The sequence below is a fragment of the Arachis hypogaea genome, chromosome 11 (assembly GCF_003086295.3).
Source record: "Arachis hypogaea cultivar Tifrunner chromosome 11, arahy.Tifrunner.gnm2.J5K5, whole genome shotgun sequence".
Classification (NCBI taxonomy): Eukaryota; Viridiplantae; Streptophyta; class Magnoliopsida; order Fabales; family Fabaceae; genus Arachis; species Arachis hypogaea.
The window spans coordinates 84,466,162-84,538,250 of record NC_092046.1 but is presented as its reverse complement, the minus strand read 5'-3'; the positions used below and the strand labels follow the sequence as shown (position 1 = coordinate 84,538,250).

Below are 72,089 nucleotides of genomic sequence, written 5' to 3'. Positions count from 1 at the left end.
CCAAACTTGGAATCCTCCATTCTCCCTTGAGTTGTTTTTGGTGTGCAACACCAAACTTAGCTCCTTGCAATACATATTAATTATTCAACATTTTTATTGAAAAAGCTATGAAAAGAAAACTACCTCAGGTTGGGTTGCCTCCCAACAAACGCTCTTTTATTGTCACTAGCTTGACATCTTTCAATTCCTTTCAAGAAGGCTGTAGGTTCTGGACCTCTTTTTCCTTATCCCATTGTCCTCCCCTGACTGTGATCCTCCTCTTTGTTCTCTGGTGTTCAATTTCAGCATGTTCCAACGAGAGTATGTTGCTGACATTGTAATAGTCATCAGTCTGTCGGCTTGCTCCCAGTTGTTGATATATCAATTGCACTTTGTCACCTTTGGAAAGCCCCTCTGTTGGAATCTTCCTGTTCTTCCAACCCCTTTTTGTTTTGTTTCTGCGTTTCATCCCTTTTTTTGTTGATCTTTCTTTTATGGCTGTAGACTTACCTTGGGGATTTCTCTCTTCAGTGGCTAATACTCCAATATCCTCTTGGACTTTTTCATCCTTCTGCACAATCTTCTGCCTTGGGATATTGTTGTGAATCACTTTGTCAATTTCCATATAGTCCCTCCTCTTATTACTAAACTGGGCTTCTGGTAATACCTTCAGAGTGACACTCTTATCATGCATCCTGAGAGTTAGTTCTCCCTACTCTATGTCTATGATAGCTCTAGCAGTGGCCAAGAATGGCCTTCCTAGTATAATAGAGTCGCCATCATCCCCATCTGAATCTAGAACCACAAAATCTACAGGGTATATGAAATTGTCCACCTTAACCAGAAGGTTTTCAATCATACCCCTGGGGTATAAGTTGACTTATCTACTAGCTCTAGAGATATCTGTACTGGTTTAACTTCCTCTATATGCAACTTTTTTACCAAGGATGATGGTATTAAGTTGATACTTGCTCCTAGATCGCACATTGCTTTAGTGATGGTTAATTCCCCAATGGTGCAAGGTAGCAAAAAGCTCCCTGGGTCCTCAAGCTTAGGAGGAAGCCCTTTTTGAATCAAGGCTCTGCATTCCTCAGTAAGCAGTATGGTTTCTTTCTCATCCCAACTTTTCTTCTTGTTGATAAGCTCCTTCAAAAACTTGGCATACAGAGGCATTTGCTCAAGTGCTTCAGCCAAGGGAATATTGATTTCCAGCTTTTTGAAAGTCTCAAGGAACTTATGAAAATGTTGGTCCTTAGTTTCTTTGTTGAACCTCTGGGGATATGGCAGTGGAGGTGTGATGCTCTTTCCTATTTGCTGCAGTCCCTGAGTTACTTCTTTTGAACCGTGTGGTGGGTTGTCCTTCTCTTTGAGTTTCTCAATCTCTTGTTTGGCATCACAACTTGATCCTTGATTTCATCTGCCTTTGTTTGCTCCTCATCTTCTATTGGCCTTTTGCTGCTCTCTGCTTGCTTCTTTGTAGTGTCATTATTGCTCATCAATGTTCTCCCACTCCTTAATTGTATTGCCTTGCATTCTTCCTTAGGATTTGGAATTGTGTCACTCGGCAGAGAGCTTGAAGGTCTCTCAATAGAGATCTGCTTGGAGATTTGCCCCATCTGCCTCTCTAGGCTCTTTATGGAGGCTTCATGGTTCTTGGTTGTCATTTCCTGGTGTTTCAACATTTTCTCCATCAAGGTCTCCAAGTTAGTGAGTCTTTGAGATTCAGGTGATACTTGAGGTGGGTTATGAGATGTGGGTGGTGGATGGTAGGCATTTTGATTGGTGGGTTGGTTATTGGATTGGTACTGGTTGGGGTTGGGGTAGTTGTTTTGAGGTTTTCTGTAGGGGTTCTGGTTAGTTTGCTGCTGGTTGTGGTTTTGGTTGCTTCTTGGGTTGTTTTGGTTTGAGTTCCTCTGCCATGGTTGTTGGTTTTGGGTGTGATTATCTCCCCATCTGAGGTTTGGGTGGTTCTTCCAGGATGGATTGTATGTATCACCATACACTTCATTTGGTCCTTGGTTGTGCATATACTGCATTTGCTCTTGTTGTTGTTCTTCTTGAGTTTCTTCATTTTGCCCCCATGTAGATGATGGTTGGCTTGTGTTAACTGCTGCAACTTGGAGGCTATCAATCCTCTTGGCCATTTGCTCAAATTATTGTTGAATTTGCTGCTGCATCATCTTGTTTTGAGCTAAGATTGAGTCCACTCCTTCTAGCTCCATTACTCCTCTCCTTTGTGATGGTTGGCGATTTCTTTGGTGAGCAAAGAAATATTGATTGTTGGCCACCATGTCAATAAGATTTTGAGCTTCTTCTGCTATTTTCATCAGTTGCAATGATCCTCCAGCTGAGTGGTCAAGTGATTCTTGAGCCTTTAGAGTGAGTCCTTCATAGAAGTTCTGTAGCTTGTCCCACTCAGTGAACATTTCTGGTGGACATTTCCTCAGCAGAGCCTTGTATCTCTCCCATGCTTCATACAGATTTTCAGCATCCAATTGTGTGAATGTTTGCACCTCAGTTTTCAGCCTGATGACTCTTTGGGGTGGATAGAATTTGGCTAGAAATTTAGTCACCAAATCATCCCAGCTAGTGATGCTTCCTTGAGGAAAAGTTTCAAGCCACTGTGCGGCCTTGTCTCTTAATGAGAACGGGAACAACAGAAGCTTGTAGGTCTCAGGATTCACGCCATTGGACTTGACAGTGTCACAAATCCTTAAGAAGGTAGATAGATGTTGATTTGGATCCTCCAATGGTCCTCCCCCAAACGAGCAGTTGTTTTGGACCAATGTAATGAGTTGTGGCTTCAATTCAAAGTTATTTGCATTGACATTAGGGGTGAGAATGCTGCTTCCACAATGTCTAGCATTTACAAAGGTGTAGGAGGCCAAAACTCTCCTCTAGGGTGGGTTGTTGTTGTTATTGTCTGCTCCACCAGGTGGATTGGTTGAATGTTCCTCCATATCTTGGAATTCTTCTTCTGATTCCTCTTCTATAACAATATTTTCCCCCTTTCAGCTCTTCTTAACCTCTTGAGAGTTCTTTCGTCTTGTTCATGAAAGGTGGGTGTGGTTCTTCTTGTACCTGACATACAAGCAGAACATAAGAAACACTCAAACCAGTGACACTTCAATCTACTGCTAGAATGAAGTTTTAGTTAGCTTAAGCAAAAATTCAAACAGTTAGTGGGTTAGTCAAAATTAGAGAAAAATAAAGAAAAAGTGCTTGATCTAGATCACCACCTCACTTAATCATTGTCAATCTAATCAATCCCCGGCAACGGCGCCAAAAACTTGATGGGATATTTTTGTGGAAAAACAAATTTCTCCAAAACACCCAAAACTAACCGGCAAGTGCACCGGGTCGCATCAAGTAATAATAACTCACGGGAGTGAGGTCGATCCCACAGGGATTGAAGGATTGAGCAATTTTAGTTTAGTGGTTGATTTAGTCAAGCGAATCAAGATTTGGTTGAGAGATTCGTGATTTGCAAAATTTAAATTGCATAGAAAGTAAAGGGAATGGGTAATTGGCATGAAATTAAAGAGAACAGGAATTAAAGTGCTGAATCTTAAAGAACAAGAAATTAAATGGCAGAAACTTAGAATGCAAGAAATGTAAATTTCAGAATCTTAAAGTGCAAGAAATGTAAATGGCTTGAATTGTAAAGGGAATTGGGAGTTGGATTTGCAGAAATTAAATAAGGAAAAGTAAATTGCAACGAACAGGGAAGTAGAAGATAACTTGGATTGAATCGGATCTAAAAATAGAAATGTAAATGAGATTGAAAAGCATTAAACAGAGGATGTAAAATTGGAATTCAGATCTCAGGACCCAAGAGACTAGATAACCAAGTCTAGATCTCAATGCCTTCCTAGATCCAACAAGAACAATTGCAAAGGAAATGTAAATTGCAAAGAAAGTAGATGAAGAAGCAATTAACCGAAACTGAAATTTAATTAAGCAGAGAATTAAACAAGATCCCAAGGTGAGATTGAAATAGAAGTTCTTCAATTCTCCACCCAAGATCCGAAGCAAGAAAATTAAAGAGTGCTGGGCAAGAACAAGGAAGAAGAGAGATCAATTCTCCTCCCCAATTCTCTTGAATTAAAACAACAGTGCTAGAATGTAAAATGAGCTCTGCACTAAGTGCACTAATCAAACCGAAAAGAAAACTCTCTACTGCAAGTATTGAAAATTCTAAAAAGGAAGCTCTCCGAAAAACTTAAATCCTATGCTATTTATACACTTTCTTCAAATGGTCTTCAAGCCTTCAATTGGGCCTTTGCTCTTGATGGAATTGGGTTAATAGAGGCCTTGGTTGATTGCTCTTGGAGTTTGAAGAAGAACCGAATTGAACCGGGTTTGGAATCATGAAAGCTTGAGTAAAAGTTTGAGTAAAAGTTTGAGGCAAACTTTTACTCCAACTTTTCACATCAGCCACCCTCTTTTGCTGATATCAACGTTGGGGCAAAAGTTTGGGGTCAAACTTTTGCTCCAACGTTGGCCTCCCCTTGCACACTCATGGCGCCAACGTTAGCCAAAAAGTTAGAGGCTAACGTTGGCGCAAACTTTTGCTCTCCAGGGTGTGTTGTTCATGCGCCAACGTTAGCCAAAAAGTTAGAGGCTAACGTTGGCGCAAACTTTTGCTCTCCAGGGTGTTGATTTGTGATGCCAAAAGTTTGCCAAAAAGTTTGAGGCAAACTTTTGGTCCAGCTTTTTGCTCCCTGGTTCATTTTCATTTATTCCAAAAGTTTGAGCTAAAGTTTGAGGCAAACTTTTGCTCAAACTTTTTGTCCTCTCTTCCTCCTAGCCATTCCTCCTTGCTTTAACCTTTCTCCAAGCTTTCTTCACCTATCATTAATCAACCAAACACATCAAAGCTATGCTCAAAACCATGAGATATTCATTCTTTCATAATATGTGACAATTATAGCATAAAACCTCATGAAATAGCATGAATTCATACATGGTTGATTAAATCAATGGAAGCATGAAAATCTACCCAATTGGCTTGCTTATGGCTCAAGAAAGTGCATAATTCAATTGAAAACAAAAGAAAAAGGCTAGTGAAACTGGGCTAAGATGACTTGTCATCACAACACCAAACTTAAAGCTTGCTTGTCCCCAAGCAAGAAATGATTTATTGAGAAGAAAGAATGAAATGGAAGAGGATGTTCATGCTAGTCATTTTACCAGAAGGCAGAGCTTTGCTTTCAGTGAAAGATTTAAAAGGAATCCTTATTGTAAGTTTCACCAAGTAACTAGTCATTTGACTAACAATTGTGTTCATTTCATGGATTTAATACAAGAAGCCATCATGGAAGGATGATTGAAGTTTGATGATGGTAAAAAGGAGATGAAAGTTTATTCTGATCCTTTCGATTCCAAAGCCAGTTTTGCTGTGCCATATTTGGGTGTGAATATGGTTGGAATGTCTTATGACTTCGATGTGTCTTTTGGGGGATTTCGAATCGAATGTCCATGCTGTCTACCGCGGTGTAGGGGATGGGTTTTTAGAGTTTTTTGATGCAGCAGAAACTCAAGGATCGGGATGTATTTCTGTGTCTCCAATGCAATACAGTATTCGATGCTGAGGCTACAGAAATTTTTGAAAAAGAAAGAATGAAGAAAAAACTGGCTCATCGAGAGGAGTAGGCTCGTCAAAGGCATCCTATTCGACGGGAAGAGGGGCAAAGTTCTAGTGACCCTCAGAAAAGTACTACTGCGCCTATAAGCTGGTCTCATGATCTAGGTGTATAATGGATTCGAAATTGTCAAGAATTCCATAACAGAGATGTTTATTACAGACATAACCTGCAATGGGGGCATAGAGGTCCTCCTCGAGGGCGTTATCCCTATTTTCGTGGCCGAGCCAGGGGGTACCCACGAGGCAAAGGTTGAAGAGGACAACAACCACCTAAGGTATCTTCTGTTGAAAAGGTAGAGGGGGCAACACCGTCTATACATTCTCGAATAGTCTTTCCGACTAATGGAGAGACATATCCGAAAGGAATTCCGTCTCCCGTGAAATTAGATAAAGGAAAAGCAGTGGTTAGCATTACAGTTGCTGATAAAGACAAGGGTGTTGATTTGGATGAAGAATACTTTGAAGAAGGAGAAGAGAAAATGGTCGGTACCATTTCGATTATTCCAACTGAGTACTTTGGAGAATATGAAGGTGATCCTGAGGATGGTTATGACATGGAAGATGAGGAAGCCTTCTCGTTCATTCGATATGAGGATGAACCAGGTTATTTTCGAAGGCCTTCTGAGAAACAAGAATCCCATCTGCGCCCACTTCACATAACTGCAACTATGAGTAGGATTAACGTAAACAAAGTTTTAATATATGGAGGAGCAGCTATAAGCTTGTTTCCTGAGAGGATGTTGATGAAGGTAGGCAAGCATCTTGATGATTTGATCCCAACCAATATTTCAGTGACGGACTTTAGTGGTACATTGACCCCTGCTAAAGGGTTAGTTACTCTGGGGGTGAAGATTAGAACTTCTGATCGAAACACTATCTTCGTGGTAGTGTCTTTGAAGGCAAGTTATAATGCCTTGTTGGGTCAAGATTGGATTCATGGAGTTGGAGCTGTACCATGAATTGTGCATCAGAGCATCCTTCTTTGGACAAATGATGGAAAACCTAAAGTAGTCAAGGCTGATTCGAATTTACATGTCAAATAGTTGCATGTCGATTTCAAGGTGTATAGCCCAAAACTAAAGCCTTTGATTGTTAACAGGGTACTCAATTCATTCAATTATGAAGGGTGCTATCTGACTTCAGAGGGTTTAAATGTGAAGCTTCGTTATCCACAACTTAGCGTTCCTCCAACTGGGTGGGAGTGTTCCACATAAGTGGTGATTCAAGGACGCTCTTCGATGGCAAGTGAGCAAGATGTCTTGGATTATCTGGTAACTTTAAATAAGTATCTAAGTAATTTCCTTTCAGTTGAAAATAAAGGTGATTCTTCTGATGAAGTTGAATCATTTAGGAATGTAATTTCTTTTTCTTCTCATACTAAAGATTCGATTTCTTCTATCGAATTTAGTCATGGTTTAAGCTATTCTTATTTACATAAATATGATGATATTATTAGTATTGCTATTGAAATAGCAGAAGTTCATTGTATTAAAAATCGAGCTATTGTTAATCCAGCAAATCGACAAGTTCGTTCTAACCCTAATAAATTAGTTGATTTATCTTTTGATTGCATCTATGATTTAGAACCTTTGGGTTTTAAAAAATACTCAATAAAAGATGATGAACATGCAAAAGGGTTCAAATCATAGGATCCGTTAGAAAAAATTAATTTGAGATCTATTGACGATGTTAGAATTACATATATATGTAAAGGTTTGGCGGCTCCGTTTCGAACTGAATTATACCATCTTTTACATGAGGTCAGAGATTGTTTTGCTTGGGATTATCATGAAATGCCTAGTCTCGATCATTCTCTTGTGGAACATCGATTAGTGCTAAAACCAGACGTTCGACTTGTAAAGCAAACGCCTCGACGATTTGCTCCTGTAGTTAATCAAAAGATTAAAGAAGAGATTGAACGCTTGATTAAAGCGAAATTCATTCGAACTGCTCGACATGTTGAGTGGGTTTCGAATATTGTGCCTGTGATGAAAAAGAATGGAAAATTAAGAGTGTGCATTAATTTTAGAGATTTGAATAATGCCACTCCGAAGATGAGTATTTTATGCCTATAGCAAATATGTTAATTGATTTTGCTATAGGGAATGAAATTCTAAGTTTTATGGATGGTTATTCAGGATATAATCAGATCTTTATTGCTGAAGATGATGTGTCCAAAATTGCTTTATGATGTCCTGGGGCATTGGGTACTTATGAGTGGGTAGTTATGCCATTCGGTTTAAAAAATCTTGGTGCAGCATACCAACGTGCTATGAATACCATTTTCCATGAGTATATTGGGAAATTTATGGAGGTATATATTGATGATGTTATGGTTAAGTCAAATTCGGCAACTCAACATATCGATCATTTGAGAAGAGCATTTATTACTATGCAGAAGAAAGGATTAAAAATGAATTCTTTAAAATGTGCGTTTGGTGTGTCAGCAGGGAACTTTTAGGTTTTGCCGTCCATAAAAAGGGGATTGCTGTCGATAAGAATAAGGCTGATGCAATTCTGGCATTATCCCCTCCTAAGTCAAAAAAAGAAGTACAATCTTTTCTTGGAAAAGTTAATTATCTTCGAAGGTTCATATCGAATCTTTCAGGTCGAACTCGAATATTTGCACCTTTAGTAAAACTAAAAAATGAATCACAGTTCGAATGGATGGGAGAACATCAAGAAGATTTCGAGTCAATTAAAGCTTATTTGCCAAAGCACCAATAATGGCGAATGTTCGCCCTCATGAACCTTTGAAACTATATATTGCTACATTTGGGAACACGATTGGGTGTATGTTGGCTCAGGATAATGAGAATGGCCATGAACGAGCTGTTTATTACCTTAGTCGAGTTTTAACTGATATCGAGACAAGGTATTCACCTATTGAAAAGTTGTGCTTATCTTTGTATTACGCTTGTACAAAGTTAACGTTCTATATAGCTGCCAAACCTGTGAAAATTATTGCACAAGCTAACCTCGTTAAATATATGTTGACTTCTTTGATGTTGTGAGGTCGACTAGGGAAATAGACGTTGGCATTAACAGAGTTTGACTTGCAATATGTTGCAGCCAAGGCTGTGAAAGGACAGGTCATTGCAGATTTTTTAGTTAATCATTCGAATAATCTGAATGACCAAGGGGTAAATATAATTGAAGTTCATGTTGATTATTGGAAGTTATATTTTGATGGTTCAAAGCACAAAGATGGTGCTTGAGTGGGAATTTTAATTATCTCACTAGAAGGAATTCCATCAGAATTTTTGTTTGAGTTAAAATATTCTTGCTCGAACAATGTGGCTGAGTACAAAGCTTTAATTTTGGGCCTTGAAATTTTGATCGGAAAAAGGGCTTTAGAAGTTAAAATCCTAGGCGATTTTCAATTAGTTCTGAAACAGTTATCAAAGGATTTCAAATGTAACAATGAGAAGTTACAAAAATATTTAACAACGGCATGGGAATTATTAACTTCCTTTTGAAAGGTTTCATTAGTCCATATTCTGAAAATTCAGAATGAAATTGCTAACGAGTTGGCTCATATTGCTTCGAGATATAAAATAGGCCCTGAAACACTAAGAAAATTGGCAAAAATTTCCCAAATATTAGTGCCGGTGGATGAAAGAGAAGCTTTGAGTTTGGATGAATGGGAAGATGATGATTGGAGAAAACCGATTGCCGAGTATTTAAAGAATCTCAGTATTCAAGTGGATAGAAAGATAAAGTTGAAAGCAATGAATTTTGTATTAATGGCTAATGAGTTATACAAGAAAGGAATCGATGGAAGTCTATCGAGATGTTTAAATCAAGCCAATAAATATATTGTTTTAGGGGAAGTCCATAGAGGTATATGTGGTACCCATTAGGCCGGGATAAAAATGAAATGGGTTTTACGTCGAAATCATGTTTATTAGCCTTCGATGGTTAAAGATTGCATCGATTATGCAAAGGCGTGTCGAGAGTGTCAACGCCATGGAGTGGTGCAACAGATCCCAGCATCTGAGTAGCATTCGATCTTTAAGCCATGGCCATTTCGAGGTTGGGCTTTAGACCGAATTGGGTTGATACACCCTCCTTCGTCGAAGAATCATAAATTTATCTTGGCGGCCATAGATTATTTCACAAAGTGGGTCGAAGCTGTTCCTCTAATAGAGGCTGGGCAAAATGAAGTGATAGATTTTATTGACGAATATATAATCCATCGATTTGGAATTCTTCAAAGGTTAAGTATTGATCAAGGGACTATGTTCACTGGTCAGCGAATTAAGAATTTTACAGTTTCGAGAAATATTAAAGTAGTTACTTCAACCCCTTATTATGCTCAGGCCAATGGGCAAGTCGAAGCGGCAAACAAAATTTTAATTAGTATGACTAAAAAACAGATCAGAAACAGACCTCGAACTTTGCATGAGACTTTGAGTCAGGTATTGTGGGCTTATCAAAATTCACTAAGAGGTTCAACAGGTACTTCTCCTTATAAATTAGTATATGGGCATGATGCAGTTTTGCCTTTAGAAATTAATCTCAATACGTTGAGGATTTTGAGGCAAGATGAGTTTCCAGTTGATGATTATTGGAATGCAATGTATGATGAATTAAATGATTTAGACTCCGAGCATGTTTTGGCTCTTGAGAATATGATTCGACAAAAGGAAAATATTGCTCGAAGATATAATCGTCGAGTAAAAGAGAAATGTTTTAGTATAGGAGACTTGGTTTTGAAAGTTGTATTGCCAATGGAAAAGAAATCAAGATTTATTGGCAAGTGGTCCCATACTTGGGAAGGGCCTTTTCAAGTAATCGAATTGTATTCTGGAAATGCATATCAAATTAAAGACATTAATTCCGGGAATGTGATTAATTTTATAAATGAAAAGTATTTGATGGAATATCGATGTATATAGAATCAAGATTAATGGTGCACGAAATTGTGATCTCAGGCAACGGCACCAAAAACTCAGTACGCACGTCTGAATAAATCGTTTTTCATTCACAACTTCGATACAACTAACCAGCAAGTGCACTGGGTCATCCAAGTAATAAAACCTTACGTGAGTAAGGGTCGATCCCACGGAGATTGTTGGTATGAAGCAAGCTATGGTCATCTTGTAAATCTCAGTCAGGCGGATATCAAATGGTTATGGAGTTTTCGAATAATAATAATAAATAAACAGAAAATAAAGATAGAAATACTTATGTAAATCATTGGTGAGAATTTCAGATAAGCGTATAGAGATGCTTTCGTTCCTCTGAACCTCTACTTTCCTGCTGTCTTCATCCAATCATTCCTACTCCTTTCCATGGCAAGCTTTTTGTAAGGCATCACCGTTATCAATGGCTACATCCCATCCTCTCTGTGAAAAAGGTCCAAATGCTCTGTCACGGCACGGCTAATCATCTGGAGGTTCTCGATCATACTGGAATAGGATTCACCCTCCTTTTGCGTCTGTCACTACGCCCAGCACTCGCGAGTTTGAAGTTCGTCACAGCCATCCCTTCCCAGATCCTACTCGGAATACCACAGACAAGGTTTAGACTTTCCGGATCTCGGGAATGGCCATCCATGGGTTCTAACTTATACCACGAAGATTCTAATATCTCGGACTCGGTCCTCTGTATTAGATATCTAAGAGATACTCATTCTAGCTTGTTTGCATGTAGAACGGAAGTGTTTGTCAGGCACGCGTTCATAAGTGAGAATGATGATGAGCGTCACATAATCATCACATTCATCATGTTCTTGGGTGCGAATGGATATCTTAGATGCGGAATAAGTTGAATTGAATATAAAACAGTAGTACTTTGCATTAAATCATGAGGAACAGCAGAGCTCCACGGCTTAATCTATGGAGTGCAGAAACTCTACCGTTGAAAATACATAAGTGATAATGGAGTTCATTGGTCTCGGCCCCAGAGGGGAACCGGAGTAACCAAGACTACGAATTCAATGATAAAAAGTTCTATATATACTAAACTAGTTACTAGGGTTTACAGAATTGAGTAAATGATGTAGAAATCCACTTCCGGGGCCCACTTGGTGTGTGCTTGGGCTGAGCTTGAAGTTTACACATGGAGAGGTCATTCTTGGAGTTGAATGCCAGTTTGTAACGTGTTTCTGGCGTTGAACTCCACTTTGCAACTTGTTTCTGGCGCTGGACGCCAGACTGCAGCATGGAACTGGCGTTGAATACCAGTTTACATCGTCAATCCTTATTCAAAGTGTTGAGTTAAGAAATTAACTAAATTAATTAGTGATGACAAACATTATTTTTGGCAAAATAAATAATTAGAGTTGTTCAAATTAATAAGTATATGTTGCTAATTATTTATTATATGTTGCAGGCCAAAATCTGATTTACAGCCCAACTTGAATGGAAAATAAAACAAGGCAAATGGGCTGAATGGTAAGTGTGAATAAAGACAAGCCCAAGTCATTCATTTCAAACAAAATTCATCAAAGAAGCATAGCAAAGCACTAACGGGCTGAAGTAGAGAAGAACCCGATCCAAGCCTGAAATTGCTTTTCAATTTCCCACGATCTTGCTCCAACCAAAGCAACGTTCCTCTCCTCTCTAATCAAGTCACATCAAGACTTCAGAAAAGTAAGAAAGAGAATGAGAAGAAAAGCTTCCTCCATAAGCCAGTAACCAAAGAAGCAAGAAAGAGAAAATCTAAGCTTGAAGCACAGAAGCTAAAACAGAAAATCTAATCCAAATCAAGCTTAGGTTAAAGGTAATCCATCTCATCTTGCATGCATCAGATCTTCATCCCTTCTTCCCAACTCTCTTCTCTATCCGAAAATGGCATTCAAGGGAAAGTTGATATCTATTCTTCACTGCTACAAATCCACGATCACAAGAGATTCTTGGGGACCAAGTTGCATCTCTATGGTTTAGATTTGGTTGACCATTGGAAAACAATTTCTGTTACTCCTTCATGGCTTTCGGTCAAGTTGGAAAAGTCAGAGGCAAAGGTTCTACTTTGATATTTGAGAAGAAAAAGTGAGCTTGTGGGTTGGTGAAGCTCAAGGCTCAAGGTGTTGACCTTGGAAGAAGAACTCAACCACATGCAAGGAGATAAAAAGAGGTTTGCTGTTCATTCACAAACCAAGGAGAGAAAACCAGTGAATAGAGGTTTTGTTCTGAAAGAGCACTTTGAAGAAGTTCAACTAACTGGACAGTGTAACCTAATCAAAGGTGCATTCCGCCAGTATGAAGAACTAAATCAGAGGCTTGCTAATTTGGTTTTTCGCATAGCACAGAGGCTGTTGATGAAGTCAATCTCCTTCATGTTTTACTGATTGTAATGTACTTTTCTAAGTTTATCTTTCTGTAATTTCTTGTGAGAAAAGGCATTGTGAGAAAGCTCAAGTAAAAGCCATGAGTTGAAAAAGGCCGAGTGATACACTTGAGAGAAAAGCCTAGAGTTATTTTCAGATTTCTTTAGGTGTGTTTATGTCTTGTATCTTGTACCTGTGAGGTATCCCTTTCTTAGTTGGGTTAGCACTAAGAGGTATAGTTAGGTATTAGCATAGCCAATGTCAAGTTAGGTTAGAACTTGAGTGTGAAAGGATTGGTTCAATCCTGTGTTATTGGTGTATGTAATACTGTTAACTATAGTGAAATTCTTCCATAGTTGTGGAGGAGACTGGATGTAGGTTGCATAGCACAAGGCAACTGAACCAGGATACTTGCTGGTGTTAGCTTTTGTCTTCTCTGCTGTTTTCTATTTTTTGATATTCATGAGACAAAAATAAATTGTCTCATAAATTTCCGCTGCTGAGTTCAAACAGAATTAGAATTGCAAACTTGTTTAAAAGGGTAATAACAGCAACTAAAAGGAAGGCATAGATTCAACCCCCCTTCTCTAAGCCTACCACAACCTTCAATTGGTATCAGGAGCTAAGGTCTCAAGAATCAAGCTTAACCGCTTGGAGCAAAGATCCAATGGCGAACAATCTGGGCACAACCACAGTTGCCTACACCCTCACTGAAGGCCAGTCAAACAACAGGCCACCTCTCTTTAACGGAAAGAACTATTCCTACTGGAAAGAAAGGATAAGTATCTTCATCCAATCCATTGACTACAACTTATGGAAGATCGTTGTGAGTGGTCCCAAGATCCCAACAAAAACAATTGCTGATGGAGTGGTGACTCCGAAAGAAGAAGCTGAATGGAATGAAGATGACAAAAAGAAGATAGAGCTGAACGCTAAAGCAATCAACCTTCTTCATTGTGCTATCAGCTTTGAAGAGTACCGGAAGGTGTCTAGATGCAAGATAGCCAAAGAAATCTGGGAAAAACTCCAGGTTACACATGAAGGCACCAAACAAGTAAAAGAAACGAGGATTGATATGCTGCGAAAAGAGTACGAGATGTTTAGCATGAAGGATGGAGAAAGCATTGATGAAGCATTTGAGAGATTCTCAATCATAATCAACAACCTTGATGCTATGGGTACAAACTATGCAGAACAAACCTTAGTGAGAAAACTCCTTAGAAGCCTCACAAAAGAGTGGGGAAACACTGCCACTGTCCTAACCGAGAGTAACAACATAAGTCCCATAACCTATGATGAGCTGAGAGGAAAACTCCTTGCCTATGAAGCCACACACACAAACACAGACTCAAAGAAAAAGGGAATAGCCCTCAAGTCACAAATAGAACCGAAAGAGAGTGAGTCTAGTGATGGTATTTCAGATGACGAGCTTTTGTTTTTTGCTAGGAGATTTAGAAGGATGATGGAAAGCAAGGGCAAATACAAGGGGTCAAGTTCAAAGGAGCAAAAGATAGACTTGAGCAAGGTGACGTGTCATCATTGCAAGGAGGCTGGGCACTTCAAGTTAAACTGTCCAAAGCTCAAAAAGGAGGACAAAGGCAAGAAGGAAAGGAAGAGAGTACTCATGGCAGCTTGGGAAGATCTTGAGAATGACTCAAATGAAGACGAAGAAGCTGAAGGAGATGACAAAGACTGCTTCATGGCTGGAAACAACAATCTTGATGAGGTAAACTACTATGATTTAACCATTGAGGACATGCATGTTATTATTGATGATCTCACTTTAAACACATCAAAACTGCTTGATAAATACAATGAGTGCAGATCTGAAAGAAATGTGTTAAGAGCCGAAAATGATTTTTTAAAAGAAAAAGTGAAGGAAACTGAATGTGCTTTAGACATCATTGAAGAAAACAGATTTCTAAAATCTGACTTGAAAAATTAAAAGGAAAGCACATTGTGGATCCTTCTCATGAGTTAATTGCTGAAAATAAAAGATTAAATGATATGATTAAAAGGCTGAATGGTGACTTAGCAAAATTTGCTCAAGGTTTTAGCAACTTGGACAAATTACTTGCAAGTCAAAGACCATTGTTTGAAAAATCTGGTTTAGGCTACATAGCCAAGGAAGATGTAGTTTCTAACACTTCCTCTATAAAATTTGTGGCCTCTTCATCAAATACCAAATCCATACCAAACAAATCAGGTATCCGATATGTTTCAACATGTGAAGAAAAATCTGATGAAGAATACACAATTGAAACTGAGCCTTCACCAAAAACTGAACCGAGTTCAAACTGGGCAAGTTTGGGTTATATTTCGAAAAATGAGGCTGCTTTCAAGAAACCAACTTTTTACAATAAAACCTCATTTTCGAAAGGCAAAAATATTCAAAACAATTCTGGTGAAAATGCTTTTGCAAAGAGGAATAACTTTATTAAAAAACAGTTTGTCAAAAGAAATGCATCTCCTCCAAGAACCAGAAAATTTCAAAGCTTTAATCATTTCAAGCAATATAACTCACATCAGTTTCAACAACACACACCAGAAAACCATTGTGTTAATTGCAAGAAATTTGGTCACTCATATGCACAATGCTTCATTGAAAAGAGAGTTGTAGGAAACAAAGTCTACAATGTTGTATGTGATTTCAATGCACTTGGGCAACCAAGATGGATTAACTTCAAAGGATCCAAATTAATTTGGATACCTAAGGCTACTTGAAACTCATCATGCAGATTTGCCTAGCATCCAAGAACAAAAAGGACATGTGGTACATGGATAGTGGATGTTCAAGGCACATGACTGGAAGGTCAACCTACTTCATCAAACTAAATAAGTATAATGGAGGTTTTGTGACCTTTGGAGATGATGGTAAAGGTAAAATCATTGCTGTTGGAAAAGTAGGTAATGAGCAATCTACTTTCATTGATGATGTGCTTTTGGTTTGTGGTTTAAAGCACAATCTTTTGAGTATAAGTCAGCTGTGCGATTTAGGATATTTAGTTGTTTTCAAAAAGCTTGAATGCTGTGTTGTTAATGAAAAAACAAATGAAGTGATGTTTGTTGCCAAGCGTTTCAATAATATGTATGGACTTACTCTTGATGAACTAAAGAATCAAAATGTAGCTTGTCTTCACTCTAAAGAATCTGAAAAGTGGTTATGGCACAAGAGATTGGGCCATGCAAGTATGTTTCAAATAAACAAACTTGTAAAGAAAGAATTAGTAAGAGGTCTTCCTTTGATAAAGTTTGACAAAGACATCACTTGTGATGCTTGCCAAATGGGAAAACAAACAAAAAGTTCTTTTAAACCAAAGGAAGACATCTCTACTAAAAGACCACTTGAGTTGCTACACATTGATTTATTTGGTCCAACAAGAACTCAAAGCCTAGGTGGTAAACATTATGGTTTAGTAATTGTGGATGACTATACTAGGTTTGGTTGGGTTTTATTTCTTGCACACAAAAATGAAGCCTTTTCGGCCTTTGAACCTTTTTGCAAGAAAATTCAAAATGAAAAGGATTTGAAAATCTCTTCTATAAGAAGCGATCATGGAACTGAATTTGAAAATAATTTGTTTGAATCCTTTTGTGAGGAATTTAGAATATCTCACAACTTCTCTTGTCCAAGAACACCACAACAAAATGGTGTTGTGAAAAGAAGAAATAGAAGCATACAAGAGATGACAAGACCCATGCTTTGTGAGAGTAATGTTCCAAAATTCCTTTGGGCTGAAGCGGTTAACACAGCTTGCCACATTTTAAATAGAACAATCATAAGGAAATTTTTGAAGAAAACCCCTTATGAACTTTGGAAAGGCTACCCACCAAACTTAGATTACTTGCACATCTTTGGATGCAAATGTTTTGTTTTAAATAACAAAGAAAATTTGGAAAAATTTGATCCAAAGGCTTATGAGTGTTTGTTTGTAGGATATTCCACAACTAGTAAAGCATATAGGGTTTATCATCAAGATGCTAGGATTATTGAGGAGTCCATACATGTTACATTTTGTGATACTAACTTGGTACAAAGCTTTTTGGAAGAATGTGATGCAGGAAATCAAGCTCAAAAGGAAGGTGAAGCTGCTCAAAATCAAGAAAAAGAGAGTTCTGGACAAGCTGAACCAGAAACTGCTAATGCTGAGAATTCAAGAGACAATTCTATTTTGTCTCATGAATCTGAAGGAAATCCTGCAGTCAGCAGCGTTCAGAATCCCTTAGTGACTGAATCTGCGTCCAAGTCCACCAGACCTCGTGAATGGAGATTCTTGAAAAATTATCCTGAGGAATTTGTCATTGGTGACGTCTCTCATGGAGTGCAAACAAGGTCTTCCACTAGAAAGGCAAATGAAGGATCAAACATTGCCCTTCTTTCACAAATAGAGCCTCAAAACGTCAAGGAAGCACTTAGTGACCCTTCTTGGGTTAAAGCTATGGAGGATGAGCTTCTTGAGTTTGAAAAGAACCAAGTATGGACTTTGGTTCCAAGGCCAAGTGGAAAGAAAGTGACCAGCACCAAGTGGATATTTCGGAACAAGTTGGGAGAAGATGGTAGCATTGGAAGAAACAAGGCAAGGCTAGTGGCACAAGGATATGACCAAGAAGAAGGAATAGAATTTGATGAATCCTTTGCCCCTATTGCCCGAATGGAAGCCATAAGACTTCTCTTAGCTTATGCTGCATATTGTGGTTTTAAATTATATCAAATGGATGTGAAATGTACATTTTTGAATGGAGTGATAGATAGAGAAGTGTATGTGGAGCAGCCTCCTGGTTTTGAAAATAAAGAGCATTTTAATCATGTTTTTAAATTGTCTAAAGCTCTCTATGGTTTAAGACAAGCTCCTAGAGCTTGGTATGAGAGACTTAGTTCTTTTCTTTTGAAAAATGGATTTCAAAGAGGCACCACTGACACAACTCTATTCATCAAAAACTCTAATGATTCCTTTATTCTAGTCCAAATATATGTTGATGACATTATTTTTGGATCAGCAAATGAATTCCTTTGTTCTGAATTTGGAAAACTCATGACAAGTGAGTTTGACATGAGTATGATGGGTGAACTTAATTTCTTCCTTGGGCTACAAATTAAACAAACTGAAAAAGGTATTTTCATTCATCAAGAGAAGTATGCCAAGGAATTAGTTAAGAAATTTGGTATGGAAAATGCCAAACCCATGGGAACTCCCATGCATCCTAATTCTAAATTAGATAAGGGAGAAACTGAGAAAGATGTTGATGAGACTAGGTATAGAGGAATGATTGGTTCCCTTATGTACTTAACTTCCTCTAGACCCGATATTGTGCAAAGTGTTGGATTGTGTTCTAGGTTCCAATCCAAACCAAAAGAGTCACATCTTTCTGTAGTTAAAAGGATCATTAGATATGTTCATGGCACATCCAATTTTGGTCTATGGTATCCTAAGATTGATGATTTTTCTGCAGTTGGTTATTGTGATGCAGATTTTGCTGGTGATAGAGTTGATAGAAGGAGCACTTCTGGTTTATGCTGCTTCCTTGGAAAGTCCTTAAATGTTTGGTCAAGTAAGAAGTAACCAACAGTGGCCTTATCCACTGCAGAGGCTGAGTATATAGCTGCTTCTTCTTGTTGTTCTCAGCTTTTATGGTTAAAAACACAGCTTGCTGATTACAAATTAAAGGCTGAAAACATTCCCTTGATGTGTGATAATATGAGTGCCATTAATATTTCCAAAAATCCAGTTTTGCACTCTAGAACTAAGCATATTGAAGTGAAATTTCACTCAATAAGAGAACATGTCCAAAAGGGGGATATTTGCATTCAATTTGTTAAATCAGAGGAGCAATTAGCAGATATTTTTACAAAACCATTAGCTGAGGATAGATTCTGCATGCTTAGGACTTGTCTAGGAATTTTGAGTTATGATTCCTTATTTGAAAAGTGCTAATGTATTTGCTGGAGCTTTTTGTCTCATAAACAGGTATGAGACAATTCTGGGCAGATGATGAATGTTTCCTTCAAGTCAGCGTGTTCTGGGCTTATTGCTAGTGAAAAATCAACCTGGGCCAACCTCAATTCAGATATGGGTAGTCCTATGTGATTCATTAATTCAAACCACATCTGGGCCCAATATGAATGTTACATTCTTGCTTGCTTATTTTTTAACTGTGTGTTTTAAGTTTCTTCAATTTTTTGTGGCCCGTAAAGTTTTCTTTTTTTTCTTTTTTTGGCTAACTTAATTTTTGACTTTAGTCCAAAAGGAGGTTCAATTTAATTCTGATTGCCTTTCAAAAGTTAAAATTAGTTTCCTGTTTTAATTTAAAAATCAAATAAAATCTTTCTTTTATGAGGTCATGTCTTGTCAAATCTTTTCAAAGGGTGATGCAGTTGTATGGTTTTGGAAATTTGCTTTTGGGTACGGTTACCAACACTCCCTCTCTTCCCTCCATAACTCCTCATCTATCCCTTCGGTTCTCGCCACTACCCATATCACTCTCTTTCTTCTTAAATCAAAACCACCAAATGAGGAAGAAAACCATTGCTCACAAACCTCCTCGTGAAAAGCTGTATAAACTTCCATCCAAACCTTCCACTCGCTCACAAGACAAAACCTTCACTCCATCTCCTTCTCCTCCTACCTCGCCTCCTTGCTGTAACCCCATGGCTCGAACAAAGAACACTCCACGGTTCCCTGCCTCTGCCAAGCCAACGCCACCGCCGAAAGTCACACCATCTAAGCCAGGGTCATCGAAACCGAGTTCATCCAAAGGGAAGCGACCTGTAGCACCAGAACCTCCACTTGAGTCCACACAACCAAAGTCTAGGTCTGTTCCATCACGTTCACAAAGAGGTAAAACTCGAGTTCCTCTCACATCTGTTAGAGAACCAGACATTGATCCTTTTGCTCACAAATCACACTATATGACATCTCACTCAGACTTTAACCCCCATCGTTTCAAATCTGCCATGAACCATGATTTCTATGAGGGAGTGATTCAGTATCGTACTATATGTCCATCTTTTCTGGCTGATTTACCTGATTTGAAAAAGAAAGGTTTTCCTTTTGTTGAAAATTTAGAATTTTTAGACTGGAATCACCTTTTCAAAATCAAAAAACCTGTATATCCTCAGTTGGTCAAAGAATTTTATGCAAACTTGACTTACCATGAAGGAAGTGTGCATTCGTATGTTAAGGGCCGAGACATTTTTCTAAATAATGAAACTATCAGTGATGCCTTGAAGTATACTGATGTTGGGCCTTGTGCCTACACTTCGGTTAAGTGGGATGAAGGTGTTGGAATTTCTTATCATGATGCATTGGCTCACATCTGTGAACATGTTTCTCTAATTGATGGTATTACACACACTCACAAAGCCCTAGGGTATGAGCGTGCTCAATTGCACTAAATGGTCAATCATATTATTCTGCCTCAAAGTGGCTCATATCAAAGGGTTTCCTACACTGATACTCTTGTTTTATATGCCCTACTCACCAAAACTGAAATTTCATTTGCATACTTGATAGTTAGATATATGTTTGACTCTGTTAGGAGTGAAAAGAACAAAGCACTCCCTTATGGCATGTTTCTAACTTGCATATTTGAGCATTTTGGTGTTGACTTGACCAATGAGAAATATGAAAATAGACATTCATACCTAAAGGGGGGTGGTTCAGTGAAACAGAACAAAGGACCCACTAGATCTGAAAGAGTCGTCCTAGATGATGAAGATGAGGACTTTGTCCCTGAGGATTCTACTGCTCCTTCCACTGAGGGTACTTCCATCTCCACTGGGAAGAAATCCACTCTGCTGAATGTGGTCAGGGATGTTGCTCAAGAGTTTGTCTCCCAATCGAATCACTTAATTGAATTGAGCAAAGAGAAAAGGAAGCTGGCTAGCAAGCATGAGAACTTCTTGAAGAAATCAAGGGATAGGGTGGCTGTACTGATGACTTTCATGGACAACCTTCAAAATGATGAAGACATTGCCACGGATGTTGAAGAGGAAGCTGCTTCGGAGGGGAATGGTTCTGATGCCTAGAATTTATCTCATAAAAACTGTTGTTGCTGCTCTCTTTTTGTCTTATGAATTCTGCTCTTTTAGTACTTTTGAACTGTTTCTTTTTGGATGACTGTAATAACTCTGGATATTACTGCACCTTTGGTAGTTTAGTTAGTATTTTGGACTGGGCACTAACCTTTCTTGCAGGGTTTATAGTGATGTTTTTGTTGATCTTGCCAGTCGTCCACCCTTGATGACAAAAGGTGGAGTAATAGTAGGATAAGCATATTTTGGGGATAAGCATACTTTGGCATTGATGCAGCCATCAATTTTTCTTTTGAAATTTTTGTCAAATTGCTGCACTAAAATTTAATTCTACATGCTGAATACTGATGCTGATAATATTAGCTTGATATTGGGCTGATTATGTGATGTTGCTCATTTGATATTCCCCGTACAAGATAAATTGTGCATAGCTCTTCATTATGCTCTCTTTAAGAACAATGTGAAACAGGAACAAAGAGGAAAGCATAAATCCAGGGGGAGCAATTTTTGAAAAGGAAAGGGGGAGCAACATAAAAGCAAATGACAAAAATCAAAGGGAGTTTCTAAACCTTACTCAAACTCATTTACTTCCTTTTTGATAATTTGCTTAAATCATGTTTGTCATCAAGCGGGAGATTGTTGAGTTAAGAAATTAACTAAATTAATTAGTGATGACAAACATTATTTTTGGCAAAATAAATAATTAGAGTTGTTCAAATTAATAAGTATATGTTGCTAATTATTTATTATATGTTGCAGGCCAAAATCTGATTTACAGTCCAACTTGAATGGAAAATCAAACAAGGCAAATGGGCTAAATGGTAAGTGTGAATAAAGACAAGCCCAAGTCATTCATTTCAAACAAAATTCATCAAAGAAGCATAGCAAAGCACCAACGGGCTGAAGTAGAGAAGAACCCGATCCAAGCCTGAAATTGCTTTTCAATTTCCCACGATCTTGCTCCAACCAAAGCAACGTTCCTCTCCTCTCTAATCAAGTCACATCAAGACTTCAGAAAAGTAAGAAAGAGAATGAGAAGAAAAGCTTCCTCCATAAGCCAGTAACCAAAGAAGCAAGAAAGAGAAAATCTAAGCTTGAAGCACAGAAGCTAAAACAGAAAATCTAATCCAAATCAAGCTTAGGTTAAAGGTAATCCATCTCATCTTGCATGCATCAGATCTTCATCCCTTCTTCCCAACTCTCTGCTCTATCCGAAAATGGCATTCAAGGGAAAGTTGATATCTGTTCTTCACTGCTACAAATCCACGGTCACAATAGATTCTTGGGGACCAAGTTGCATCTCTATGGTTCAGATTTGGTTGACCATTGGAAAACAATTTCTGTTACTCCTTCATGGCTTTCGGTCAAGTTGGAAAAGTCAGAGGCAAAGGTTCTACTTTGATGTTTGAGAAGAAAAAGTGAGCTTGTGGGTTGGTGAAGCTCAAGGCTCAAGGTGTTGACCTTGGAAGAAGAACTCAGCCACATGCAAGGAGATAAAAAGAGGTTTGCTGTTCATTCACAAACCAAGGAGAGAAAACCAGTGAATAGAGGTTTTGTACTGAAAGAGCACTTTGAAGAAGTTCAACTAACTGGACAGTGTAACTTAATCAAAGGTGCATTCCACCAGTATGAAGAACTAAATCAGAGGCTTGCTAATCTGGTTTTTCGCATAGCACAGAGGCTGTTGATGAAGTCAATCTCCTTCATGTTTTACTGATTGTAATGTACTTTTCTAAGTTTATCTTTCTGTAATTTCTTGTGAGAAAAGGCATTGTGAGAAAGCTCAAGTAAAAGCCATGAATGGAAAAAGGCTGAGTGATACAGTTGAGAGAAAAGCCTAGAGTTATTTTCAGATTTCTTTAGGTGTGTTTATGTCTTGTATCTTGTACCTGTGAGGTATCCCTTTCTTAGTTGGGTTAGCACTAAGAGGTATAGTTAGGTATTAGCATAGCCAATGTCAAGTTAGGTTAGAACTTGAGTGTGAAAGGATTGGTTCAATCCTGTGTTATTGGTGTATGTAATACTGTTAACTATAGTGAAATTCTTCCATAGTTGTGGAGGAGACTGGATGTAGGTTGCATAGCACAAGGCAAATGAACCAGGATACTTGTTGGTGTTAGCTTTTCTCTTCTCTGCTGTGTTTTATTTTCTGATATTCATGAGACAAAAATAAATTGTCTCATAAATTTCCGCTGCTGAGTTCAAACAGAATCAAAATTGCAAACTTGTTTAAAAGGGTAATAACAGCAACTAAAAGGAAGGCATAGATTCAACCCCCCTTCTCTAAGCCTACCACAACCTTCACAAAGTATGAACTATTATATATTTCTGGAAAGCCCTGGATGTCTACTTTCCAACGCAACTGGAAGCACGCCATTTGGAGTTCTGTAGCTCCAGAAAATCCAATTTGAGTGAAGGGAGGTCAGAATCCAACAGCATCAGCAGTCCTTCTTCAACCTCTGAATCTGATTTTTGCTCAAGTCCCTCAATTTCAGCCAGAAAATACCTGAAATCACAAAAAAACACACAAACTCATAGTAAAGTCCAGAAATGTGAATTTAACATAAAAACTAATAAAAACATCCCTAAAAGTAACTAGATCCTACTAAAAACAATGCCAAAAAGCGTATAAATTATCCGCTCATAACAACACCAAACTTAAATTGTTGCTTGTCCCCAAGCAACTGAAAATCAAATAGGATAAAAAGAAGAGAATATACTATAAATTCCAAAATATCAATGAAACATAACTCCAATCAGATGAGCAGGACTTGTAGCTTTTTGCCTCTTGAATAGTTTTGGCATCTCACTTTATCCATTGAAGTTCAGAATGATTGGCATCTATAGGAACTTAGAATTCAGATAGTGTTATTGATTTTCCTAGTTCAGTATGTTGATTCTTGAACACAGCTACTTTATGAGTCTTGGCCGTGGCCCTCAGCACTTTATTTTCCAGTATTACCACCGGATACATACATGCCACAGACACATAACTGGGTGAACCTTTTCAGATTGTGACTCAGCCTTGCTAAGGTCCCCAATTAGAGGTGTCCAGGGTTCTTAAGCACACTCTTTTTTTGCTTTGGACCTTGACTTTAACCGCTCAGTCTCAAGTTTTCACTTGACACCTTCACGCCACAAGCACATGGTTAGGGACAGCTTGGTTTAGCCGCTTAGGCCAGGATTTTATTCCTTTAGGCCCTCCTATCCACTGATGCTCAAAGCCTTGGATCCTTTTTATTTACCCTTGCCTTTTGGTTTTAAGGGCTATTGGCTTTTTGCTCATGCCTTTTGGTTTAAAGAGCTTTTGGCTTTTTCTGCTTGCTTTTTCTTTTTCTTTTTCTTTTTTTTTTCGCATTTTTTTTCTGCAAGCTTTTGTATTCACTGCTTTTTCTTGCTTCAAGAATCATTTTTATGATTTTTCAGATTATCAAATAACATTTCTCCTTTTTCCTTATTCTTCAAGAGCCAACATATTTAACATTCATTAAACATCAACTTCAAAAGACATATGCACTGTTCAAGCATTCATTCAGAAAACAAAAAGTATTGTCACCACATCAAAATAATTAAACTAAGTTCAAGGATAAATTCGAAACTCATGTACTTCTTGTTCTGTTGAATTAAAAAATATTTTTCATTTAAGAGAGGTGATGGATTCATAGGACATTCACAACTTTAAGACAAAGTTACTAAATACTAATGATCATGTAATAAGACACTAACATAGATAAGAACTTAACATAAAGAAAACGAAAAAACAAAAAATTTGAGAACAAGGAATGAGTCCACCTTAGTGATGGTGGCGTTTCCTTCTTGAGGACCCAACGATGTCCTTGAGCTCTTATATGTCTCTTCCTTGTCTTTGTTGCTCCTCCCTCATTGCTCTTTGATCTTCTGTAATTTCATGGAGGATGATGGAGTGATCTTGATGTTCGACCCTTTATTGTCCCATGTTAGAACTTAATTCTCCTAGGGAGATGTTGATTTGCTCCCAAAAATTCTGTGGAGGAAAGTGCATCCCTTGAGGCATCTCAGGGATTTCTTGGTGATGAGCTTCTTCATGCGTCCCTTGAGGTCCATGAATAGGGTCTCTTGTTGGCTCCATCCTTTTCTTAGTGATGGGCTTGTCCTCATCAATGAGGATATCTCCCTCTATGTCAATCCCAGCCGAGTTGCATAGATGGCAAATGAGGTGAGGAAAGGCTAACCTTGCCATAGTGGAGGACTTGTCAGCCAACTTGTAGAGTTCTTGAGGTATAATCTCATGAACTTCCACCTCTTCTCCAATCATGATGCTATAGATCATGATGGCCCGGTCTATAGTAACTTCAGACCGGTTGCTAGTGGGAATGATTGAGCGTTGAATGAACTCCAACCATCCTCTAGCTACAGGCTTAAGGTCCAGTCTTCTCAGTTGAACCGGTTTGCCTTTTGAGTCAATCATCCATTGAGCTCCTTCCACACGTATGTCCATGAAGACTTGGTCCAACCTTTGATCAAAGTTGACTCTCCTTGTGTAAGGACGTGCGTTCTCTTCCATCATTGGCAAGTTGAACGCCAACCTCACATTTTTCGGACTAAAATCTAAGTATTTCCCCCAAACCATGGTGAGATATTTCTTTGGGTTCGGGTTCTTACTTTGATCATGGTTCCTAGTGATCCATGCATTAGCATAGAACTCTTGAACCATTAGAATTCCGACTTGTTGGATGGGGTTTGTTGGAACTTCCCAACCTCTTCTTTGGATCTCATGTCGGATCTACGGATAATCATTTTTCTTGAGTTTGAAAGGGACCTCAGGGATCACCTTCTTCTTGGCCACAACATCATAGAAGTGGTCTTGATGGGCTTTGGAGATAAATCTTTCCATCTCCCATGACTCAGAGGTGGAAGCTTTTGTCTTCCCTTTCTCTTTTCTAGAGGATTCTCCGGTCTTAGGTGCCATCAATGGTAATGGAAAAACAAAAAGCTTATGCTTTTACCACACCAAACTTAGAATATTGCTAGCCCTCAAGCAAGAGAAGAAAGAAAAGATGAAGAAGAAGAAGATATGGAAGAGAGGGAGAGATGGTTGTGTTTCGGCCAAGAAGGGGATGAGAGGGTAGTGTTGTGTGAGAATGAAGAAGAATGGAGAGGTTTATATAGTAGAGGGAGAGGGGTTAAGGTTCGGCCATATGGGGTGGGTTTGGGTGGGAAAGTGATTTTGAATTTTGAAGGTAGGTGGGGTTTATGAGGTAGGTTTATGGGGAAGAGCGGATGGATGTGAGTGGTGAATGGGTAATAGGGAAGAGAGAGATTGAGGTGATCGGTGAAGGGTTTTGGGGAAAGGTGTTTATTGGGAAGAGAGGATGAATTAGAAGAGGGGAGAGTATGAGTGGAGGTAGGTGGGGATCTTGTGGGGTCCACAGATGCTGAGATGATCCTGTGGGGTCCACAGATCCTGAGGTGTCAAGGATTTACATCCCTGCACCATTGAGGCATGTAAAATGCCTTTGCATGCAATTCTGGCGTTTAAACGACGAATTGATGCTTGTTCTTGGCGTTCAACGCCCAGATGCAGCATGTTTCTGGCGTTCAGTGCCAGCTTTCCTCAGTGTGCATTCCTGGCGTCTGAACGCCAGGATGCTGCTTGTTTCTGGCATTCAACGCCAGATCCATGCTCTGTTCTAGCGTTGAACGCCAGCCAGATGCTCCTTACTGGCGTTTAAACGCCTGTAAGCCCTTCCTCCAGGGTGTGATTTTTCTTCTGCTGTTTTTGATTCTTTTTTTAATTTTTCTATTTATGTTGTGACTCTACATGATCATGAACCTAATAAAACATGAAAGAACAATAAGAATGAAAATAAAATTAGATAAATAAAAATTGGGTTGCCTCCCAACAAGCGCTTCTTTAATGTCAATAGCTTGACAGTGAGCTCTCATGGAGCCTCACAGATGTTCAGAGCATTGTTGAGACTTCCCAACACCAAACTTAGAGTTTGGATATGGGAGTTCAACACCAAACTTAGAATTTGGTTGTGGCCTATCACACCAAACTTAGAGTTTGACTGTGGGGGCTCTGGTTGACTATGCAGTGAGAGAAGCTTTTCATGCTTCCTCTCCATGGTTACGGAGAGAGATCCTTGAGTTTTAAACACAAGGTTGTCCTCATTTAGTTGAAGGATCAATTCTCCTCTGTCCACATCAATCACATCTCTTGCTGTGGCTAGGAAGGGTCTTCCAAGGATGATGGATTCATCCTCATCCTTTCCAGTGTCTAGGATTATGAAATCAGCAGGGATGTAAAGGCCTTCAACCTTTACTAGCATGTCCTCTACTTGTCCATAAGCCTCTTTTCTTGAGTTGTCTGCCATCTCTAATGAGATTCTAGCAGCTTGTACCTCAAAGATTCCCAGTTTCTCCATTACAGAGAGTGGCATGAGGTTTATTCCTGACCCAAGGTCACATAGAGCCTTCTCAAAGGTCATGGTGCCTATGGTACAAGGTATTAGGAACTTTCCAGGATCCTGTTTCTTTTGAGGCAATCTCAGTTGATCCAATGCATTTAGTTCATTGGTGAACAGGGGAGGTTCATCTCCCCAAGTCTCATTACCAAATAAATTGGCATTCAGCTTCATGATTGCACCAAGGAACTTGGCAACTTGCTCTTCAGTAACATCTTCATTCTCTTCAGAAGAGGAATACTCATCAGAGCCCATGAATGGCATAAGGAGGTTTAATGGAATCTTTATGGTCTCCAGATGAGCCTCAGATTCTTTTGATTCCTCAAAGGGAAACTCCTTGTTGATCACTGAACGTCCCAGGAGGTCTTTCTCCTTGGGATTCACGTCCTCCCCTTCCTCCTTGGATTCGGCCATGATGGTTATATCAATGGCCTTGTAATCTCTCTTTGGATTCTCTTCTGTATTGCTTGGGAGAGCACTAGGAGGGATTTCAGTGATCTTCTTACTCAGGTGGCCCACTTGTGCCACCAAATTTCTAATGGATGACCTTGTTTCATTCATGAAACTCAAAGTGGCCTTAGATAGATCAAAGACTAAATTTGCTAAGCTAGATGGATTCTGCTCAGAATTCTCTGTCTGTTGCTGAGTGGATGATGGAAAAGGTTTACTATTGTTAAACCTGTTTCTTCCACCATTATTAAAGCCTTGTTGAGGCTTTTGTTGATCCTTCCATGAGAAATTTGAGTGATTTCTCCATGAGGGGTTATAGATGTTTCCATAAGGTTCACCCATATAATTTACCTCTGCTATTGCAGGGTTCTCAGGATCATAAGCTTCTTCTTCAGAAGATGCTCCTTGAGTACTGTTGGATACAGCTTGCATTCCATTTAGACTCTGAGAAATCATATTGACTTGCTGAGTCAATATTTTATTTTGAGCCAATATGGCATTCAGAGTGTCAATTTTAAGAACTCCCTTCTTCTGAGGCGTTCCATTACTCACAGGATTCCTCTCAGAAGTGTACATGAACTAGTTATTAGCAACCATGTCAATGAGTTCTTGAGCTTCTGTAGGCATTTTCTTTAGGTGAATGGATCCTCCTGCAGAAGTATCCAATGACATCTTAGCTAATTCAGACAGACCATGATAGAATATATCCAGGATGGTCCATTCTGAAAGCATGTCAGAAGGACACTTTTTGGTCAGTTGCTTGTATCTCTCCCAAGCTTCATAGAGGGATTCACCTTCTTTCTGTCTGAAGGTTTGAACATCCACTCTAAGATTACTCAGCTTTTGAGGAGGAAAGAACTTGGCTAAGAAAGCCGTGACCAGCTTATCCCAAGAGTTCAGGCTATCTTTGGGTTGAGAGTCCAACCATATTCTAGCTCTGTCTCTTATAGTAAAAGGGAAAAGCATGAGCCTGTAGACTTCAGGATCTACTCCATTAGTCTTAACAGTATCACATATCTGCAAGAATTCAATTAAGAACTGAAAAGGATCTTCAGATGGAAGTCTATGAAACTTGCAGTTCTGCTGCATCAGAGAAACTAATTGAGGTTTCAGCTCAAAGTTGTTTGCTCCAATGGCAGGAATGGAGATGCTTCTTCCATGTAAATTGGAATTAGGTGCAGTAAAGTCACCAAGCATCCTCCTTTTATTATTATTATTTTCGGCTGCCATCTCCTCTTCCTTTTCGAAAATTTCTGTAAGGTTGTCTCTGGATTGTTGTAATTTAGCTTCTCTTAGTTTCCTCTTCAGAGTCCTTTCAGGTTCAGGGTCTGCTTCAACAAGAATGTTCTTGTCCTTGCTCCTACTCATGTGAAAAAGAAGAGGACTAAAGATACCGGGGATCCTCTTTACCACAGTATAGAGCTTCCCTTGTGTGAGTAGAAGAAAAGAAGAATAAGAATGAAGAAGAGAAGAATTCGAACTCAGAAGAGAAGAAAGAGTTCGAATTTTTGGGTGAGAAAAAGTGTTAGTAGATGAATAAATAAATAGAAGGAGATGAGGGAGAGGCAATTTCGAAAATTAATTTTTTTGAAAAGAAGTTGATAATTTTCGAAAATTAAAGGAGAATTAAAATTAAAATTAGAATTTAAACAATTAATTAACTAAAAAGAATTTTTGAAAAAGAGGGAGGTATTTTCAAAAATTAGAGAGGGATAGTTAGTTAGGTAGTTTTGAAAAAGATATGATTGAAACAACAAGATAAGATTGATTGAAAAAGATTTGAAAATAAATTTTGAAAAGATAAGAAGTTAGAAGAGATTTTGAAATTAATTTTGAAAAAGATGTGATTGAAATTTTAATTTGAAAAGAAAATTAAAAAGATTTGATTTTGAAAACATAAGTTGATTACTTGACTAACAAGAAACTAAAAAGATATTATTCTAGAGTTTAAAGATTGAACCTTTCTTACTAGGCAAGTAACAACTTAATATTTTTGAATCAATCACATTAATTGTTAGTAATATTTTCGAAAATTATGAGATAGAATTAAGAAAAAGATTTTTTGAAAAATATTTTTATAATTTTTGAAAATAAATAAGAAAAAATGAAAAAGATTTGATTTTTGAAAAAGATTTTGAAAAAGATAGGATTTTCAAATTGAAAATTTGATTTGACTCATAAGAAACAACTAAATTTTAAAAAGTTTTGAAAAAGTCAACTCAAATTTTTGAAAATTTATGAGTGAAAAAGGGAAAGATATTTTTTTTTTATTTTTGAATTTTTAATGATGAGAGAGAAAAACACAAAATTGACTCAATGCATGAAAATGTTGGATCAAAACATGTGATGCATGCAAGAACACTATGAATGTCAAGATGAACACCAAGAACACTTTGAATGTCAAGATGAACACCAAGAACTTACTTTTGAAAAATTTTCAAGAAAAGAAAACATGTCAGACACCAAACTTAAAAATTTTTAATTTTTAGACACTAAGAATTCAAGAATGCATATGAAAAACAAGAAAAGACACAAAGCAAGAAAATATGAAGATCAAACAAGAAGACTTACCAAGAACAACTTGAAGATCATGATGAACACTATGAATGCATAAATTTTCGAAAATTTTTAGAAAAATTAAAATATGCAATTGACACCAAACTTAAAAATTGACTCAAAACTCAAACAAACAACATAAAATATTTTTGATTTTTATGATTTTATTAATTTTTTTGGATTTTTGTATATTTTTATTTTTTTTGAAAACATATAGGGAAAAGGAAGCAATGAATTCAAAGTCCTCAATCAAGATTCCAGGAATCATACCAGGTTAGTCTAAAGCTTGATGGCCAGCCAAACTTCAGCATACCATTTTGAAACTTTAGAATTCATTCTTAAAAATTTTAAAATAATTTTCGAAAAGAAGGGGAAAATTTTTTTTGAAAGTTTTTTGAAAATTTTTTTTGAAAATAAAACAAAAAGAAAATTACTTAATCTGAGCAACAAGATGAACCGTCAGTTGTCCAAACTCGAACAATCCCCGGCAACGGCGCCAAAAACTTGGTGCACGAAATTGTGATCTCAGGCAACGGCGCCAAAAACTCAGTACGCACGTCTTAATAAATCGTTTTTCATTCACAATTTCGATACAACTAACCAGCAAGTGCACTGGGTCGTCCAAGTAATAAAACCTTACGTGAGTAAGGGTCGATCCCACGGAGATTGTTGGTATGAAGCAAGCTATGGTCATCTTGTAAATCTCAGTCAGGCGGATATCAAATGGTTATGGAGTTTTCGAATAATAATAATAAATAAACAGGAAATAAAGATAGAAATACTTATGTAAATCATTGGTGAGAATTTCAGATAAGCGTATAGAGAAGCTTTCGTTCCTCTGAACCTTTACTTTTCTGCTGTCTTCATCCAATCATTCCTACTCCTTTCCATGCCAAGCTTTTTGTAAGGCATCACCGTTGTCAATGGCTACATCCCATCCTCTCTGTGAAAAAGGTCCAAATGCTCTGTTACGGAACGGCTAATCATCTGGAGGTTCTCGATCATACTGGAATAGGATTCACCCTCCTTTTGCGTCTGTCACTACGCCCAGCACTCGCGAGTTTGAAGTTCGTCACAGCCATCCCTTCCCTGATCCTACTCGGAATACCACAGACAAGGTTTAGACTTTTCGGATCTCAGGAATGGCCATCCATGGGTTCTAACTTATACCACGAAGATTCTAATATCTCAGACTCGGTCCTCTGTATTAGATATCTAAGAGATACTCATTCTAGCTTGTTTGCATGTAGAACGGAAGTGTTTGTCAGGCACGCATTCATAAGTGAGAATGATGATGAGCGTCACATAATCATCACATTCATCATGTTCTTGGGTGCAAATGGATATCTTAGAAGCGGAATAAGTTGAATTGAATATAAAACAGTAGTACTTTGCATTAAATCATGAGGAACAGCAGAGCTCCACACCTTAATCTATGGAGTGCAAAAACTCTACCGTTGAAAATACATAAGTGATAATGGAGTTCATTGGTCTCGGCCCCAGAGGGGAACCGGAGTAACCAAGACTGTGAATACAATGATAAAAAGTTCTATATATACTAAACTAGTTACTAGGGTTTACAGAATTGAGTAAATGATGTAGAGATCTACTTTCGGGGCCCACTTGGTGTGTGCTTGGGCTGAGGTTGAGGTTTACACGTGGAGAGGTCATTCTTGGAGTTGAACGCCAGTTTGTAACGTGTTTTTGGCGTTGAACTCCACTTTGCAACTTGTTTCTGGCGCTGGACGCCAGTCTGCAGCATGGAACTTTCGTTGAACGCCAGTTTACGTCGTCAATCCTTATTCAAAGTATGAACTATTATATATTTCTGGAAAGCGCTGGATGTCTACTTTTCAACGCAACTAGAAGCGCGCCATTTGGAGTTTTGTAGCTCCATAAAATCCACTTTGAGTGCAGGGAGGTCAGAATCCAACAACATCAGCAGTCCTTCTTCAACCTCTGAATCTGATTTTTGCTCAAGTCCCTCAATTTCAGCCAGAAAATACCTGAAATCACAGAAAAACACACAAACTCATAGTAAATTCCAGAAATGTGAATTTAACATAAAAACTAATAAAAACATCCCTAAAAGTAACTAGATCCTACTAAAAACATACTAAAAACAATGCCAAAAAGCGTATAAATTATCCGCTCATCACAACACCAAACTTAAATTGTTGCTTGTCCCCAAGAAACTGAAAATCAAATAGGATAAAAAGAAGAGAATATACTATAAATTCCAAAATATCAATGAAACATAGCTCCAACAGATGAGCGGGACTTGTAGCTTTTTGCCTCTTGAATAGTTTTGGTATCTCACTTTATCCATTGAAGTTTAGAATGAATGGCATCTATAGGAACTTAGAATTCAGATAGTGTTATTGATTCTCCTGGTTCAGTATGTTGATTCTTGAACACAGCTACTTTATGAGTCTTGGCTGTGGCCCTAAGCACTTTGTTTTCCAGTGTTACCACCGGATACATATATGCCACAGACACATAACTGGGTGAACCTTTTCAGATTGTGACTCAGCTTTGCTAAAGTCCCCAATTAGAGGTGTCCAGGGTTCTTAAGCACACTCTTTTTTTGCTTTGGACCTTGACTTTAACCGCTCAGTCTCAAGTTTTCACTTGACACCTTCCCGCCACAAGCACATGGTTAGGGACAGCTTGGTTTAGCCGCTTAGGCCATGATTTTATTCCTTTAGGTCCTCATATCCACTGATGCTCAAAGCCTTGGATCCTTTTTATTTACCCTTGCCTTTTGGTTTAAAGAGCTTTTGGCTTTTTCTGCTTGCTTTTTCTTTTTCTTTTTCTTTTTTTTTTCGCATTTTTTTCTGCAAGCTTTTGTATTCACTGCTTTTTCTTGCTTCAAGAATCATTTTTATGATTTTTCAGATTATCAAATAACATTTCTCCTTTTTCCTTATTCTTCAAGAGCCAACATATTTAACATTCATTAAACATCAACTTCAAAAGACAAATGCACTGTTCAAGCATTCATTCAGAAAACAAAAAGTATTGTCACCACATCAAAATAATTAAACTAAGTTCAAGGATGAAGTCGAAACTCATGTACTTCTTATTCTTTTGAATTAAAAAACATTTTTCATTTAAGAGAGGTGATGGATTCATAGGACATTCACAAATTTAAGACAAAGTTACTAAATACTAATGATCATGTAATAAGACACTAACATAGATAAGAACTTAACATAAAGAAAACGAAAAAATAGAAAATTTGAGAACAAGGAATGAGTCCACCTTAGTGATGGTGGCGTTTCCTTCTTGAGGACCCAATGATGTCCTTGAGCTCTTCTATGTCTCTTCCTTGTCTTTGTTGTTCCTCCCTCATTGCTCTTTGATCTTCTCTAATTTCATGGAAGATGATGGAGTGAACTTGATGTTCCACCCTTAATTGTCCCATGTTGGAACTTAATTCTCCTAGGAAGGTGTTGATTTGCTCCCAAAAATTCTGTGGAGGAAAGTGCATCCCTTGAGGCATCTCAGGGATTTCTTGGTAATGAGCTTCTTCATGCGTCCCTTGAGGTCCATGAATAGGCTCTCTTGTTGGCTCCATCCTTTTCTTAGTGATGGGCTTGTCCTTATCAATGAGGATATCTCCCTCTATGTCAATCCCATCCGAGTTGCATAGATGGCAAATGAGGTGAGGAAAGGCTAACCTTGCCATAGTGGAGGACTTGTCAACCACCTTGTAGAGTTCTTGAGGTATAATCTCATGAACTTCCACCTCTTCTCCAATCATGATGCTATGGATCATGATGGCCCGGTCTATAGTAGCTTCAGACCGGTTGCTAGTGGGAATGATTGAGCGTTGAATGAACTCCAACCATCCTCTAGCTACAGGCTTAAGGTCCAGTCTTCTCAGTTGAACCGGTTTTCCTTTTGAGTCAATCTTCCATTGAGCTCCTTCCACACATATGTCCATGAGGACTTGGTCCAACCTTTGATCAAAGTTGACTCTCCTTGTGTAGGGGCGTGCGTTCTCTTCCATCATTGGCAAGTTGAACGCCAACCTCAAATTTTCCGGACAAAAATCTAAGTATTTCCCCCGAACCATGGTGAGATAATTCTTTGGGTTCGGGTTCTTACTTTGATCATGGTTCCTAGTGATCCATGCATTAGCATAGAACTCTTGAACCATTAGAATTCTGACTTGTTGGATGGGGTTTGTTAGAACTTTCCAACCTCTTCTTTGGATCTCATGTCGGATCTCCGGATACTCATTTTTCTTGAGTTTGAAAGGGACCTCGGGGATCACCTTCTTCTTGGCCACAACATCATAGAAGTGGTCTTGATGGGCTTTGGAGATGAATCTTTCCATCTCCCATGACTCGGAGGTGAAAGCTTTTGTCTTCCCTTTCCCTTTTCTAGAGGATTCTCCGGTCTTAGGTGCCATCAATGGTAATGGAAAAACAAAAAGCTTATGCTTTTACCACACCAAACTTAGAATATTGCTCGCCCTCAAGCAAGAGAAGAAAGAAAAGAAGAAGAAGAAGAAGATATGGAAGAGAGGGAGAGATGGTTGTGTTTCGGCCAAGAAGGGGATGAGAGGGTAGTGTTGTGTGAGAACGAAGAAGAATGGAGAGGTTTATATAGTGGAGGGAGAGTGGTTAAGGTTCGGCCATATGGGGTGGGTTTGGGTGGGAAAGTGATTTTGAATTTTGAAGGTAGGTGGGGTTTATGAGGTAGGTTTATGGGGAAGAATGGATGGATGTGAGTGGTGAATAGGTAATAGGGAAGAGAGAGATTGAGGTGATTGGTGAAGGGTTTTGGGGAAAGCTGTTTATTAGGAAGAGAGGATGAATGAGAAGAGGGGAGAGTATGAGTGGAGGTAGGTGGGGATCCTGTGGGGTCCACAGATGCTGAGATGATCCTGTGGGGTCCACAGATCCTGAGGTGTCAAGGATTTACATCCCTGCACCATTGAGGCATGTAAAATGCCTTTGCATGCAATTTTGGCGTCTAAACGCCGAATTGATGCTTGTTCTGGGCGTTCAACGCCCAAATGCAGCATGTTTCTGGCGTTCAGCGCCAGCTTTCCTCAGTGTGCATTCCCGGCGTCTGAACTCTAGGATGCTGCTTGTTTCTGGCGTTCAACGCGAGATCCATGCTCTGTTCTGGCGTTGAACGCCAGCCAGATGCTCCTTACTGGCGTTTAAACGCCAGTAAGCCCTTCATCCAGGGTGTGATTTTTCTTCTGCTATTTTTGATTCTGTTTTTAATTTTTCTATTTCTTTTATGACTCCACATGATCATGAACCTAATAAAACATGAAAGAACAATAAGAATGAAAATAAAATTAGATAAATAAAAATTGGGTTGCCTCCCAACAAGCGCTTCTTTAATGTCAATAGCTTGACAGTGAGCTCTCATGGAGCTTCACAGATGTTCAGAGCATTGTTGAGACTTTCCAACACCAAAGTTAGTGTTTGGATATGGGGGTTCAACACCAAACTTAGAGTTTGGTTGTGGCCTATTGATGAGCGGATAATTTATACGCTTTTTGGCATTGTTTTTAGTATGTTTTTAGTAGAATCTAGTTACTTTTAGGGATGTTTTCATTAGTTTTTATGTTAAATTCACATTTCTGGACTTTACTATGAGTTTGTGTGTTTTTCTGTGATTTCAGGTATTTTCTGGCTGAAATTGAGGGACTTGAGCAAAAATCAAATTCAGAGGTTAAAGAAGGACTGTTGATGCTGTTGGATTCTGACCTCCCTGCACTCAAAGTGGATTTTCTGGAGCTACAGAACTCGAAATGGCGCGCTTTCAATTGAGTTGGAAAGTATACATCCAGGGCTTACCAGAAATGTATAATAGTCCATACTTTGCCCAAGTTTAGATGATGCAAACTGGCGTTCAACGCGAGTTCTCTGCCCAATTCTGGCGTCCAGCGCCAGAAACAAGTTGCAAAGTGGAGTTCAACGCCCAAACTGGCACCAAAACTGGCGTTCTACTCCAGGAATGACCTCTACACGTGTAACACTCAAGCTCAGCCCAAGCACACACCAAGTGGGCCCCGGAAGTGGATTTATGCATCAATTACTTACTTCTGTAAACCCTAGTAGCTAGTTTATTATAAATAGGACCTTTTACTATTGTATTAGACATCTTTGGATTATCTTTTGATCTATTGATCACGTTTTGAGGGCTGGCCTCTCGGCCATGCCTGGACCTTCACTTATGTATTTTCAATGGTAGAGCTTCTACACTCCATAGATTAAGGTGTGGAGCTCTGCTGTTCCTCAAAGATTAATGCAAAGTACTACTATTTTCTATTCAATTCAACTTATTCCACTTCTAAGATATTCATTCGCACTTCAACCTGAATGTGATGAACGTGACAATCATCATCATTCCCTATGAATGCGTGCCTGACAACCACTCCCGTTCTACCTTCGATTGAACGAGTATCTCTTAGATTACTAATACAGGGGACCGAGTCCGAGATATTGGGATCTTCGTGGTATAAGCTAGATTGATGGTGGCATTCATGAGAATCCGGAAAGTTTAAACCTTGTCCGTGGTATTCCGAGTAGGATTCTGGGATTGAATGACTGTGACGAGCTTCAAACTCGCGAGTGCTGGGCGTAGTGACAGACGCAAAAGGATAGTAAATCCTATTCCAGCATGATCGAGAACCTCCAGATGATTAGCCATGCAGTGACAGCGCATCGGACCATTTTCACAGGGAGGAATAGGATGCAACCAACGACAAAGGTGATGCCTCCAGATGATTAGCCTTGCTGTGACAGAGCATTTGGATCATTTTCCCGAGAGAGATCGAAAGTAGCCATTGGCACCGGTGACATCCTTACATAAAGCCAGCCATAGAAAGGAGTAAGATTGATTGGATGAAGACAGCAGGAAAGTAGAGGTTCAGAGGAACGAAAGCATCTCTACACGCTTATCTGAAATTCTAACCAATGAATTACATCAGTATTTCTATCCTTATTTTAGTATTATTTTCGAAAACCCCATTACTATTTTATATCTGCCTGACTGAGATTTACAAAGTGACTATAGCTTGCTTCATACCAACAATCTCCGTGGGATTCGACCCTTACTCATGTAAGGTATTACTTGGATGACCCAGTGCACTTGCTGGTTAGTTGTGCGAAGTTGTGAACCATGGTATTGGCATCATGTTTTTGGCGCCATTGCCAGGGAAAGAAAGTGCAATGAATTTTACATAATCAAAGTGTAATCACAATTTCGTCCACCAAGTTTTTGGCGCCGTTACCGGGGATTGTTCAAGTTTGGACAACTAACGGTTCATCTTGTTGCTCAGATTAGGTAATTTTCTTTTTGTTTTGTTTTCAAAAATTTTTCAAAAATTTTTCAAAAATTTCTCCTTTGTTTTCGAAAAAATCTTAAAATAAAAAAAAGTTTTCAAAAATATAATAAAAATAATGTTTTCAAAAATAAATTATTCTATGGCTTCAAAACTTTCAAGAATGAATTCTAGAGTTTCATGGTAACATGTTGAATCCTATCTGGCTGAAAAGCCATACCCAAACTCCTTTGGGATTGGTCTTCAACTAATCACCTCAATGGATGCAAATCCATTCTAAAGCTTGAATGGCTATTAAGCCATGTCTGACCCTTTGATTGGAGCTTTAGACTAAAGAGCACAAGATTCCTGGAATTCATATTAAAGATTTTGAAATCCTTATTTTTGTTTTTCAATTAATTTTCGAAAAAAAATTACAAAAAAAATTAGAAAATCATAAAAATCAAAAATATTTTTGTGTTCTTGTTTGAGTCTTGAGTCATGTTATAAGTTTGGTGTCAATTGCATGTGCATCTTGCATTTTTTGAAAAAACTCATGCATTCATAGTGTTCTTCATGATCTTCAAGTTATTCTTGGTAAGTCTTCTTGTTTGATCTTTGCATTTGCATGTTTTGTGTCTTTTCTTGTTTTTCATATGCATTCTTGAATTCTTAGTGCCTAAGCATTAAAGATTTCTAAGTTATTTTCGAAAATTATAAAAATGTTTTTCAAAAATCTTTTTCTTATCTTTATCACATAGTTTTCGAAAATAACATCACCAATTAATGTTTTGATTAAAAAATTTCAAGTTTATTACTTACTTGTTAAGAAAGATTCAAACTTTAAGTTCTAGAATCATATCTTGTGATTTCTTATGAATCAAGTCATTAATTGTGATTTTAAAAATAAAATCTTTTTCAAAACTAATTTCAATCATATCTTTTCAAAAATATCTTCTCATCTTATCTTTTTCAAAAATTTGATTTCAAAATATCTTTTCTAACTTCCTAACTTCTTATCTTTTCAAAATTTGTTGCAACTAACCAACTAACTTTTTGTTTGTTTCTTATCTTTTTCAAAACCACCTAACTAACTCTCCCTCTCTAATTTTCGAAAATATCTTCCCTCTTTTTCAAAATATCTTTTTAATTAACTAATTATTTCAATTTTTAAAATCTTAATTTTCGAAAATTACTAACATTTTTCAAAAACTATTTTCGAAAATTACTAACTCTTTTTCAAAAATTATTTTCGAAAATCCTCTCCCTCTCTCATCTTATGCTATTTATTTATTCATCTACTAACACCTCTTCCTCACATCACTCACCAAATTCGAACCCCCCTCTTCTATCTGTGTTCGAATTTTTTCTTCTTCTTCTCTTCTTCTACTAACAATAAGGAACCTCTTTACTGTGACATAGAGGATTCCTCTTCTTTTCTTTTTCTCTTCTCTTTCTTATGAGCAGGGACAAAGAAAAAGGCATTCTTGTTAAAGCTGATCCAGAACCTGAAAGGACTCTGAAGAGGAAACTAAGAGAAGCTAAATTACAACAATCCAGAGACAACCTTATTGAAAATTTCGAACAAGTAAAGGAGATGGCAGCCGAACCCAACAACAATAATGCAAGGAGAATGCTTGGTGACTTTACTGCACCTAATTCCAATTTACATGGAAGAAGCATCTCCATTCTTGCCATTGGAGCAAACAACTTTGAGCTGAAACCTCAGCTAGTTTCTCTGATGCAGCAGAACTGCAAGTTTTATGGACTTCCATCTGAAGATCCTTTTCAGTTCTTAACTGAATTTTTGCAGATATGTGATACTGTTAAGACTAATGGAGTAGATCCTGAAGTCTACAGGCTCATGCTTTTCCCTTTTGCTGTAAGAGACAGAGCTAGAGTGTGGTTAGACTCTCAACCCAAAGACAGCCTGAACTCTTGGGATAAGCTGGTCACGGCTTTCTTAGCCAAGTTCTTTCCTCCTCAAAAGCTGAGCAAGCTTAGAGTGGATGTTCAAACCTTCAGACAGAAAGAAGGTGAATCCCTCTATGAAGCTTGGGAAAGATACAAACAGTTGACCAAAAAGTGTCCTTCTGACATGCTTTCAGAATGGACCATCCTGGATATATTCTATGATGGTTTATCTGAGCTATCAAAGATGTCATTGGATACTTCTGCAGGTGGATCCATTCACCTAAAGAAAATGCCTGCAGAAGCTCAAGAACTCATTGACATGGTTGCAAATAACCAGTTCATGTACACTTCTGAAAGGAATCCTGTGAATAATGGGACGCCTATGAAGAAGGGAGTTCTTGAAGTTGATACTCTGAATGCCATATTGGCTCAGAACAAAATATTGACTCAGCAAGTCAATATGATTTCTCAGAGTCTGAATGGAGTGCAAGCTGCATCCAACAGTACTCAAGAGGCTTCCTATGAAGAAGAAGCTTATGATCCTGAAAACCCTGCAATAGCAGAGGTGAATTACTTAGGTGAACCTTATGGAAACACCTATAATCCATCATGGAGAAATCATCCAAATCTCTCATGGAAGGATCAAAGTCCTCAACAAGGCTTTAATAATGGTGGAAGAAACAGGTTTAACAATAATAAACCTTTTCCATCATCCACTCAGCAACAGACAGAGAACCCTAAACAAAATGCTTCTAATTTAGCAAACTTAGTCTCTGATCTATCTAAGGCCACTGTAAGTTTCATGAATGAAACAAGGTCTTCCATTAGAAATTTGGAAGCACAAGTGGGCCAGCTGAGTAAAAGGATCACTGAAATCCCTCCTAGCACTCTCCCAAGCAATACAGAAGAAAATCCAAAAGGAGAGTGCAAGGCCAATGACATAACCAAAATGGCCGAACCCAATGAGGGAGAGGAGGACGTGAATCCCAAGGAGGAAGACCTCCTGGGACGCCCAGTGATCAATAAGGAGTTTCTCTCTGAGGAACCAAAGGAATCTGAGACTCATCTAGAGACCATAGAGATTCCATTGAACCTCCTTAAGCCATTCATGAGCTCTGATGAGTATTCCTCTTCTGAAGAGAATGAGGATGTTACTAAAGAGCAAACTGCCAAGTTTCTTGGTGCAATCATGAAGCTGAATGCCAAATTATTTGGTATTGAGACTTGGGAAGATGAACCTCCCTTGTTCACCAATGAACTAAGTGATTTGGATCAACTGACATTGCCTCAAAAGAGACAGGATCCTGGAAATTTCATAATACCTTGTACCATAGGCACCATGATCTTTAAGGCTCTGTGTGACCTTGGTTCAGGGATAAACCTCATGCCCCTCTCTGTAATAGAGAAACTGGGAATCTATGGGGTGCAAGCTGCTAAAATCTCATTAGAGATGGCAGATAATTCAAGAAAATAGGCTTATGGACAAGTAGAGGACGTGTTAGTAAAGGTTGAAGGCCTTTACATCCCTGCTGATTTCATAGTCCTGGATACTGGAAAGGAAGAGGATGAATCCATCATCCTAGGAAGACCTTTCCTAGCCACAGCAAGAGCCGTGATTGATGTGGACAGAGGAGAATTGATCCTTCAATTAAATAAGGACAACCTTGTGTTTACAACTCAAGGATCTCTCTCTGCATCCATAGAGAGGAAGCAGAAAAAGTTTCTCTCAAAGTAGAGTCAACTAAAGCCCCCACAGTCTGACTCTAAGTTTGGTGTTGGGAGGCCACAACCAAACTCTAAGTTTGGTGTTGAACTCTCATATCCAAACTCTAAGTTTGGTGTTAGGGAAGTCTCAACAATGCTCTGAACATCTGTGAGGCTCCATGAGAGCCCACTGTCAAGCTATTGACATTAAAGAAGCGCTTGTTGGGAGGCAACCCAATTTCTATTTATCTAACTATATTTTTCTTAGTTATATGTCTTTATAGGTTCATGATCATGAGGAGTCACAAAATAAATATAAAAATTGAAAACGGAATCAAAAACAGCAGAAGAAAAATCACACCCTGGAGGAAGCACCTGCCTGGCGTTCAACGCTAGAACAGAGCATGGTTCTGGCGCTGAACGCCCAAAATGGGCAGTATCTGGGCGCTGAACACCCAAAATGGGCAGCATCTGGGCGCTGAACGCCAGAATTGCACCCTGGAGAAGAGCTGGCGCTGAACGCCCAGAACAAGCATGGTTCTGGCGTTCAACGCCAGAAATGGGCAACAAATGGGCGTTGAACGCCCAAAATGGGCACCAACCTGGCGCTGAACTCCCAGAGTTGTGTGCAAGGGCATTTTACATGCCTAATTTAGTACAAGGTTGTAATTCCTTGAACACCTCAGGATCTGTGGACCCCACAAGATCATCTCAGGATCTGTGGACCCCACAGGATCATCTCAGGATCTGTGAATCTCACAGGATCCCCACCCACCTCACCCTCTCTCTCTCCATTCATGGTCATCCCTTCTATTTTTCCATTCACCACTCACATCCATACACACATCCCTCTATCTCCTCCATATCTTCTTCTTCTTCATCTATTCTTTCTTCTCTTGCTCGAGGGCGAGCAATATTCTAAGTTTCGTGTGGTAAAAGCATAAGCTTTTTATTTTTTCATTACCATTAATGGCACCTAAGGCCAGAGAAACCTCAAGAAAGAGGAAAGGGAAGACAAATGCTTCCACCTCTGAGCCATGGGAGATGGAAAGATTCATCTCACAAGCCCATCACTAAGAAAAGGATGGAGCAAACAAGAGAGCACATTCATGAATCTCAATAGGCACATGAAGAAGCTCATCATCAAGAAATCCCTGAGATACATCAAGGGATGCACTTGCCTCCACAGAATTTTTGGGAGCAAATCAACACTTCCCTAGGAGAATTAAGTTCCAACATGGGACAATTAAGGGTGGAACATCAAGAGCACTCCATCATCCTTCATGAAATAAGAGAAGATCAAAAAGCAATGAGGGAGGAGCAACAAAGACAAGGAAGAGACATAGAAGAGCTCAAGGACATCATTGGTTCCTCAAGAAGGAAACGCCACCATCACTAAGGTGGACTCATTCCTTGTTCTTACTTTTTCTGTTTTTCGTTTTCTATGCTATGTACTTATCTATGTTTGTGTCTTCATTACATGATCATTAGTAGTTAGTAACTCTGTCTAAAAGTTATGAATGTCCTATGAATCCATCACCTCTCTTAAATGAAAAATGTTTTAATTCAAAAGAACAAGAAGTACATGAGTTTCGAATTTATCCTTGAACTTAGCTTAATTATATTGATGTGGTGACAATGCTTCTTGTTTTCTGAATGTATGCTTGAACAGTGCATATGCCTTTTGAAGTTGTTGTTTAAGAATGTTAAATATGTTGGCTCTTGAAAGAATAATGACTAGGAGACATGTTATTTGATAATCTGAAAAATCATAAAAATGATTCTTGAAGCAAGAAAAAGCAGCAAAGAACAAAGCTTGCAGAAAAAAAAAATTTATGCGAAAAAAATAGAAAGAAAAAGAAAAAGCAAGCAGAAAAAGCCAAAAGCTCTTAAAACCAAGAGGCAAGAGCAAAAAGCCAATAACCCTTAAAACCAAAAGGCAAGGGTAAATAAAAAGGATCCCAAGGCTTTGAGCATCAGTGGATAGGAGGGCCTAAAGGAATAAAATCCTGGCCTAAGCGGCTAAACCAAGCTGTCCCTAACCATGTGCTTGTGGCGTGCAGGTGTCAAGTGAAAACTTGAGACTGAGCGGTTAAAGTCAAGGTCCAAAGCAAAAAAAGAGTGTGCTTAAGAACCCTGGACACCTCTAATTGGGGACTTTAGCAAAGCTGAGTCACAATCTGAAAAGGTTCACCCAATTATGTGTCTGTGGCATTTATGTATCCGGTGGTAATACTAGAAAACAAAGTGCTTAGGGCCACGACCAAGACTCATAAAAAAGCTGTGTTCAAGAATCATCATACTGAACTAGGAGAATCAATAACACTATCTGAACTCTGAGTTCCTACAGATGCCAATCATTCTGAACCTCAATGGATAAAGTGAGATGCCAAAACTATTCAAGAGGCAAAAAGCTATAAGTCCCACTCATATGATTGAAGCTATGTTTCATTGATAGTTTGGAATTTATAGTATATTCTCTTTTTTTTATCCTATTTGATTTTCAGTTTCTTGGGGACAAGCAACAATTTAAGTTTGGTGTTGTGATGAGCGGATAATTTATACGCTTTTTGGCATTGTTTTTAGTATGTTTTTAGTAGAATCTAGTTACTTTTAGGGATGTTTTCATTAGTTTTTATGTTAAATTCACATTTTTGGACTTTACTATGAGTTTGTGTGTTTTTCTTTGATTTCAGGTATTTTCTGGCTGAAATTGAGGGACTTGAGCAAAAATCAGATTCAGAGGTTGAAGAAGGACTGTTGATGCTGTTGGATTCTGACCTCCCTGCACTCAAAGTGGATTTTCTGGAGCTATAGAACTCGAAATGGCGCGCTTCCAATTGCGTTGGAAAGTAGACATCCAGGGCTTTCCAGAAATGTATAATAGTCCATACTTTGCCCAAGTTTAGACGATGCAAACTGGCGTTTAACGCCAGTTCTCTACCCAATTCTGGCGTCCAGCGCCAGAAACAAGTTGCAAAGTGGAGTTCAACGCCCAAACTGGCACCAAAACTGGCGTTCAACTCCAGGAATGACCTCTACACGTGTGACACTCAAGCTCAGCCCAAGCACACACCAAGTGGGCCCCGGAAGTGGATTTATGCATCAATTACTTACTTTTGTAAACCCTAGTAGCTAGTTTGTTATAAATAGGACCTTTTACTATTGTATTAGACATCTTTGGATTATCTTTTGATCTATTGATCACGTTTTGAGGGCTGGCCTCTCGGCCATGCCTGGACCTTCACTTATGTATTTTCAACGGTAGAGCTTCTACACTCCATAGATTAAGGTGTGGAGCTCTGCTGTTCCTCAAAGATTAATGCAAAGTACTACTGTTTTCTATTCAATTCAACTTATTCCACTTCTAAGATATTCATTCGCACTTCAACCTGAATGTGATGAACGTGACAATCATCATCATTCCCTATGAACGCGTGCTTGACAACCACTCCCGTTCTACCTTCGATTGAACGAGTATCTCTTAGATTACTAATACAGGGGACCGAGTCCGAGATATTGGGATCTTCGTGGTATAAGCTAGATTGATGGCGGCATTCTTGAGAATCCGAAAAGTATAAACCTTGTCTGTGGTATTCCGAGTAGGATTCTGGGATTGAATGACTGTGACGAGCTTCAAACTCGCGAGTGCTGGGCGTTGTGACAGACGCAAAAGGATAGTAAATCCTATTCCAGCATGATCGAGAACCTCCAGATGATTAGCCATGCAGTGACAGCGCATCGGACCATTTTCACAGGGAGGAATAGGATGCAACCAACGACAAAGGTGATGCCTCCAGACGATTAGCCGTGCTGTGACAGAGCATTTGGATCATTTTCCCGAGAGAGATCGAAAGTAGCCATTGGCACCGGTGACATCCTTACATAAAGCCAGCCATAGAAAGGAGTAAGATTGATTGGATGAAGACAGCAGGAAAGCAGAGGTTCAGAGGAACGAAAGCATCTCTACACGCTTATCTGAAATTCTAACCAATGAATTACATAAGTATTTCTATCCTTATTTTAGTATTATTTTTGAAAACCCCATTACTATTTTATTTCTGCCTGACTGAGATTTACAAGGTGACTATAGCTTGCTTCATACCAACAATCTCCGTGGGATTCGACCCTTACTCACGTAAGGTATTACTTGGACGACCGAGTGCACTTGCTGGTTAGTTGTGCGAAGTTCTGAACCATGGTATTGGCATCATGTTTTTGGCGCCATTGCCAGGGAAAGAAAGAGCAACGAATTTTATATAATCAAAGTGTAATCAGAATTTCGTCCACCACCTATCAACACCAAACTTAGAGTTTGACTGTGGGGGCTCTGGTTGACTCTGCAGTGAGAGAAGCTTTTCATGCTTCCTCTCCATGGTTACGGAGAGAGATCCTTGAGTTTTAAACACAAGGTTGTCCTCATTTAGTTGAAGGATCAATTCTCCTCTGTCCACATCAATCACAGCTCTTGCTGTGGCTAGGAAGGGTCTTCCAAGGATGATAGATTCATCCTCATCCTTTCCAGTGTATAGGATTATGAAATCAGCAGGGATGTAAAGGCCTTCAACCTTTACTAGCATGTCCTCTACTTGTCCATAAGCCTCTTTTCTTGAGTTGTCTGCCATCTCTAATGAGATTCTAGCAGCTTGTACCTCAAAGATTCCCAGTTTCTCCATTACAGAGAGTGGCATGAGGTTTATTCCTGACCCAAGGTCACATAGAGCCTTCTCAAAGGTCATGGTACCTATGGTACAAGGTACTAAGAACTTTCCAGGATCCTGTTTCTTCTGAGGCAATCTCAGTTGATCCAATGCATTTAGTTCATTGGTGAACAAGGGAGGTTCATCTCCCCAAGTCTCATTACCAAATAAATTGGCATTCAGCTTCATGATTGCACCAAGGAACTTGGCAACTTGTTCTTCAGTAACATCCTCATTCTCTTCAGAAGAGGAATACTCATCAGAGCTCATGAATGGCATAAGGAGGTTTAATGGAATCTCTATGATCTCCAGATGAGCCTCAGATTCTTTTGATTCCTCAAAGGGAAACTCCTTGTTGATCACTAGACGTCCCAGGAGGTCTTCCTCCTTGGGATTCACGTCCTCCCCTTCCTCCTTGGATTCGGCCATGATGGTTATATCAATGGCCTTGCAATCTCTCTTTAGATTCTCTTCTGTATTACTTGGGAGAGCACTAGGAGGGGTTTCAGTGATCTTCTTACTCAGGTGGCCCACTTGTGCCTCAAAATTTCTAATGGATGACCTTGTTTCATTCATGAAACTCAGAGTGGCCTTAGATAGATCACAGACTAAATTTGCTAAGCTAGATGGATTCTGCTCAGAATTCTGTCTGTTGCTGAGTGGATGATGGAAAAGGTTTACTATTGTTAAACCTGTTTCTTCCACCATTATTAAAGCCTTGTTGAGGCTTTTGTTGATCCTTCCATGAGAAATTTGGGTGATTTCTCCATGAGGGGTTATAGGTGTTTCCATAAGGTTCACCTATATAATTTACCTCTGCTATTGCAGGGTTCTCAAGATCATAAGCTTCTTCTTCAGAAGATGCTCCTTGAGTACTGTTGGATGCAGCTTGCATTCCATTCAGACTCTGAGAAATCATATTGACTTGCTGAGTCAATATTTTATTTTGAGCCAATATGGCATTCAGAGTGTCAATTTCAAGAACTCCCTTCTTCTGAGGCGTTCCATTACTCATAGAATTCCTCTCAGAAGTGTACATGAACTGGTTATTAGCAACCATGTCAATGAGTTTTTGAGCCTCTGTAGGCATTTTCTTTAGGTGAATGGATCCACATGCAGAAGTATCCAATGACATCTTAGCTAATTCAGACAGACCATCATAGAATATATCCAGGATGGTCCATTCTGAAAGCATGTCAGAAGGACACTTTTTGGTCAGTTGCTTGTGTCTCTCCCAAGCTTCATAGAGGGATTCACCTTCTTTCTGTCTGAAGGTTTAAACATCCACTCTAAGCTTACTCAGCTTTTGAGGAGGAAAGAACTTGGCTAAGAAAGCTGTGACCAGCTTATCCCAAGAGTTCAGGCTATCTTTGGGTTGAGAGTCCAACCATATTCTAGCTCTGTCTCTTATAGCAAAAGGGAAAAGCATGAGCCTCTAGACTTCAGGATCTACTCCATTAGTCTTAACAGTATCACATATCTGTAAGAATTCAGTTAAGAACTGAAAAGGATCTTCAGATGGAAGTCTATGAAACTTGCAGTTCTGCTGCATCAGAGAAACTAATTGAGGTTTCAGCTCAAAGTTGTTTGCTCCAATGGCAGGGATGGAGATGCTTCTTCCATGTAAATTGGAATTAGGTGCAGTAAAGTCAACAAGCATCCTCCTTGCATTATTATTATTTTCGGCTGCCATCTCCTCTTCCTTTTCGAAAATTTCTGTAAGGTTGTCTCTGGATTATTGTAATTTAGCTTCTCTTAGTTTCCTCTTCAGAATCCTTTCAGGTTCAGGGTCTGCTTCAACAAGAATGTTCTTGTCCTTGCTCCTGCTCATGTGAAAAAGAAGAGGACTAAAGATACCGGGGATCCTCTTTACCACAGTATAGAGGTTCCCTTGTGTGAGTAGAAGAAAAGAAGAATAAGAATGAAGAAGAGAAGAATTCGAATTCAGAAGAGAAGAAAGGGTTCAAATTTTTGGGTGAGGAAAAGTGTTAGTAGATGAATAAATAAATAGAAGGAGATGAGGGAGAGGGAATTTCGAAAACTAATTTTTTTGAAAAGAAGTTGATGATTTTCGAAAATTAAAGGAGAATTAAAATTAAAATTAGAATTTAAACAATTAATTAACTAAAAAGAATTTTTGAAAAAGAGGGAGGTATTTTCGAAAATTAGAGAGGGATAGTTAGTTAGGTAGTTTTGAAAAAGATATGATTGAAACAACAAGATAAGATTGAGTGAAAAAGATTTGAAAATAAATTTTGAAAAGATAAGAAGTTAGAAGAGATTTTGAAATTAATTTTGAAAAAGAAAATTAAAAAGATTTGATTTTGAAAACTAAAGTTGATTACTTGACTAACAAGAAACTAAAAAGATATTATTCTAGAGTTTAAAGATTGAACCTTTCTTACTAGGCAAGTAACAACTTAATATTTTTGAATCAATCACATTAATTGTTAGTAATATTTTCGAAAATTATGAGATAGAATTAAGAAAAAGATTTTTTGAAAAATAATTTTATAATTTTCAAAAATAAATAAGAAAAAATGAAAAAGATTTTGAAAAAGATAGGATTTTCAAATTGAAAATTTGATTTGACTCATAAGAAACAACTAAATTTTAAAAAGTTTTGAAAAAGTCAACTCAAATTTTCGAAAATTTATGAGTGAAAAAGGGAAAGATATATGTTTTTTTATTTTTGAATTTTAATGATGAGAGAGAAAAACACAAAATTGACTCAATGCATGAAAATTTTGGATCAAAACATGTGATGCATGCAAGAACACTATGAATGTCAAGATGAACACCAAGAACACTTTGAATGTCAAGATGAGCACCAAGAACTTATTTTTGAAAAATTTTCAAGAAAAGAAAACATGTCAGACACCAAACTTAAAAATTTTTAATTTTTAGACACTAAGAATTCAAGAATGCATATGAAAAACAAGAAAAGACACAAAACAAGAAAATATGAAGATCAAACAAGAAGACTTACCAAGAACAACTTGAAGATCATGAAGAACACTTTGAATGCATGAATTTTCGAAAATTTTTAGAAAAATAAAAATATGCAATTGACACCAAACTTAAAAATTGACTCAAAACTCAAACAAACAACATAAAATAATTTTGATTTTTATGATTTTATTAATTTTTTTGGATTTTTGTATATTTTTTTTTGAAAACATATAGGGAAAAGGAAGCAATGAATTCAAAGTCCTCAATCAAGATTCCAGGAATCATACCAGGTTAGTCTAAAGCTTGATGGCCAGCCAAACTTCAGCATACCATTTTGAAACTTTAGAATTCATTCTTAAAAATTTTAAAATAATTTTCGAAAACAAAGGGAAAATTCTTTTTGAAAGATTTTTAAAATTTTTTTTTTGAAAATAAAACAAAAAGAAAATTACCTAATCTGAGCAACAAGATGAACCGTCAGTTGTCCAAACTCGAACAATCCCCGGCAACGGCGCCAAAAACTTGGTGCACAAAATTGTGATCTCAGGCAACGGCACCAAAAACTCAGTACGCACGTCGTAATAAATCGTTTTTCATTCACAACTTCGATACAACTAACCAGCAAGTGCACTGGGTCGTCCAAGTAATAAAACCTTACGTGAGTAAGGGTCGATCCCACGGAGATTGTTGGTATGAAGCAAGCTATGGTCATCTTGTAAATCTCAGTCAGGCGGCTATCAAATGGTTATGGAGTTTTCGAATAATAATAATAAATAAACAGAAAATAAAGATAGAAATACTTATGTAAATTATTGGTGAGAATTTCAGATAAGCATATGGAGATGCTTTCGTTCCTCTGAACCTCTGCTTTCCTGCTGTCTTCATCCAATCATTCCTACTCCTTTCCATGGCAAGCTTTTTGTAAGGCATCACCGTTGTCAATGGCTACATCCTATCCTCTCTGTGAAAAAGGTCCAAATGCTCTGTCACGGCACGGCTAATCATCTGGAGGTTCTCGATCATACTGGAATAGGATTCACCTTCCTTTTGCGTCTGTCACTACGCCCAGCACTCGTGAGTTTGAAGTTCGTCACAGCCATCCCTTCCCAGATCCTACTCGGAATACCACAGACAAGGTTTAGACTTTCCGGATCTTGGGAATGGCCATCCATGGGTTCTAAGTTATACCACAAAGATTCTAATATCTCGGACTCGGTCTTCTGTATTAGATATCTAAGAGATACTCATTCTAGCTTGTTTGCATGTAGAACGGAAGTGTTTGTCAGGCATGCGTTCATAAGTGAGAATTATGATGAGCGTCACATAATCATCACATTCATCATGTTTTTGGGTGCGAATGGATATCTTAGAAGCGGAATAAGTTGAATTGAATATAAAACAGTAGTACTTTGCATTAAATCATGAGGAACAGCAGAGCTCCACACCTTAATCTATGGAGTGCAGAAACTCTACCATTGAAAATACATAAGTAATAATGGAGTTCATTGGTCTCGGCCCCAGAGGGGAACCGGAGTAACCAAGACTATGAATACAATGATAAAAAGTTCTATATATACTAAACTAGTTACTAGGGTTTACAGAATTGAGTAAATGATGTAGAAATCTACTTCCGGGGCCCACTTGGTGTGTGCTTGGGCTGAGCTTGAAGTTTACACGTGGAGAGGTCATTCTTGGAGTTGAACGCCAGTTTGTAACGTGTTTCTGGCATTGAACTCCACTTTGCAACTTGTTTCTGGCGCTGGACGCCAGACTGCAGCATGGAATTGGCGTTGAACGCCAGTTTACATCATCAATCCTTATTCAAAGTATGGACTATTATATATTGCTGGAAAGCACTGGATGTCAAATTTCTAACGCAATTGGAAGCGTACCATTAGGAGTTTTGTAGCTCCAGAAAATCCACTTTGAGTGCAGGGAGGTCAGAATCCAACAGCATCAGCAGTCCTTCTTCAACCTCTGAATCTGATTTTTGCTCAAGTCCCTCAATTTCAGCCAGAAAATACCTGAAATCACAGAAAAACACACAAACTCATAGTAAAATCCAGAAATGTGAATTTAACATAAAAACTAATAAAAACATCCCTAAAAGTAACTAGATCCTACTAAAAACATACTAAAAATAATGCCAAAAAGCGTATAAATTATCCGCTCATCAATTAACAATATAAGTGAATAAGTCAGAATATAAAGGAGGCATTACATATAATGATATTCTAAGGTGGAGAAATATAAGGTGCCATAAGTTCTATTAAGTTTGAACACAGTTGAACTCTTTCACTGTCCAGGGCTGAGAGTGCTTCAATTTGCTCATACTCTTCATTTTGGGATTTGTCGAGTTGTTTCTTGCATTCCTCTCGCTTGGCTTCAATAGTACAGATTTCCTTAAAGAGTTTCTGTTGTTTGCTTTGAGCAGTAGCCAAAGGTATCACCATGTTAGCCTTTCTCTTCTTAACCTTAGCTAGTCTTTCACTGATTCGAGCCTGTTCTGCTTTGAGTTCTTCTTCTTCTTTATCATAATGAGCTCGAACAGTGAATGCCTGAGAAATTCTTAGATCAAACTCTTCACAAGAAGCTTTTATTGGTCGAAGAGTTGTGCCATATCCATCTATTTCAGTTTTGATCTTGGCTACTATTTCCTTAACTTCTTGTAATTTGTCCTAGACAATGATGTAGTCATTGGAGACCCTTATGAATTTTTTGACTATGGCAGAAAATTGGGCTGGAACTTACAGCTCAAGGGAAGAGCTTAAAATATCATAAAGAAGTGGATTCAAGTCTGATTTTTCGGTCCATTTAGGAGGTGGATATGACAGAAGTCTGAGAAGAGTGAGTAATTGATCTCGAGTATTTGGATTTACCTCAGATGGAAGACTGGATGTAGGGTTGATATGAGCTGGAGTTGAAATTGGCACTTTGTCCTCTTGAACAACCTAGTTCAGGAAAGTGACTAATCCAACTAAATCGACGCAGTAGGCTAGGAAGTCACACCCTGGGTTTCAGAAGGTGGTTCCAAATCATGAGGAGTTGAAGATTTAGTTTTCTTGTGTGGGCTGGGAGATTTTTGTGGTGAGAGAATAGTTTCTGAAATTCGAGAGGGTGAATCACAGTCAGGAGCAATAGTTTCTGGAACTCGAGAGGGTGAATCAGAGTCACGAGCAACTTGGGATCCATTAAGGGTTTTGACCTGAGTTGGAGAAAAGGGATGGTCGATGTTTTGAGTTTGCGATGGAAAAGGCCGTTCTTCTGTCAGATCAACCACTTGTGTCTCAGTCAAAACTGGTGGAATCACTTGTATGGTTCAACAGATACGACAGTTTGAACCGACGAGTGAGATTCCTGTTGCTTTGATCGTGGTTGATTTTGTTGTTGTGATTGATCAGGGGCAAGAGAAGATGAAGTTGATTGAGCAGTGGTTTCAGTCTGGAATAGCACATACAGTAGTTTAAGTTTATTTTGATTAATCTAATACACTCGAAATCAATATAAAGTTACCAGAAAAGGTATTTTTCTTTGAATTAGCTGAGAGGTTGATTCATTTTCTGCATCATCATCATCATCTGAGTATGAAAAAGCAGCAAGAAGATTTTGAATTGATGGCTCACTTTCTTCCGAAGAGCTATCACTTGATGACTAAACATGTAACTAGAGAAAGAATCGAAGTCAGTACAGGTTTAAATGAATATAAGTGAGAAAGGGTTCAAAGAATTTGATTGAAAGAATACCCTTCTGGAAACTATGGTAGGAGCTTGTCGACTTCTTTTTTGTGGTTGTCTTGAAGGTGATGTGGTGCACGAAATCGTGATCGTTCATTCCTTGGTAACGGCGCCAAAAATTTAATACGCACGTTCATAATCTTAGTTCTTTATCACAACTTCGCACAACTAACCAACAAGTGCACTGGGTCGTCCAAGTAATAAACCTTACGTGAGTAAGGGTCGATCCCACGGAGATTGTCGGCTTGAAGCAAGCTATGGTCATCTTGCAAATCTTAGTCAGGCAGATTCAAGTGGTTATGGTGAATTGATAGTTAAAATATAATTAAAATATAAAATAGGATAGAAATACTTATGTAATTCATTGGTGAGAATTTCAGATAAGCATATGAAGATGCTTTTATTCCTTCTGAACCTCTGCTTTCCTACTGCTTTCATCCAATCATTCATACTCCTTTTCATAGCAAGCTATATGTCGGGCATCACCGTTGTCAATGGCTACATCCCTTCCTCTCAGTGAAAATGGTCCAAATGCGCTGTCACCGCACGGCTAATCATCTGTCGATTCTTGATCATGCTAGAATAGGATTCAGTAATCCTTTTGCGTCTGTCACTACGCCCAGCACTCGCGAGTTTGAAGCTCGTCACAGCCATCCCTTCCCAGATCCTACTCGGAATACCACAGATAAGGTTTAGACTTTCCGGATCTCAAGAATGGCCGCCAATAATTCTAGCCTATACCACGAAGACTCTGATCGTAGATAAGGAGGCTAAGAGATATGCACTCAAGCTTGCTTTCATGTAGAACGGAAGTGTTTGTCAGGCACGCGTTCATAAGTGAGAATGATGATGAGCGTCACATAATCATCACATTCATCATGTTCTTGTGTGCGAATGAATATCTTAGAGAAGAAATAGGCTTGAGTTGAATAGAAAAACAATAGTAATTTGCATTAATTCATGAGGAACAGTAGAGCTCCACACCTTAATCTATGGTGTGTAGAAACTCTACCGTTGAAAATACATAAGAATAAGGTCCAGGCATGGCCGAATGGCCAGCTCCCTAAACATGATCTCAGAACATCCAATTAGTCAAAGACTAACCAGAGATATCAATACAATAGTAAAAAGTCCTATTTATACTAAACTAGTTACTAGGGTTTGCAGAAATGAGTAAATGATGCAGAAATCCACTTCCGGGCCTACTTGGTGTGTGCTTGGGCTGAGCGTTAAAGCTTTCACGTGTAGAGGTGTTCCTTAGAGTTGAACGCCAGTTTGTAACTTGTTTCTGGCGTTTAACGCTAGAATAGGGCAGGAAGTTGGCGTTAAACGCTGGTTTGCGTCATCTAAACTTGAGCAAAGTATGGACTATTATATATTTCTGGAAAGCCCTGGATGTCTACTTTCCAACGCAATTGAGAGCGCACCATTTGGGTTTCTGTAGCTCCAAAAAATCCACTTTGAATGCAGGGAGGTCAGAATCCAACAGCATCTGCAGTCCTTCTTCAGCCTCTGAATCAGATTTTTGCTCAAGTCCCTCAATTTCAGCCAGAAATTACCTGAAATCATAGAAAAGCACACAAACTCATAGTAAAGTCCAGAAATGTGATTTTTATTTAAAAACTAATAAAAATATATTAAAAACTAATCAAATCATACTAAAAACTATGTAAAAACAATACCAAAAAGCGTATAAATTATCCGCTCATCATGCTGCAACGTCAGCTTTTCTTTTTGAATTTTTTCTTAGAGAACCTTCGGCAATAGGCGTAGCTCAATTGGCAGAGCTTTTAATTTCCTCAAAGGTGCGACTGTACTTAGAAAAGTATGTAGTCCACCAATCGAAGCAGGATTTAGTGATGAATGAACTATGCTCGTATAAAAGATGATTATAGTTCATCTTTTGTTTTTGGTTTGAAGAGAGACAGATATCGAGTGCTTACTTCGAAACCAACTCAACATGACAAAAAAGTTTCCTGTTTTGAGGAAGTGGACTCAAAATAGCTTGGGAGAAGCCTAATTGCATGGTTGTATAATGAGGGACATAAAGAACTGCCTTGAATCGCTTCTTTTTGTATTATGGCAGTCCAGTTGGGACCACCTGGACAGCCAGTAAGTTTGCCCAGTTTCTATTGGCAATTTTGTTCTCTTGGTCGTCATTTGGGAAAAGGAGATGTTTGAGCCAGGCAAGAGCACAACTTCGACGTAAAAAAGGAGTGAAATTGAGGACATCGTTGTTGAAGTTTTTACAGGAGTGGAAAAGGGAGAAGACAGCCCAGAAACGACCCTCATGCGTTTGGGTGTTTAGGAAGTTTGGTTGAAAATAGACCAATCAAAAGCCCTCGTTGTGTTGCTTTCCAGATGAACTATCCCCATTCTTCTGCATAAATTTTTCGAAGACAGCGTTTAACCAGAATTGGAAAAGCCAGAGAAGTCCTCCTGTGCTGATCGAAGAATGTTTTTGAAGACAGTTTACGAAATTTCCAAGTTCTTCGAACAATTGTCCAAGTACTAATTTGGCCAAATTGAAGTTATTTTCCCTGTGTAAAAGGGCAGCAAAGGGAAGGAAAAGTTTTTGCATCTGGACACTTCGAGAGCAGAAAACTATGGCATTCAGCCAATAGAACAAAAATGCCACATGTTCGTCATCTGTCACAGGCTCGTTGTCTGCACCCATATGGTGAGCAATAAACTCACTATAAGAAGTCATGGAGCCTTCTGTATTCCCGATTAGGCTGCATATCGAAAGTGAATTCGGGGAAGTTTATCAGAAGTCCAGTAATAGCAGCTACATCGGAGAGCGAGAGGCCAAACATTCCACAAGGAAGATGAAAATTATTGGTGGTCCTATACCAGAAACAGACCACAGCTCTGATTATCCTGGGGTGTGTTGAGGGTGCAAAGTGAGAAAGTTGTAGAAGGTCCTGAATGCCGAGAGCCCTCCAGGCAGCATCCTTTTCAGATTCGAGACGTCTGTGCCAGCTCTTGAAGTCAGCTCCTCGAGGGGTGATTTTAGAGTTATTTTTGAAGGATTTTTGAGGATTGATGAAGAAGGAGATGTCAAGGTTTTGACTGATGAGCAAGTCTTCCCCTTGAGCATTGGGGAAGTAGTGGAGACGTTTGTTTGCCCTCTCCAAGTCGTGAATAGGGTCAACAAAACAATGAGTTTCACCACCAACGTTGAAGGGGATGAGAAGCCTGGGATCATCGATTTGGGGCTGAGGGTCCCCAATAATTTCATCATTAATCTGGTTTAGTATTTGCAAAGTTGGAAGAGTTGGTTGTTGAGCCATTGGGCTTTTGCCTTTGTCTTGAGCAGCAACTTGAGAGGAAGATGCAGCCATTGATGAGCAAAAAGAAGAAACAAGAAGGAAAAAATTACAGTTGTAGAGGAAAAGAGGATATAAAATTTCAGAGAGTGAGGATTCAGGAAGGACGAACGATGGTAAAGAGTTTTAATTTAAAGAGGACTTACTTCTTAATCGTTGTTACAGAGAATTCAAAAGAAAAGAGGCAACTTTGCGAAGAAGGCGAAGTGGTGGAAGAGAGAGACAGTGAGTCGTCGGAGACATGTCAAATGGGTAAAAATTAATGGGAGAAGTGAATGGCATCCCATTAATTCCTATTAATGACTGAATTAGGATTAAGTGTTTCGTCCTCCAAAAGATGATTTCGAAAAAAAACACATTAATCCTATGGGGGCAATTTGTTAGTCAAAAATAAATAAATTCGAAGAAGAAGGTTATTCAAATTGTTAAGTGAGCTTTCGGAAGAGAAGTTGGTGTCGAAAGAGACATATTTAGGAATGTTGAGTGAGAGCTCGATTAACTTAGCAAATCGAGGAGTTATTCGAGCAAAATGATTGAAGATTTTTGAAATCGAAGGTTATTCTACAGCCGTTACATGATCAGGCAAAAGAGCGGGAACGTTTACTTGCGTTTTCACACACGTGGGATTTTCATTTCAAATTGGTCAGTTAGGGAAATGGCTAAAAATACTAGAAGGCTCGAAGTCACAAGGGTTGGAACTTTGCTTCAGAAATTACTCACGCACACTCACATCCCAGAGACTTTCTGAGTTTGCTTTGATTTAATTTTTTGTAGGGTTCCTTCCACTTGTTTTTACTCTCTATTTACATTTTCTGCAAACTTTACTTTTCTTGCAAATTTATCTTTCGAATACCATTTAATTTCTTCACCAAATTTACATTTCAGGATCTTTAATTTCCATATCGAAAAGTCCCTTGATTCAATCAAAAGCAATTTACCGCTTTATTTAAATTCAATGCAAATTATTTTGATTTCAGTAAACTTTATTTTCAGAATCTTTAACTTTCATTCCTTCGGTATTTTTCTTTAAATCTTGTCTAATTTGAGGAACTTTGATGCACTTTTAGAAAACTGGTACTCGCAAAAAAGAGGAGTAGGTTTTGCTCCCAGACCTTTAGAATAGAACCGCTATCGATTTGCTAAAAATCAACAAACAATACATTTTATGTAAAATCGTTAATAACAATCTCATGAAGAAAAAGAGAAAGAGAAAAAAAATTAAAAATAGTTGGATTATTAATCAACGACAAAAAGCAGTTGAAGAACTCAACAGTACAAATTTGATATAGGGATCACACATCATCGAAGGAGAGAAAGACAATAGGCTAAGAATCGTTGGATCGCCAATGGCTAAGAGCTCTTGAAGAAATCGACAGTGTTAATTTGATGGAGGGAGCCACGTGTCACGCATGCAATAAGTGGCTGTGTGATCCGTGACTCCAAAAAACAACACACTCTCTCACCCGATCATTCTCTCACTCACACTTTTTGTTAGACACTGTTCCCTCATTCTTCACCCACATACATTAACAAATATACAGTAATTTTTTCTTTATTTTTATCTCTCAACAGCCATTTTACAATTTTCAAATTTTGTTTCGATCTTTCGATTTTTGTTAAAATAATAAAAAAGTATTATAATAAAAAATACATAATAAAATATCTTGATCATTTTGTATATATAAGTATTTGTTTATATAAAAAAATATTTGTAATATTAATTATAAATTACTTAATTTACTTATTTTAGTATTTTTATACTCTAAATGTTAGTCATAATAATAGTTTTTAGCATAATAAACGAACATGGAGCTTTCTTCGGTGGGAAAGTATCTTCTGGACCTTGATGGACCAGGTAATAAAAAACATTAATAAAAAATATGAGGACGGTTCACAAATAATAAAAAGTAACCTATGGAATAAATTTTAAAAAAATACTTTATTATTTAACATATGTCATTACTACACATGTTAATTCACAAGCTTTCTAGAGATCATGATCTTCTATTGCAGCAGGTATTTCTGGTTCTTGCTAAATTGATCTCCATTGATGCTGCTATTACCATCCTTAAATTTTTATTACGCTCTTTACAGGGCGTACCAGATGTTCCACCAGCAATGGCCGATGCCATTAATCACAGAAGTGAGATTTTGTCAAATCTTACGGTAGGAACACCATGAGAGACAGTTGCCAAAGAAGGAGGGAACACCCAAAACCCGATTGTATGGTGTGTTGTTAATAGTAAAAGTGAAGCCTTTGCGATTGAAAATTTCTAAGAAAAGTGCAATTACCAAAAATAATAATCTAGTCCATTAAAATAAATTCTCAGTATTCCCACACAAAATCTCTCTTATCCCTTTCATTCACACCAAAAAATAAAAAGAAAAAAGAAAAAGAAAAGTCTCATATGGCACATTGACACTGGCATGATATAGAATACCCAGACACCGCAATTTCTCTGGTAATCAAAAGAGTTAGGGATCTGGTTTTTCTTGCTTTGCTTGTTGCCATGGAAATTGAAGCAACCAGCTAAGCTGAAGAACAAAGCTTCAACGATAGCTTCAACAATTCCGATAAGCAAAATGCACACCGCACAGAGTGTTTCACCGAACGTTAAGCTCGATCTCTGATAGATCCATTCGTGAAAGAATAAAAAGAGAAAGGAAAGTAAAAATGAAAATAGAATCAGTTATAGAAAAACCAAATGATTCTCCATGTTCATTTCTTCTCCTTTTCTTTGATTCGATTCGGTTTTATTCCTTTCGCTTTGGTTTGTTATGGAAATGTATTTTTTTTCCTTTTAGGAAATGATTGATTTATTCCCTTTCCCATAATTTATCATATGAGAAGAAGGTAGAAGATGAAGTTTTAGAAGGCATAAGTCATAAATTGGCCAATTGGTAGTAATTGAGCCTAATTTTTGGGTATGAATTTCTATGAGTTCTATTGGTGGGCTGTTGGGGTGGTCCATGTGACAAAGACAAAAAAAAAATCTCATCATCAATTTCTCAAAAAAAAAAAACCGGTCATTAAAGGTTTGGTCTAATCAAACCATATGATACCGGTTTACAAATATATTTAATATTGAATCAAAATTAACATTACCAATGAGTTCTGTACGGCAGTCATCTCCACCATTCATATGGAATATTTTTATATGGTCCTTTAAAGACTAGATTATATTTTCCCCACCAAAGACATCCCCAACGAACATATAGATTTGTTAGTTAAAAGTATATTTTGGAACATGTGACGTGAGTGCTTATAATTCACGTTACTCTGATTATTATTATTGTTGTTGTTGTTGTTATTGAGACTGTTATTTTATTACTCTGAGTATTATTAACTTATTATTATTACTTTTATTTATTAAAGTTGTTATTATTGTTGTTGTTGTTATTCTTTTTTGATAATATTTATAATTTATTATTATTATTGTTAGAAACAAGAGACTAAACTGTAAAAAGAATGGTATATTATTGAGTGTGTCCCAAAGATACAATACGTAGGGATATATATACATGCTAGAAGAATCAAAGTAATAAAAGCATACAATCCTACAATTAATATACAAAAATTCTATATAAATATAAATGATACCAATTTATCTAAATTAATTTTAATTATTCTCTAACATCCCCTCTCAAACTCAAGTGGGAGTTAAGGATACCTGATGAGAAGGACTTTTGACGGTTTAGAATTTCACAAATGAAGTCTCGTTGTAAAGTATAGTTCCTAAACCAATAATAATCCTTTCATACAAAAATTTTGTTTGTCACTAGTACAAACCCCTAAATTTATAAACCGAAGTATTGAAACCTCGGGTCGTTCTCCCTAGAAATTGCAATGAAGTGTCTTGTTATTGGTTATGAGGTATGTTTGGGGTTTTTTTAGAGAGGAGACAAGAAATGTAAAATTCAATAAAAATAAACTAACAACTAGAAAAGCTCTTGACAAGGAATGAGAATTAGAAGTCCTATCCTAGTTATCCTCCTCAATTTTGACCACAAATTGTCCATTGCTACCACTTAGTTAACCTCTAACCATGGAGGAAAGTCAAGTGGATGAATCAACTTGATTCCACAAGTCCTAGCCAACTCCCAAGGGAAAGACTAGATTTAGTGGTATCCAAATTGATTAGCAACTTCTAATTATCAATTAGAAAAGGAACTAGATAACTCAAGCGTCACTAATTACTCTACCAAAGCCAAGAGGGAAAAAGTCTACACTAAAATCCAACCAAGCATTTCATCAAACACTTGGGAGGCACAAAAAGAAAGCATAGTAAATTGATAACAAGAATAGAATCTAACAATAATTGAATGTAAGAAATCAACAACAACAATTAAAGTAAAACAAGATCTACATGAATTATCTCAAATTGCATTAAAAGAAAATAGAATGCACAAAAGTAGATCTACAAACAAAGTAGAAGAAATTATAACAAACAATAGAAGAATGATGAATGTAACAACAAAGAATTAAGAAGAAGAAGTAGGAGAGAGCATGAATTAAAACCTAGATCTAAGAATTAAACCAAATTCTAATCCTAATCCTAGAGTGAAGGGAGAGCTTCTCTCTCTAAAAAACTAAACTAAAACTAAAATGTGTGTGTATGAGTCTACATTATACCTTCTCCTAATTCCTTGGTCTTTTTAGCCTTTTTCCGCCAAAAACTCAGCTCCAAATGGGGTTGGAAACCCTCCAAAATCGCCAGGCACGTGTTTGACTAAAGGAATCACGTGCGGCTTTCGGCGCGTACGCGCACAGTGATAAACTCCAATTTTGTGGTTTATATTGTGTAGAATTTGAAGGGTTTTGTCAATATTTTTCACACTTATTCACAATAATTGCATGGTTTCGTGTTCTCCTCCTAATATTACATCATGATGGAAAACATGCTTCTTTTACCTTAAAATTGCTATATTTCGATCTTCTTCTATTTCCATTCGATGCCGTGACGTGTTTATTAAGTGATTTCAGAATTTATAGGGCAAGGATGGCCTAGAAGAGAGAAAGAAAGCATGCACAAGAGGAAGGAACATGAAGATTTGGATTTTGGGAATTCCAGCATGGGCGCGCACGCGCACCTCGCGCGCACGCGTGGATGTGGACAGCTGGAAGCGGCGCACAAAGATGGACGCATCCACGCAGATTAGGAAAATCCACACTGGCGCGCACGCGTACATGGCGCGCACGCGTGGATCACAAAAGCAATCGGCGCGCACGCACGCATGGCGCATACGCGCAACAAGCTGCACGTGACCTCATTAAAGGAATTCATGCCTGGCGATTTCTGAGGCTGAAGAGGCCCAAATTCAAGCTGGTCCTGCATGAAAAAGACCCAAGGATGCTAGGGGAAAGGGGGGGATCATTCATTTTACACTTAGACACAATTTTTAGCTAATTTTTGGTTCTTGTTCTTCTAGAGAGAGAAACCCCTTATTCCTCTCTAGATCTAGCTTTAATTTGATCTTCCCTTGTTGAATTCTGAATTGAATCTTGTTAATTACTAGTTTTAATTGCTTAATTTGAATTTCCTAGTATAATTTTGTTTAGATCTTTTGTTAGTTTTATGATTTCTTGTCAATTGTCATTTTATACCCATTTCATGAATCTTGTGAATCTTGAATTGCTAATGTTACATTGATGATTTCCATGATTAATTGTGTTGTTTGAATGATTGTATGTTGATAATTGTTAGTGGGTACTTGTTAGTTCCAATTTAATTATAAATTGAATATGTCTTTTATTAATACTTACCATGTGTTTGATGAAATGTTTCCTTTGATTATGGAGTAGTTCTCTTTACTCTTGGCCTAGGCTAAGGGAATTGGGTAAACTTGAGTCATTGGGTCTAATGGATTTGATGATTTGGGAACCCTTAGTGGTCAATTTGATAACCATTGACACTAGCCTACTACTAAGTCAATTAGTAGTTAGTTTGGACCTTATGGGTTGATGTTGACTAAACCATTTAACATACTTCGAGTATAGAAGTAGACTTAATGAGTTTGGTTCCTCATAATTGTCAAGATATGGTTATTAGACAAGGATAGTGACCCCAATTCCCATGTCTAGCCAAGAGTTGCTTTTATTATTCATATTTGAAAACCCAAAATTCCTAATTGCCTTGCCTTAGTTATAGTTTTTTGTTTAGTTTTAGAATAGAATTATAGTGGATGCTATTTTATTAGTTTAGAGGTGCTCACATTTTTCTTTAGTTATTTGAATTAGTTTCTTGCACTTCAAGATTACTTGCTTGTTAAGATTCCTAGTTTAATTTCTTGCTCATGACTTGCAACCCCGGAATTCTAACCAATGTTGATGCGTATGTTTGCCCATTCCTTGTGAGACGACCCGAGGTTTGAATACTTCGGTTATTTTTATTGGGGTTGAACTTGTGACAACCAATTTCCTTCTAAATTTGACTTGCGGATTGTTGTTGGTTAGAACTATACTGGCAACGGGATTTTATTGAGAGATTCTATACCGGCATAGTCCGCGAGTATCAAATTTTTGGCACCGTTGCCGGAGAGTGGTTGCAACGTATGCCTTGATATTGATTATGTGAATATGTGAATATTGTAGATAGTTTACTTTCTTTCAATACTTAGCTATAGTTTAGATTTCTTTTGTATGTGTGCTATGACTCCCAAGTTTGATGACTCGGTCTCAACCGAATTCTAGCTTAGCCGAGTTTGACCTCGAGATTGAAAGAACCTTGTTACATACTCGGAAAGCTAGACGGCGGTTGGACTATACGGCTAGTACTTCGGCCTCTCTTGAGGAACATACCGAATCACTAGACGGTACCGAGAGTGACTTGGAGTCCGCTACTTCCTATTCTTCTGTTGGCACTACTAATACATCTTTGCATCCCACAGGTGAACCATACATGGCGGAGCCACGATGGATCACTTTGCATGAGCAAGGAGCTCCGGATATCATACTTCAACCTTTGCAAGCAAGGTATCCCAACCTTGATCCAAACTTTGAGTTGAAGAGTAGCTTGATACATCTACTTCCTAAGTATCATGGGTTGCCGGGCCAATACCCCATCCGACATCTAAGAGACTTTCAAGTTGCTTGTTCTACGGCTCGAAGGCATGGAGCCGATGAGTTGGCTATTATGGTTTTTGCCTTTCCCTTCTCTCTTGAAGGGCAAGCAAAGACATGGTTTTATTCACTACCAGATGAGATTCTGACCAATTGGAATTTATTGAGAAGAGAGTTTCTAGATAAGTTCTTCCCACCAGAGAAGACCGATTACGTCCGGAAGGAGATCTCGGGTATAATGCAAAGAGACCAAGAGAGTTTGTATGAGTATTGGACTCGGTTCAAGAGGCTATTGGAATCTTGTCCACACCATGGATTGAACACTCACTTGCTCATTAGCTACTTCACCGGAGGTCTTTGTGTGGAAGATAAAAGATTTCTCACCGCTTCTAGTGGTGCTTCCCTTTCAAAAAACAAGATGAAGAGAGAAGCTTGGAAATTGATAAATGATGTGGCTGAGGCTACACAACATGTAAGGGTGAAAATTAACCCTCATGGTAGTAATCAACATCAAGGGTGGAGGGATAATGCACAAGGGAGCAATCAAAACCAAAGATGGAACAACTCTTCTTCTCATTACAACAACAACCAATCTTCATCCCAATACCACCATAACAACACCAACCACCAAGCCAACCAAAATCACCCCAACCAAAACCAAAATAACTACACCAAATATCAAGGACCACACCAAGACAATAATCCAACCAAACCTCTTCATCTTCCACCAATCAAGTTGATGAGCTTAGAGCCGCAATGGAGAAACGGGACGAGAGCAACAAGGCTCAATTTGATTCCTTGGGCGCTCAATTGGCCAATCTCACCAACATGCTTTCAAAGATGACCATGCCCTCTCCCAACAACAACACCAACCAACCCTCAAGCTCTTCTAACCTTCCATCCCAACCCCGACCAAACCCCAAGGGCGGTCTTAATGCCATCATTCTACGGTCAGGGACTACATTGGAGGAGATACCTCCAAGGGTCATGGAAGATATTCATGAGGAAGAAGTGGTTGTTGAAGCTCCGCATGAAGATGAGGAGGTAGACAAAAGGCATGAAGAAGAAGGAGTAAGCCTTAAGGAACCCAAGAGGAAAGCTATAGTGGATGAGTCCATTCCTATCCCATTCCTTTCTATGTTGAAGAAACCAAAGAAGACTCCAGAATTCGATTTGAACATGCTTCAAGTGTTCAAGAAGGTTGAGGTAACCATACCACTTCTTGATGCTATCCAACAAATTCCGAAGTATGCAAAATTTTTGAAAGACTTGTGTACACACAAGGATAAGATAGGAGAGTTGGAGACATTATCCTTGGGTAGTTCAATTTCTTCCTTGATAGAGCCTATTCCAAAGAAATATGGTGACCCTGGACCTTGTTTGGTGTCTTGTTGTATTGGTGGGCGCACTTTTCATGACTGTATGTGTGACCTAGGAGCTTGTGTAAGCATCATGCCGCTTTCTATCTTTGTACGATTGAATTTAGCTCCATTAAAGAAGTCGACGGCGAAGTTTGCCTTGGCTGATAAAAGTGTAATCACAGTGATGGGAATAGCAGAAGATGTACTTGTGGCGATCAAGGACTTGGTCTTTCCGGTTGACTTTTACATCCTTGAAATGCCTCCAACAGAAAATAGAAGCTCATCCTCTGTTCTACTTGGTAGACCCTTCCTTAAGTCCTCTAAATTCAAGTTAGATGCCTTCACCAGCACATATTCCTTTGAGGTCGGAGACAAGACTATCAAGTTCAATTTGGAAGAAGCCATGAAGTACCCCCCGAAGAGCATTCGATTCTCTGATGTGATGTAATCGATGAAGTGGTAGCAGAAGTGCAAAAAGAAGACTACAACAAGTTATGCTACTCTATTGTTGAAGAGACGGATGACCAAGAGGATGAACAAGAGCAAGTTGTTGAGAATGAACTCTGTGAGCTTGATGAAAAGGAACCTCAGCTTGAGGGGAAGAGTGAACTGAAGCCTCTTCCATCTCATTTGAGGTATGCTTTCCTAGAGGACAACCAAAAGTTTCCAGTCATTATTGCTAGTGAGCTTTCTAGTGAAGAAGAAGGGAAGCTCCTAGCTGTTCTAAGAAAGTACAAGAAGGCAATTGGATGGAGCCTAGCCGATATTGCGGGGATTGATCCTTGCAAGTACATGCATCGTATATTTCTCCAAGAGGGAGCTAGGTCGGTTAGCAACCGCAAAGGAGGCTTAACCCAACCATCCTCGATGTGGTAAAGAAGGAGGTCACTAGGCTACTTAATGCGGGTATCATATACCCAATTTCTGACAGTGAATAGGTGAGCCCGGTCCAGGTTGTTCCCAAGAAATCGGGCATCACTGCGGTTAAAAAGAATGATGGTGGAGTGGTCACCAAGAGAGTACAAAATGCGTGGTGAGTGTGCATTGATTATAGAAGATTGAACACCGCTAAAAAGAAGGACCACTACCCTTTGCCCTTTATCGATCAGATGTTGGACCGTTTGGCAGGTAAATCCCATTATTACTTTCTTGATGGATTCACTGGTTACTTCCAGATTCACATTGCTCCTGAGGATCAGGAAAAGACCACATTCACTTGTCCTTTTGTCACCTTTGCCTACAAAAGGATGCCGTTTGGACTATGTAATGCACCTGCTACTTTTCAGCGGTGTATGACGAGTGTCTTTTCCGATTTGATGGAGAATTGTCTGGAAGTCTTTATGAATGACTTCAGTGTTTATGGAACTTCATTTGATTGTTGCTTAGAAAACTTGGCCAAGGTCTTAGCTAGATATGTTGACACTAACCTTGTCTTGAATTTTGAAAAATGTCACTTTATGGTAAGACAAGGTATAGTGTTAGGACATGTAGTATCTAGTGAAGGCATTTCTGTAGACCCGGCCAAGGTCGATGTTATCACCACTTTACCTCACCTTTCATCTGTGAGGGAGGTCCACTCGTTTTTGAGACATGCAGGATTCTATAGGCACTTTATTAAAAATTTTAGCAAGATTAATTTGCCATTGTCATGCCTACTCCAAAAAGATGTGGACTTTGAGTTTGACAGTGCATGTGTAAAAGCGTTTGAAGAGTTAAGGAGAGTTCTCACCATAGCACCGATTGTGCGAGGCCCAAACTGGACGATACCGTTTGAGATAATGTGCGATGCGTCAAACCATGCTGTAGGTGCCGCGCTTGCACAGCGCGATGGTAAACTCCCTTATGCATTGCTTACTCTTCTAAAACACTGGATGCAGCACAATCCAACTATACCACTACGGAAAAGGAACTCCTAGCTATTGTTCATGCTTTAGATAAATTTAGATCTTATTTGCTAGGATCCAAGATAGTGGTATACACGGATCATGCAACTTTAAAGTACTTATTGACAAAGAATGAGTCAAAACCTAAACTCATACGTTGGATCTTGCTTTTGCAAGAATTTGACATTGAGATTAGGGACCGGAATGGGTCTCAAAACCAAGTTGCGGATCATTTAAGCCGCCTTGAGAATTTAAAATTTGACCCATTTCCGATCGATGATTCATTCCCATTTGATAGTTTGCATGCTGTGTCGGATAGCTTTCCTTGGTTTTACTCCAATGGCGAACTACTTGGTTGCAAAACTCTTCCCTCCTAACTTTTCTAAACACCAAAGAGATAAGTTAAGGAGTGATTTCAAATACTACATTTGAGATGACCCTCACTTGTGGAAGAGGGGAGTAGACCAAGTAATTCGAAGATGTGTCCCAGAATCTAAAATCTAACCCATTCTTGAAACTTGCCATTCGTCTGAATGTGGTGGCCACTTTGGCCCACAAAGGACGGCTAAAAAGGTATTGGATTGTGGATTCTGGCGGCCAACCTTATTCAAGGATACTAACCGATTCTGTGTGTCTTGCCATCAGCATCAGAAGTCGGGAAACACATCCCAAAGGGATGAAATGCCTCAGCAACCTATGCTGTTCTGTGAGATATTTGATGTATGGGGCATTGACTTTATGGGACCGTTTCCCAACTCAAGTGGGTATCTATATATTTTGCTAGCGGTTGACTACGTGTCAAAGTGGGTAGAAGCAATACCTACCCGCCTTGATGACGCCAACACTATCATTTCTTTTATTAGAAATAACATTGTATGCCGTTATGGGTCGACACGAGCGACCGTGAGCGACCAAAGATCCCACTTTTGTAACAGGAAAGTAGAGGCACTGCTCAAGCGCTATGGAGTATTGCATAAAGTTGCCACCGCTTATCACCCACAGACCAACGGGCAAGCGAAAGTGTCCAACCAGGAGATTAAGAGAATCTTGGAGAAAGTGGTCAATCCGCAAAGGAAGGATTGGAGCCTCCGGTTAGGAGATGTACTATGGGCATATAGGACGGCCTACAAGACTCCGTTGGGGATGAGTCCTTTCCGGATCGTCTATGGTAAGGCATGCCACCTTCCGGTGGAGATTGAGCATAGAGCCTATTGGGTGGTAAAGCAGTGCAACATGGATTTAACCAAGGCGGGAGTGGCCAGGAAATTACAGCTAGACGAGCTCGAGTGTTTGAGGAACAAAGCATATGAGAATGCCCGGATCTACAAGGAAAAGACTAAGGCATTTCATGACCATCACATCCGGAAGAAGGACTTTCAAGAAGGTGATGAGGTTCTCCTTTACAACTCGAGGCTTCGATTCATGCTTGGCAAGCTCCGTTCTAGATGGGAAGGACCCTTCAAGGTGAAAGAGATAAAGCCCTATAGAGTGGTGGAATTGTTTGATCCTAAAAGTGAAGCAACCTTCAATGTGAATGGACATAGAGTGAAGAAATACCATGGCTACAAGCTCCCAAAAGAGCTAGAGGTATTCCTACTGACGGATGCACCTAAAGGAGGAGAAGCTTGAGCGACTGACCGTCCAACTTAAGGACGTTAAAGAAAAGTGCTTGGTGGGAGGCACCCCACCGTGGTAAGATCTTCCTTGTGTATACCTTCTTGTTTTTAGCTCCAGATTTTTGTATATTTTGTGACTTCTTGATGTTGTTGATTGAATAGGAATGCTAGTTTTATTGATCTTGTTGGATAATTAGGATGTTCATATAGGTTTCATCATTTTGGTATGGATAAATTGTTGAAGTAGAGAGAATGCTATATTTTGAATAGTGCATGAATTTGAGAGTGTTCTCTTGAGTACTAGCTTAAACACCTTCCAAGAATGTGTTAGAATAGCGTTTTCTATGTTGTTTAAAAACAAAGAAGAAAAGCAAGGAAAAGGGCATCCGCGTGCGAACGTACTGTGCGCGCGTGCGCCGGTGGTGCATTTCGTACTCTTGGTCCAAAAACCCAAGAGTTATGCCCACTTTATGCCCATTTCGTGCCAGGCACTCACGCGCCAGCGTGCATGCCGCCTGCGCGCCCCTTGCAACTTGGCCATCGACGCGCAAGCGCAGTGTGCGCGCACGCGCCGATGGTGCAATATGAACTCCCTAGTCTGTGCCCGCGCTGACGCGTCCGTGCACTACGCGCGTCCGCGCCGGTAGCCAACCACATCAGGCACGCGTCCACGCGCTGTGCGCGTCCGCGCGCTGTGCGCGTCCGCGCGCCTGTGCTGCATGCCAACTCTGATACAAGAAAACCGAGAGTTAGGCCTACTTTGTGCCAACTCTGTGCCAGGGGCCCAACTATATTCACGCGTACGCGCCTTTGACGCGTACGCGTCCCTCGCTCCACCTTCACCGACGCGCTAGCGCACCGTGCACGCGCGCGTCGGTCGCGCAAACCAGTTTTAAAGCTGGCGTGCCCTGTTCTGTCCCTCTCCCACCCTCTTTCTTATTTCTTTCTTCTTCTTTCTCTATCACCTCTCTTCTCTTCTTCCTCTTCCACAACCCACCACCACCGTCTCTGGCTACTCACCGGTGACCACCACCTCCTCCGGTGGCACTACATCTCTCCCTTTCTTTCTCATTTTCACAAAAAGAAAATTCTACCTTGTTCTTTTACACTTCTCAAGGTTCTACTTCTTCTATATCTCATCTATTACTTTCTTTGCATAATCTCTTCTTCTAGTTAGATGTTTCTTGTTGATCCACCTATTTTCTCTTTTAGTTGCATGGTTATACTACTTACTCTTTGTTTGTTTACCTTTCCTTTTTCTTGCTTTTCCATGGATGTTGAATTTGAGTTATAAATTGCTTTAATAGATCTTCTTGTTGCCTTTCTTTATCTTTGTCCGAAAGTGATGTTATGTGATGATTGATATTTTGTTTTAGCCTTCTAATTGGTTGAGTATCTCATAATTGCTCATTGCTTGATAATTGCACGCCAAGTGTTTGAGGAAATGCACGAATGCCATTTTGGTTTATTTTAGTCATATATCTTCAATTTGGTGCTTCCTCTTCACTCACTTGCTTTCTTCTACATACATTAAGTCCACTTTGCTTGCTTAGAATGTATGCTTGCTAATTAGATACTCATTGAACATGACTTGCTCTTTGTTATGGATGCTTGAGATTATTCTTTTCATGCCATATTGCATGCTTTACTTCCTCTTGCATCCCATGCCAAGTGTTGTGACCCATGTCTCTATGATCACCTTGTTGCACTACTTCTTTTAGGCACTACCTTTCACTTGCATACTTTTGTTGAGATGATTCTTTGGGTTTAATGCTTTCCTTTTTCCCTTCCTTTTTCAGGATGGCCACCAAGAAAGGCAAGGAGAAAGCTTCAAGGAAACCGGCCGCAAAGAGGGCACCCCAAAAGTCAAACTCTAAGGCGCACTCTTCATTAGGAGCCAAACCCCTATCTAAGAAGGTGAAGGCACCCGCTCCTATTGATGAAAACGAGAAGAGCAAACCGGCAAGGGATTCTTCAAGATTCCCCAACCGCTTCTGTGAACTTGTGTTCCCGGCCATGGTTGAGAGGAACTATCATGCTGAGCATCTACTCGCTCCGCCGGACAAGGTTGCTCCTTGTATTCTACCCCGTATTGAACGGCGAGGATGGGAATTTCTTCTGAGAAAATCACAAGAGGTCAACCTTTCATGGGTGGTGGAATTCGACACTAACTACCATCTTCCCTCTCTTCAATCGGTATATGTGCGCCGGAAGCAAGTCTCAGTTTCAGAAGAGGCTATTCAGCAAGTGCTTAATGTCTTACCAGTACCAAGTGACATGGATGGCTACCAAGAGGTCTTACGTCAGCGAGAAGCATTTGGGTTTGATTGGGATTCGATCCTCCGAGTCATTGCTGAACCAGACACATTTTGGACCCATGGTCGACTCTGGATAAGGCCCAAGTGCATTGACGCACGTTTCCTCACTGTAGAAGCTAGAGCTTGGGCCCAGATCCTATCCCACTATGTGCTACCTAGCACTCATAAGTCGTCCTTCATGGCGGATCTCGCCTTGCTTGTTTGGTGTGTTCTCACGGAGAGACCGGTGAACATTCTGCTTCTTGTCAAGCAAGCGATGGGTCAAGTGCACGCCCGGAGCAATTTGCCATTTCCAGCTTTGGTATCATATTTAGTTGCTGTTGCGGGTGTTCCTTGAGAAGCAATGGACACGAAGCCTATAATTCCGGCTAAGGGCGATGTGGTCCCAAGCGAAAAATACTTACAGCTTCCTATGAACAACCCAAGCCTTGATATAGCCCTCCCCTCTACTATTCCTTCCACCTCATCGTCACCACCACGACAAAGATCCACCCATCAAAGGATAGAAGATCTACACCGGAAGATTGATAGATATGAGTAGCACAACCAATGCCGATACACTTACATCCAGTAGCTTCTGCGTTGTGTTACCCCTAGCATGGAGGAACCCGAAATATTCACATCCACCTCAAACCCAAGTGATGGGAGCTCTGATGAAGGGGATAGTGAAGGTTCCGGTCCCGACCGTCCTTTGCGCATTGTTGGTAGCACGGAGGACCGTGCTAAATTCTGAGTGTGGGGAGGTCATTCGACCGATCTCCATGGGTAACAATCTCTTCCTTTCAACACCCATGGATTTATCTTTTGCTTAGTAGTTAGTACATTGCATGTGTAGTTAGTCTTGCTTATAAATATTCCTTGCATGATAGTCAGTTTCTATAGAGTTGCTTGGTCAAATCAATAACTTCTTCCCTAAGAAACTGTGTTTTGGGGTACCCTACCAATTTTGAAATTTTTTTTTTGTGGTAAACTTGCTTCAAGAATGTATTTTGGAACATAGTGATTGAGCTAAGAACACAAGCATGTAAGTTTTGAGCCTATTGTGTGGTTATATCTTCTAACCATTAATTTCCATTCTTGTGTGCATTATTCTCTCTCTATGATTGTAATCCTTACTTTGTCTGATTCTATATATCCATTACTTTGTGTATGAATGCATTTACATGATTGAGGCCATCATTTCAATAGTCACTTTTCCCAAACAGCCTTCACCTTTTTATCCACCATTGCTAACCAATTTTGAGCCCATGTTAAACCCCTTTTTGTTCTTAAATAGAGCACATCAACAACCCTAAGTGAAAAACAATGAATGTCCCTAGATTTGGATCCTTGATTAGCTTAGGTAAGTGGAGGTGTGTATCATTCAAAAGGGAGAGTGTACTTGGGAACTTGGGTAGATGTAAAGAGGTGTATTGTAATTGTAATTGGAAGTTTTGGGAAGTGGGAACATACTCATGTATTGAATGATTGAACCATATGCATTGAAACTTTTGTACATGAAACCCCAAGAAAAGGGGGACCAAAAAAAAATTTGTTGTATGTGTATATATGAGAATGTGAGAAAAAGAGATAAAAAAAATATAGAAGAAACAAAAATATGAAAAAAAAGAGAAAGCAATGAAAGGGGACAAAAATACCCCAAGACAAAGTAATAATAACAATACATATGGGATGTGAATTGAAAAGAATGCATGAGTATGCAAAAAGTGAAACGCATGGTCAGCTAGGTATTGTATAATAGTTTTATAGGTTGTTCTATGTGTCTAGTGGGATCTTAGGTTAATCAAGGATTCAAATTTTAAGCTCACTTGACCATATACATCCTTACTTTCACC

At 38.8% G+C, this 72,089-nt stretch overlaps 2 non-coding genes across 2 annotated transcripts; one reads left to right on the top strand and one right to left on the bottom strand.

Annotated features, from left to right (window-relative positions):
* Nucleotides 1–39,679: 39,679 nt before the first annotated feature.
* Nucleotides 39,680–39,787, bottom strand: LOC112725070 (small nucleolar RNA R71). Its single transcript, XR_003164200.1, has one exon. It is a non-coding gene; the product is annotated as a small nucleolar RNA R71 (small nucleolar RNA).
* Nucleotides 39,788–47,190: 7,403 nt separating this feature from the next.
* LOC112724317 (small nucleolar RNA R71) lies at nucleotides 47,191–47,298 on the top strand. Its single transcript, XR_003163485.1, has one exon. It is a non-coding gene; the product is annotated as a small nucleolar RNA R71 (small nucleolar RNA).
* The last annotated feature ends 24,791 nt before the right edge of the window (nucleotides 47,299–72,089 follow it).